Source organism: Molothrus ater, chromosome Z (assembly GCF_012460135.2).
Source record: "Molothrus ater isolate BHLD 08-10-18 breed brown headed cowbird chromosome Z, BPBGC_Mater_1.1, whole genome shotgun sequence".
NCBI classification, from domain to species: Eukaryota; Metazoa; Chordata; class Aves; order Passeriformes; family Icteridae; genus Molothrus; species Molothrus ater.
The window spans coordinates 53343518-53415606 of NC_050511.2; the positions used below are offsets into that span (position 1 = coordinate 53343518).

A 72089-nucleotide genomic window follows, 5' to 3' on the forward strand; every position below is an offset into this window, starting at 1 on the left:
TCCAAGCCGAGAGGTAGAAGGTGACAAGCCTTTCTTACGCTGTAGCTATCAGGTATCCCATGGAGCACATCACCCCTGTGTGGTGAAAACACACCAAAGAGTATTTTATAACAGTATAATGTATCCCCTCAGAGGCTGCATTTCCTAAGATATTGATATAGTAGTAATGTTATCTCAAATTCTCTCTACAGGTTACTCACTGAAATAGTATATCCTTCCTTTCTCAGGAAACGGGACTCATGAATAGCTCGAGACTTTTCTGTTACTAGATATTGCACAATTATGTCTATCAAATTACTCATTATTCAAATAGCTCATTATTATGATATAGACAGGCTTTCAGTGCACTTCTTGCTTTTGTGCAAACAGCCCAGGAATAAACAATAGGCAGTGGCACTGGGGACAGTCAGATATCATTGCCTACACAGCTGAGCAGTCCTCCATATATAATTGAATTCAGTGCGAGATATTTTGCTTCCTAGTTTGATTTCAACTCACCGAATGGCAGTCATGTAGGAAGTTTTCACTACTCTAATTTCTTTGTCTCAGTGTGGGCTGCTGGTAGAGGGCAGGGCTGGCTGAGGCTGGGACAAGGGACTGCCTGAAGGAATACCTTGCTTCTCCCAAGCTGCTCCAGTCCAGCAGCCATCTGCAGCAAACCATGCTAGCCTCAGCAGCACTCCTGCCTCAAGGAAGGCTGTACCACAATATCAGTGTGAATCTCCAAACCATAACCAGCACCAAGAGCAAACATACCTTTGACCCTAGAGCTCCTTAATGACAGGCTGTGTGAAAAGCCAGGGAATTTACAACCCTTTGTGCTCCACAGCACAAGCTGTTTACTCCCTGGAATGCTTTCTGTGGGAGGCCTACCTGCACCTGAACCTCACTGCAGCTTTGTCATGTCTCGGTCAAGCAACCCCCAACAGCCACCAGCCAAAGTATGCGAGACAAGAGCCTCCTCCTGTGCATGCACCATGGATCTGCTCCAAATCAGAGCTCTGTCTTGTGTTCTTCAGCCACCAACCATACCAGTACTGTGAACTACGTGCTCTGAATTTCTGGCTGCTGTCTCATGACTTTTTTTCTTCGACAGTTGGATTTGGGTTGTGTGGTTTTTTCTCTATTTTTGCCAAATCTTGTAGTTTATGGCCAGCCTGGGTTGCAATTCAAGGACTTAGGACAAAAAAAAGGACAATTCCTTGTTTCCCTTCCTTCACCTGCTCATGTCCCACTTCCATAAATTGATAAATGTAAATGTAAATGTAAAGAGATGTAAATGTAGCTCAAGTCATGAAATCAGCCAGGGTAAAAAGGATACAAGAGAAGATGGAAGAAGCTGATGGTTCTTTCATGATCTCTTCCTGGAGTGGTTTTGTTTCAGGATTAGCTCTGTTAGCACTCCAGGTTCAGATGGCTGCCAGTGATAGTTAAGCATGAGGAAGCCACAAACCACTTTTGCATTGATTTCACAGCTTCGGCAATGGCATCCTCCCAAGCAGCTCTGGCCAGGATGATCCTGGCCCCTGCATCACAGGGCACTCTGCCATCAGGCCTGCAGAAAAGTGTTTTTTCTGCAAATCCAGCAAGCCTGAGCAGAGCCCTGTGGACAGTTCAGCGTCATTTACACAACCTCTCTCCATATATCAAGACTAGCTAGGAATTTGGGACTATCTTCTGCAGAAGATAACGATTCCTGTAGCCATTCTGAGGGCTCCTGTTTACTTCTCCTTGGATAGCAGACAGTTTGTTCCAGCCTTTGCCTTGAGTGTCAGAAGGCTGACAGGGGAATGCACACTTGGAAGGCTGTAGACAGATGGGGAAGCTTCAAATTGCAGCTGGTGGCCCAGGGGCTTTCACCCCTCTTGGAAGCTGATGGCTGTGTTTTACACAACCTTTACTGAGGTGGGCTGTATATTGAAAATAGCTGGGAGTTCCTCACCTGTTCCACATAAATACAAGATATGAAATTGCTTTTCATGCTTTTCCTTCTTTTGTTTTGTGTTCTACATCAGTTCCTTTCTAAGGAACCAGGATCAAATCAAACCTTCTGCTGTCATGAAATTATTTAAGAGTATGTCATATTATGTTAAAGTGAAACATACAGGATCATATTTGTTTTCTGTTACTTAAACTTGAAGCAGGTCTCCAAAAAGTATTAAGGATACCAGTCAGATTACCAAATTATATAAACTATTTGGTATAATTTTATATCAGTGGAAAAACTGGTCCTGAATTTTAATCCTGAAATGCCATGCAGCACAAGGTTCTGTTGTGGCATATTGGTACACAAATTAAAACACAAAGGAAATTTGTGTTTCCTGACCTGTGAATTATGTTGATTCTCCCAGGACGATGATGACAGCTCTAGATTTTCTCTTTGATCTCCTTCTCTGTCTTAGTTGACTACTAAACTAAATCTGAATGGTAAAGCTTACTCAGATGTTTTTGTCTTTCTGTTCCCCTAGGACTGTGAGGTGTTTTCCCATTTCCATGGCACAGGGAATCCAGTCAAGCACATACCCTCAGTAGCTGTCTAGCACCATGGTGAGGTTGGTCTTCTCCCACTGTGCTCCTGTAAATACACTTGAATTTGTTGGCCATCATCACCTGAGGAAATCCGCTTAAAGGGTGTTTGAAACTAGTTGCAGGTGGTATTGTTAAGGGCTAGCTAAATAATTCAGTATTAAGGAGAGAAAGAGCAGTTCCATTTTATAGGATGCAGGGATCTGTGTAGATGTACTTTAATCTAAGACAACTCCTATGTCACTGAACAATGGAGATGCAAGAAAGGTGATATTAAAGAGAGTGGAAAACTGTGCTAGTGTCTGGCATGAAATGCTTCACTGTTGAATTGTACATGCGAGCAAACATTTGTAATCATGGAAGAAACACCTCTGAAATGAGAGTGTGCATGTCTCTGGTAAAGACTGTGACCTGCTTTTATTCTCCAAGGCCTGCATCCTGCTTGAGTAATATGAAAGAGAATCCATGTGAATAGTTTATGAATTTTATATAAACTCCTTCCTTCTGTGGGGAGTGATGTAGATGTGAACTGTCACTGACAGAAGAAAATTGCCATGAACAGATGAGACCTTATGATGGCTGGAAAGGTGTTGTGAGCAGGACAAATGAGGCCAAACTATTTCAAAGAGCAGAGTACTTGCATGCAGACCTAAACCTCTCCCTGCAATAAACCCCATCTCTATTTTTCTAGGCACCACAGGGGAATTTTTTTCTGCCATTTTTTTCCCGCCTGTGCTGCTCTCAGGTAAACAGAGAAGCAAAGTTTCCAAAGTCTCTTGACAAGCAGTCAGAAAACTGTCCGTTTCTGCATCTCTTCCACATTTTAACTGATGTTGTTTTCAAGGTGGCCAACTCCTGCACCTTCACCCTAACAACCATGTTAATGAACTCTACTCAGGATCCAGATTTAGCCTGGGATCCCCAGATCTCTTGCATGATGCAGCTGCCAAAACACATCTTCACTTTCTGCTGGAGAGTTTGATTTTTACCCTTTCAATGTCTCTAAACTTCCTTAGTAATCTCATTTTTATCCCTGATCATCACAGACCGAAACAGGGTTTTATTTATTTTCATGTACTTTAATAGAAAACAGCAAAAACATGAAGGTCACTAAACACATAGGACTTAATATGGCAAATAAACAACATGAGATACTGAAGCAGTGGCTAACACAACATACTTGTTTGCTAATGGCCAGAAGAAAGATTCTCACCCTTTGCCTGTACCTCTCATTTCTCTTCCTTCTGGCTGTAAGTCCTTGGCAAATGTAATAAAATTAAAAAGTGAATTCCAAATCCATGATCTATTGGAGCCAAATAATTTGTTCTACTATGCTCAAACCTTTTTGACACTGGAGATACCTATCCCTAGGCTTTTTTTCTTGCTCCCTTTAAAGACCTCTGTTCAAGTTCCATTAATATATTCATTCAGTATTTTTGAGACACAAGCACACAAAATAAAGTACAGAGAGAAAACTGCATCTGCACTGTTTGAAAAATTATCTTTATGTATGATTTCCTCCTAGCCTGTCCCATGGGACACTAGAAGAGTATTACATGCCCCTGGGAACAAGCTCATTTAAAAAATATGGGTTAAGTATGTAGACCACTATTAATATTTAATGCATTGAGTATGTTATTAGATATTTATGAGGAATAAAGTACATAATTATGCATACCATGAATATATCATATAATTGCCATTTTTTGTTGCAACTACTGTTAATCAAATTTGACAATACAAAGAGAATTTGGGCTATCTAGAGTTTTAACAAATATTAATTGAGCAAAACACAGCAAGCTTGAGTCTATTAATTTACTGACTCTATTCAGTTACTTAAAACAATGTGTCTAATGAAGAAATCAGAGACATGCAAATCAGAGAAAGATAAGGGAAAGATGATCACTGCTGAGATCTGCATGCAAATGTTGTCATGTATGTTTTAGTAATTTTATGTGTTTTGCAAAAGGGGCAGGTCTGTAATTGTGAAGGCTCGGAAGAATGAAGCATAGACATGAAAGCTTTTTAGACTCAAGCTGGCCTTCAGAGACTATTACACTCTTCTACAAGGCCTGTCCAATTCATGCCTTCAAGGTTTAAGTGTGTCAGCTGGGCTCCTATACTTTTCTTTCAGCTTAACTATACCAGGATTAGGTTTGAATTAACTTTCCTTTTTCAAAGTGGCATGCTGTGCTCCTACAATGAAATTCATCGCCTGCATTTACCCATGGGTTAATAAAGTCTTTAATCCCCTCTAAAGGTGGCTTAAGCTCCCTGCAGACTGGCTGTGCACAGAGCAAGGCGGGTGCAGACCCTGCTGTGCCCAAGGGCTGACCCTCCTGTGTCACACAGCACCAGAGTGAGCCTGCCCCTTTACCTATGTGCCCGCTGGGCATCTGAGGCTCTCCAGAACCCCCACTACTCCACTACACCCCCAATGACTCCATTTAACACCAGTATCCAGCTGGGATCAGCATTTAGGCACGCTGCTGGAGTAGCTGCCTGCAGGAGCAGTGACTCTGCTGCCTTTGGGCAGGCAGCACTGCACTGCTGAGAGCTCCTGAGCCTCCTTCCCCCGCCAAGGCTGACAAAGGCACTGGTGACCTGTCAAAGAACAAGTGGCTCAGACAAAGTTGGCTTATGTATATAAAGGGATGTGCATTGCAGAGCAAAAGGTCAGAAATGTCACCTGGGGTCTGAAGTCACTGCAAAGAGAATTGCTCCTTTTAGTGCTAATAAAAAGCCAAGAGTGGAGTACAGTGACACTCCTACTCCCTGGTCCCGTTGTGTGGAGTGTGGGGCATAGCTTTGTTCCTGGCCAGCAGTATTTGGGGTCCAAACCCCCAAATCATGGCTCTGCTGGGTTCCCCATGTGAGCTGCTCTGCAGGGCAAGCAAAGCATCCCGAGGTGCAGAGCCAGGCAGAGGGTGCAGAAGCAGAGAGCCATGGCTCCAGGTACTGTCCCACAGATACCACTGAGCAAAGTGAGCTGTTGTCAACCCTGCTGTGTGGCTTTGGTCGCCTTCATCTCATGGGTCACAGGCAGCAGCATAGACTCCCATGATGAGTCCCTGCCATGGGCCCACAAACAACTTACACACTCTTCTGGTGTTGCTAGGAAATGAAATCTCCCCGGATTCCCATGAAAATTTCTTTTCCTTCCTTTGACTTCTACAGACTGCTTGACAAGTACAGCAGTCCTCATCAGGCCTCCCTGATGCAGCAGCCTAACTGGGCAGAACAGACTTCCCTCCAGTTCAGTTATAGCACACTAAATCCACAGAGGCACACTCACTTTGCCCTGCTGTGGAGAGGAAAGTCAAATGCACGTTAGTGTGCCAAGGGTGACCCCTCTCACTCCCCTCCCCAAATAACTTGTCGGGCAAGGATTTCAAAGATGTTAAAGATAGACAAACTCATACTAGTTTGGAATGTTATATTATTTATTACAATTTTACTGCATTTATGTTGAACTGCATTTATGTTACACACTGAGGTGTGTAAAATGTTGGCAAAATTGAACATTTTAGCCTGGTTTAATTTTTTTTTACCATTAGTTTAAAGCAAACAAGAAAAATCTGTTCCTGAGTGACAGCAGTAGACGAACAGAAGTGTTTACGCTAGAGCTGTCTCAAGACAAGGCACACCTAAAGTGCCTGAATCTTCATTTTCCAGTGTTTCCAGAGCACAAACCTTTACTGAAGTGACTGAGATCGGGGCATTAACATGTTTAAAAAAAAAAAGTCTTTCTTTATGTCTCTGTTGACCCCAAATCCAGCTAGCATCAAAAAGCACCAGAAAGTTCAATTTGTTCAGACAGGACAAGCAGCCTGTGGGTAGCTGGAGAAGGCTGGGCAGCTAGTAAGGGGATGGGAGGGGGGTCCAGTCCAGACTGGCTATCATATCAACAGCTGCTGTAGAATTTAATTTCCTTTTATAGAAGGGAAACTGTGGGAACTGTTGCTCTCCAAAGTCAGTGGAGCCTTTGGTTTAAGAAACTGCCCTCCCTGGGGAACAGATGCTGCGTAACATCTCAGATGCCTGTGTGTTTGCTCAGGTTTCTGCTGCAGCCAAAACCAGCGTGCTTGTGTTTTTGCTTTATGCAGGGACCTGTGATGCCTGCCTTCTCTGTGGCTTCTGGACCATGACTTGGAGTCACAGGACCTGAGAAAGCCTTCAACAGTCCTGAGAGGTTAGAGGTAGAGGCCAAGGGAAATGCAGTGTTAGGACCATCCAGGGGCATAAGGAGAAACATGCCAGGAGCATTCCTGCTGCTCTGTACAGGGCCCATGGGGCACAGCCCAGGCTGTGATGCCTGGCCAGGTCTGTGCTGGTGGCCACTGAGCTCAGAAGTTGTCACAAGACTGGGGAACAGCTTTCCCGCTGATAGCTGCCATTCCCAGCTCATGCTCAGAGCTGGCAACGCCCCTCAGCAGGAAGAAGTGTGCATCCTGGGAAGAGTAAATATGTGCTTCTGCTGTTCCCTCATTCCTGTGTTTAATAAAAACTAGGATAAACCAGGGCTGGCAGAAGAGAAGGGGACAGGACTTGTCTTAAGGCCAGGGAAGCTCACCTTGTTAGAGCAGTTAACACCTTTTCTTCAGATGCCCACCATCGCAGTCCTCACTTGTACCAGCAGCTCCTCACTCTGTAGAATTAAGTTGTTGGAGGCTGGAGTTTCTTTACACTGAAAACAGATGTCAAGGCATGGAGCCATCAGAAAAAAAATTGGTGGTAGTAGCAGGTTGCATGGTGTGCACAGGAAGCTATCTATAGCAACTGGGAAGTCACAGAGGGCATGTTATCACTGCCCTGCAGGACTCATTCTGGCCACATACAGGGAGTTATATATAGAGCTGTATACAAAAATATAGAAGAGCCCCATGCCTGTGTTGGAAAGCCTCATCAGGACTTCTCTTGAGCAGACTCCTGTCCTTGACATCACCAGAGAACTGCATATTTCAGAGGATATTTTGGAAAGATGCTGGACAGCAAGTACCTCCTGAGGACAGCTAATCTGTAAAACACAAGTGTACAGACCAGAGTGCATGTATGCCCAGTCTAACTAAGATTTCTGATTTCCTTCTGAAGTATTTTTGTGCTCTTTGTAGAAACCTTCCCCCTGTCCCGCCTTCCCATCTATGTACCTCACAGATTGGCTCCACAATAAACTGTCCCACCAGAGCAAAGATGTCTTTGGTTTAAGAATCCACAGGTTTGGGGTTCAGGGGTGGTAAAAAAAAAATTAAAGTGGAATCTAAATAACTGTAAGAAATAGTCCACCAAAGTGCCCCAAGGCAGGATAAACTGTTCCTATACCAGGCCCAACAGTTCTTAGTCTAACCTGCTGTGAAAGAGCACCCCTGACAAATGCTCCCTGGGCAACAGGTTTACACAGATGATCCCTTTCCCCATTGTATTCAAAGGAGGTTTTAATGATAAAATAAGCAGAATGGATGTTGAGACAAAGATGAAAATTCAGTTTGGTCAAGTGAGCTTATTCTAGTAAGGCTTGGCTGTAATTTAAAGAAGGTTGTTACACAAAGATTTCTGGACAGCAAAACAGCAAATAAATATAGCTCTGTGCTTAGGGAAACCTTTAAATTAAACAAAAACAGCATGCAATTTCAACAGCACTCTTGCATATTTAGCTTTCCAGGCAGCATAAGCACCTGTCCCACAAGCACTCACGAAGAGCAATAAACTACAGAAAATCTTGACTCATTTTCACTTCAAATTTTTCTTCTGCAGATTTCATGTAAAAGGATAAGGTGGGATTCTCCCTCCCAGGGTGAGGCAGAGCCTTTGTCTCATGTCTGGAGCAAAGGGAACACAGGGAGAGTTCTGGATGAAGCCCAGGCTGGATCTTGCAGAAACATGAAAGCCTCCATGCTCTCCCAGATTGAGCATCCAAAGCGGTTGCTTTGGTGGTGCACAGGTGTGGTGGGCTGACCTGGGCTGGGCACCAGATGCCTTCCAAACCACTCTATCACCCTCCTTCCCAGCTGGACAGGAGAGAGAAAGTAAGATTGAAAAGGACTCACAGGTTCAGACATGGCAGTTTACTAAAGCAAAAGTGAAAGTTTGCGCATGCAAAAGCAAAGAGAAAAAAATAGGTTTATTCTCTACTTCCCATTGTTGGCGAGCAACGTTCAGCCACTTCCCAGGAACAAGGCTTCAGCACCTGGAGTGGTTGCTCCAGAAGACAAACATTGTAAATAAAATCGTCCCACTTCCTCCTCCTTTCCTTAGCTTTTATATCTGAGTTAATGTCATTTGCAACGAAATATTCCTTGGGTCAGTTTGGATCAGCTGGCCCGGTTGTGTCTTCTCCCAGAACCATGCCCAGCCCCAGCCTACTGATGGGGTAGGCAAGAATGCTGGGGAGACAGTACTGACACTGTGCCAGCACTGCCCAGCTGCAACCAGAGCACCACTGTGTTATCAGCACCTTTCCAGCTGCCAGTGTAAAGCACAGGACTGTGAGGGCTGCTAAGGGAAAATGAACTCAGCCAGACTCAACAAAACAGATTAGCTCCTGGTCCTCATACTAGGGCTTGGTTATCATCACTGTTGGGTGTTAACATGGAAGTTGCTTTCACAAACAGAATAAAATTATCAAAACTCAGCTGTTACATTCATATCTCCCTCCTTGTATTTATGAATTTAATATAAACAACTTGTGTGGCAAGTTGAAACCTCTTTCCTGAACATTTTTAATTCTCAAGTGAGAGAGCATGCAGATTGTTGTCACAGAGACTTTTCTCTTCCTCAATGAACTTTCTCTTTTTACTGCAAGTCAGGATGATATTCTTCCTCAGAATCCTACTTGTTCTCCAGTGATAGCAGCCTGTCCAGTCCTATTCCCAAGTACCGAGTCTGTATCTGCAGATAAAACATTTTAAAGGATGCCAGTCTCACCTTAGTGGAAGGCAAGATCATGGAGTAAATCCTCCTAGAAATTATGGTAAGGCATGTGGAAAATAAGTAGGTGATTTGTGACAAGCCAGTATGGCTTCACTAAGGGCAAATAGTGCCTCACAATTTTGGTGGCCTTCTAAGATGGGCTTACACTGATGGATATGGAAAGGACAGCTGACATGATATATGTGGACCTGTGTAAAGCCTTTGACACTGAACTACATGACATCCTTGCTCCAAACTGGAGAGGGTGGACCACTCAAGGGATAAGGAATGGGCTGTACAGTCTTGCTGAAAAGAGTTGTGGTCAACACCAAAGGTCCAAGCAGAGACCAGTGATGAGTGGCCTTTTGGAGGGCCTGGTGTTGGGACTGGCACTACTCCACAACCCTGCGGGCAGCAGGGACAGGGGGACTGAGTGCACCCTCAGCAAGTGTGCCAGTGACTCTGAGCTGCTTGGTGCTATCCACACACCAGAAGGCAGGAATAGCATCCAGAGGGACCTGGACAGGCTTGAGAAGGGGGCTTGTGTGAACCTCATGGAGGAGTTTGGTACAGCCAAGAGCCAGGTCCTGCGGACAGAAGTACAGACTGGGCAGCAAATGGATTGAGACCAGCTGTTCTGAGAAGGGCTTGGGGGTGCTGCTGGGTGAGAGGCTGGACATGACCTGGCCCTGGCCACTCACAGCCCAGAAAGCCAAATGTGTCCTGGGCTGCAGCCAAAGCAGCGTGGGCAGCAGGGGAGGGAGGGGATTCTGCCCCTCTGCTCTGCTCTGCTCTGCTCTGGTGAGATCCTATTTGGACTGCTGCATCCATCTCTGGGATGCTCAACTTAAGAAGGACACAGACCTTCAGGAGTGCATCCAGGGGAGGCCACGAAGATGATCAGAGGGCTGGAACATCCCTCCTGTGAAGACAGACTGAGAGGGGCCCATTTGACCTGGGAAAGAGAAGGCTCTGGGGAGACCTACAGCACCTTCCAGTACATGAAGGGACCCTACAAAAAAGTTGGACCCTTTTTAGAAGGGCATGTACTGACAGGACAAGGGGGAATGGATTAAAATTGAGAAATTTTAGGTATTAGGAGAAAATTCTTCACTATTGAGGGTGGTGAGGCATTAGGAAAAGGTTTGCCCAGAGAAGCTGTGGTTGCCCCATCCCTGGAAGTGTTCAAATCCAGGCTGGATTGGGCTTTGAGCAACCTGATCTGGTGGGATGCCTCCCTGCCCTTGGCAGGGGAGTTGGATGAGATGATTTTTAAGGTCCCTTCCAACCCAAATCATTCTATGATTCTATGTTCTCACAATGTAGTTATCAAACAAGGCACTTCTCCAGTGCCTCAAAAATAAAGCAGTAGTGTCAGGGTTTGCTGCCTTTGATGGGTTCAGCTTGAAAACCTTTGGAGGCTGTCATGCTCTGTGCCCTTGGGAAGACAGGTCCTCACCCAGAACATGTAACTTGGGAAAAAACACACAACAAGAGCTACAGTTAAAAAGAAATTACAGTTTTCCCACATTTTCTCAACAGCTCATTGATTTTTATTAAACTCAGAAACTAACCAGGCAAATAGAGACCAGGAACACAAAAGCTTAAAAATGGTGAACAGAAAGTGTAAATCTACAACACATAGTAACCACTCAGTGGAGTAATTTAATAACCATTTAGTATAAAGATGTTGAGACTTTCCTCTTTTCCACCCAGTGTCATCTGAAGTGAGGAAAACTTGTTAAGTGGTCTTTTCTTGCAACAGCAAAAAAAGAGCTTTTCAGAACCACCACAGTATTTAACATCAACGTAAACAGACCAATAATCTCATTCAACTGATGCATTTTGGAGATGTCTCATATTTAGTCGCAACAATAGCATCTTCTTACTTAGGGTCTCTCTGCTTCTTATGCATATCCTGACATCTCTTTGACTTCCACAGGGACACTGATAGCAAGTTTCTCCAAAATGCCAGGAGATGGGCCCGTCCATAAAAGGCTTTGACTTTGGAAACCACTGTTTCTTCCCTTCTATATTAGGCAACCCCATACTGAATGGCTCACTTGGCACAAAGTTGAAATGTATTTTTTAGGGAACACAACAGTTTCTACAGAATATTTAATTTCTATACTGCCATCCATGGAGAAAGCAAATTTGATGCAGCTTCTTCAGCTCCTCTCAGGTTGTCTTTTACCTTGGGCAATAGAGCAGAGAGCACAGTACTCTTAATATGTGCTTCAGCATATGCATGTCAGATATTTCTGAAATAATTTACTTGCTAGTTTTTTTTCAGTGATCATGATTGTTCCATTTAGAAAAAATAGTTCTCAATATGAAAATTTATAAATACAAACATGCTTAGAAGCAGCCTTCCAAAATGGTGTTACTACATCTGTCAGCAGCTATGTACAAATCAAGTGGGCCTGAAAGCCCCAGTGACAATGTTTAAATCCCCAGTCCTCACATCCTATGGAAAAGATACATTTGACTTCCTTTGTTCAACAGACCATTTTAAAGCTGTTTTTCTGGAAGAGAAACTCGGGCCACACACAGAGTTTGGGAGTGTTTCAGATAGGATAGAGGCACTCACATTTGTCAGCCTGATAGCCAAGAGGTTTTACATCCTCAAGCACATGGTAAAGCCATTCAATGCATGAATTTCTTATGTAGGTTCAGTCTCAGCAATGTAAAGCTGTGGTTAACACAAAATTATTAGAGGTAGGTAATAATCACATGGTTTGCTTTTTCTAGCTACATTTAAACTTCACAGTTCATATTTAAGTTTTAGCTCTATTTTGACGTATCCCCTTTAAAAGTGATTTTAGGTTATGGACTTCTGTGAAACTCTCATCCACTGATTTCTCATTTAACATTTTTCTAGTCAAAAGACACAATAAACCACAAAAATCAGAGAGACAATTCAATACAGTCAGAATCCAGATGTCTGCTACACAGGAACATTTCATGTTCATCATTTGTTTGCCTGACATAAATTGGGACATTCAGAATGGCAAATCATATATGTAGAGTTGGTTATTAGCCAAAATCAATTAAGTTGATTTTTATCAACTTAAAAAAGATTAAAGATTTTAAAAGAATTAGAGTAATTAGATACTCAGTGTGAGATGAAAGCATGGGTATTTTGCTGCCTTCATCAAACTTTGGGTTAATGAGAAACAAATACGCCTTATGCAACCTTTAGGAAAGGCTACCTCTGCAGTCAACAGGCAGCCTGAAAAGATGTGTAGAATAACTGGGGGCCAAGGAGATAAGAAACGTAAAATCCATATGAAGAACCCAGGGTAGCTTACAGAAAACATAGCAAGAAACGTTACCTGTTTTTTGAGACAGAAAACTGTTAAATTACTTTCCGTGAGAATTTTTCTTATTCACATTGTATGATTTTTCACTGTTACCTCCATATTTTCTGCTGAGGGACCCCGATGTCCCTCACAGATGAGAATGTGGTCACACATAGGACAACTCAGGAACTATAGCTCAGGATTTTGCAAGTATGGATTTGCCTCACAATAATCAAATACATCATTTTTCACCAAGCTAAGTAAGAAAAAATATTTAGACTGTTTCCCAGCAGAGACTAAGAATACCTTATTCAACTCTTCTGAAACTCAAAGCTACTCCCTCTACCAGGGTATGTGGTAAAAGCTCAAAAACTCAAAGATAGCTCACCGGCAAGGCAAAGAATCAGTGGTGGGGATGGACAGCTACAATTACATCTCACCTTCATTGTAACTACACCGGAAACCCATCCTATCCTACCATGAAGTCAACTTGTCGTCACCATCTGATGTAAAGACAAGAAAATACCACGCTTTTTTGATCAATTTTTACTTCAAGATTTTAATTGTTTGGTTTTAAATGGGTTTTTTATCTAGGCAGACCCCTATGATCTTAGAAACTTCTGCTCAGGGAAGCTACTTCAGCCTTTGCTGACCAACATCCCATTAAGCCTATCCAGGAAAATGGGATTCCCACAGGAACTGCAGTAGTGAGCCCCCTGCCTGGGAGATACTCTCTTTCAGGTATCTTGCTAGTTCTTTTTACTTGTGGCTGGATTTTCGGTCATCTCAGCATGTGGTCAATAAAACCAATTCCAAAGCTCTATCTTTGCTCCTTAACTCCTTCATGTTCCTTGAGTCAGTACCTTTCTTTTGCTCCCTAATCTTACCCTACACAGTTCAAATCCTTTCCACCAGTTTGGTTCCATTACTACTCCACATTCTTCACTGGTGCCTCCAGCCTCAGTATCTCCCAATTTTCATTCCTCTCACTCTGCAACAGGCCTACTCAAGCACCTCATTCCCCCTCTCCAGTACTGGCCTCACAGTTCTCTTGGTTTCACACCCCTCCAGACTTCCCAGTTTTTACAACTATTGAGTCTCTCCTCCTCCAAAAGTAAAGTGTCTAGTGGGATGTGTCTAGATCACACACACCCTACCCCACTCCTCCTCTGCTTTTCCAAGCAGACAACTATCACTAGTTATGCTCCCAATGCTGCCATGAAAATTAATCTGCTATAGAAATAAAACCTATCTATTTAGGTAGGAAGGCTGCTACAGGTTTGGACAATGGGATTGTTCTGGTAGCCTAAAGATACCTATTGGACCTCTCTGACATGTGTGCTAGGGGTACAACTATACTACCCTTTTCACTTGCCCTGCATTGCAAAACAGGAATCATCTTTATCCCCAAAGCTCTTTTTGCTAGCCAAAAAGATCTACATCCTGTTTCTTTGGGCTCAGCAGTGGCAAATGGTGCACCTAACCTGTCTCAGGAAGTCTTCAGTTATCTTTGGAACCTTTAGGAAAAAAAAGTGCTGTTAATGACTGGCAAGTAGAAAGATGTGGTGTCTACTGAATGCACAAACTGACCTGCCACAAACACACCAGCTGCAAAGTTACTTCCTTCAACTCTGAACAGCACTTCAAGCATACAAAGTAAGGCACTAGTAAAGCACTAAAGAAGCTGAGAATGTTCATCATTACTCTAATTTGAACAACTTCAATGTATTGCAAAGGTTTGTCTTTGGAAGCAGGCTCTAATGCTACTCTTGCATACAGGTATGCTTCCAAAAGACTGGGCTGAATATCTCTTATTGATGCACATCAATATGCCACACTCTTAGTGAACTTCACATGAAGAAACTATTTTAGATGAAAACTCTGTCTGGCTAACAATCCACTGCATTTGTGTAAAACCTATTCAGAAGAATTATGAGATCCATTTAGTAAGGCCACACAACCTTAAAAGTCCAATATATTCAATAAAATAATTTTATTTGTATTTAATTAATTTGTTTGTGAAAAACAAAGTTTATGGAATCTGAAAATTGATGATAATAGGTAATTTTTAACTGAGACTTAATATGAGAGATTCTCTACCCAAAAATATGTCAAACAGTAAGATTATAAAGAACTTCAACATTCTGTGCTATACTGTATGATATGTAAACAATTTTGAAAATACTTCCCCATTATATATTTTGACACAGTATGCACAAATTTAAAAAAATAAAATTAAAATGAAGTTTAAATGCCTCAAGGGATTTCTTAGAAGTAAAGCCATCTGAAAAGCCATTTACAGTCTGCGGTGACAAACTTCTATATAATCAAAGTATTCCCCATTTCACAATGCAGAATAACCTGCTGAAGGCAACTCCCTATCAAAGTGATGCCAGCAACACAGATCTGATTGTATGACTCCAGCACTTAAAAGAGCACATTGGTTATACATGGCTTTTAACCCTGGGCTACAATTATGCTACCAGAACTAAATTCAAGTCTAAATCAGTCATGTAGAGAGGTGTGTGTCGTCTGAACGCTGTTTAAAGTCCGTGTTTTCCAGATCTGATGAAGGTGGTGAAGACGCTCTGATGCTCTTGTGCTTACATTTAGGGCAGGATGAACTTTGCAAATACCAGATTCTCCAATTAATGACAAACCACAGATTCCAAAGTAGGCATGTAAAGCATCTGAAAGAAAGACAGAAAAGGAAAAAAAACCATCTCAGGTTGTAACAGCCAATATTCAACCCATATTCAAACACTTCTGAGTAATTACAAGCAAGGAAAACAAATAATCAGGTGCCATATATTGGATCAGCAGGCAATCCCTCTCCTCAGGGAAGAATGATGCATCTGACTCCAAATTGATTACTTTATTATACTATACTATATTAAAGAGATATACACTATACCACATCATACTTACTTCTAATTTCTAATTTCTAAACTGAAAACTTGTGACTCTCAGCTGACAGTCCCAACACAAAGACGTGGATTCAATTGGCCAATGACTCAAAACACCATCACCAGAATCCAATCATCAAATTCCTGCAGATAAATAATCTCCCAACACATTCCACATGTTTGCAAAACAACAGAAGCAGAAAATGAGATAAGAATTGTTTTCCCTCTGTGCTTCTCCAGGAAAAAATCTGAGAGAATTATGTCTCCCCTTGTTCAGAGGGCATGTGAATACCACAGCCGTAATTTTAACTTGAGTTTTGATGTAAGGAAAACATTTCTGCCCAGAGTTACCAGCATGAACTAAAGTCCACATTTCTTTTATAACAACTTGTGCACTACATTTTTCTGAGTGCCACAGCCAAAAAGCAAAAGAATTTAAATATCCAAAAATAACCAGTCCAGAAAGAAAATTTTTTTTCTTGCAAGCATTTTTGGCTGGTTACTTTATGAGCAGCTAACTATTGAAACAACAAAGTTAGTGCAAATAGCTGCCAATAGCAAGACTTAGAGAAATTAAGAAGGCATTACTTTTCCTAGCTTTCTATTTTCCTGAGAGATTATGCTAAGGATAGGAATTCATGTAGCTTGATACAGAGATGGCTGCCACCAAAATGGGATACTCTTGCTCTCCTGTTCCATGCTGCTCCTGATGTCCACTTTATACCAGGGCTGCAGCTTGCTGAGTCTGCCTCCTCTGGGTTGCAGCAAGCTATCAGATTGGATTATCTGCCCATGAAATCACAGGTGAAAGATAGAAAGACGATGGGAATTTCATGTGCTCCTTGAAAAAGCTCAACATGTAGTACTCTGTGTAGGTGTCAATAATTTAGTATCTCACTAAAATGATCACAGAATCATTTAGGCTGGAAAAGACCTCTAAGATCAGATTCCAATACTTAACCTAACATTGCCAGGATCAGCAGGAAACCCTGCCCTTAAGTGTCATATTTTATCTCAAGGGATGGTGACTCAAACACCTCAAGTAGCCTGTTCCTATGTTTCACAACCCTTCTGGTGAAATAATGTTTCCTACAATTCAATCTACATCTCTTCCAGTGTAACCTGAGGCTGTTTCTTCTTGTCCCATCAGTTCTTTGTTAAATAATGCTAGTGGCCTCTACATCCAACAATATTTTGACATCTCTTAGCATGGGAACAACAAGACTACAAAATATTATTTTCCTGAATAATCAGCTGGAAAGAGTTACTTGCTAACACTGCAAGTCCATGTAACACATAGATTATCACCAGCAGTTGACTGTCTTCTGAAATTTCTTCTAGTCTTCTTAAAAACATTATTGCACAGCAAATACAGTTTGAGTCCCCAAATATAAACAGAACTTTTATAAAGTAGGAGCCCCAGAAATTAAAATCTAATTCTGATTAAGTCTTAGGAACCTTTATAGTGTCAACATGATCGAAAGACAACTTGCCTTTCAGATATGAGACTGAGCTTGCAGGAAGCTCAGTTGTGTATCTATAACAATGAAAACACAGAAGCAATCTTTGCAATGATGGATTTATAGTCTTTCTTTGTACCAGAACTGCTCTAACTTTGTGGGGAGGGTCCCCACAAACGCGATCAAAGTTTGACTCCTGGCTCTGTTTAGGACACCCCAAGAATTACACCATATGCCTGAGAGCATTGTCCAAAACTTTCTTGAACTCTCTCAGGTTGGTGCTATGAGCACTTTCCTGAAAAGCCTGTTCCAGTGCCCAACCACCCTCTGGGTGAAGAACCTTTTCCTAATATCCGAACTAAACCTCCCCTAATGCAACTTCAGGCCACTCCCTCGTGTCCTGTCACTGTCACAGAAGAGCAGAGATCAGTGCCTGTCCCTCCTCTTCCCCTCACAAGGAAGCTGTAACTGCAGTGAGGTCTCCCCTCAGTCTCCTCCAGGCTGAACAGACCAAGTCACCTCAGCCACGCCTCACACGGCTTCCCCTCAAGGACCTTCACCATCCTCATGGCCTCCTTTAGACACTAACAGCTCAATGCCTTTTTTGTGTTGTGGGACCCAAAACTGTCCCCGGCACTCAAGGTGCCATGTACTGGACAGTTTGTCCAGAATGATCTTGGAAGGGACACTACTGAAAGCCTTATATTACATCAAATGGCTTCCCTTGGTCAGCTGGGGGGACAATCTTGTCATAAAAGGCAATTAAGTTTAAGACAGGTTAACACATGATGAGTATTTGAACCAGACTTTCCAATCTCTAACTCACAAGGTAAATGTTTCCTTAAGACAAACCAAAATGCTCCCTCCAAATGATACTGTTAAATCTATATGATGAGGAGGAAATGCAAATCTATCACAAGCACTGTATTTTCAGTGTGGGTTCACCTTGAAAAATTCTGAACTGTTGTTCAAAATGAAATTATCAATAGATTTAATACTGGGGCACAGATTCTAAACATACTCTTCCTTTATTATGACTAAATTTTTATCTTATTTGGTCCATTTACAAAGACCGTTTATTCTTCCCTGTACAAAATGCCATGGGCACTGAAAACCTACTGGCACAAGCTTTGTTTTCAGAAACTTGCAATACCTTAATTGAATTCTAACAACTTTTAAAATTAAAAGATTTTAGCACCTTTTTGAGTTTTTTTCACTACTTCAAATGATCCACTTCTGAAAGCATAAGTGTCAGACATACTTGTATAAACACAATCTGTAAATCATAGTACATAACTGCGTAAACTTTGACTCTTTTTACTTAATGACTTCTGAATAAGCTTAAATTATTAATTTTCTAAAGAAACAAATATTTTGATACATTAAGAGCAATTTACAGAGATTCCTACAACACAGTATATCCTTTAAGCAGAACAGTTAAACATATACTAAATAGACAGTGATACTCTAACAGTAATCTAAACAACAAGATTCACTTCCTTTGTGGCTGAACAAGGACAAATTTCTCCCTCTTTCCACTTCAAGAATGAAAACCTTTTTATATTTTGAGGGTTTTTTGGGGTTTGGTTGGTTGGTTGGCTTTTTTTGTTTTTCTGGGGTTTTTTTGGAAGGGTACGGTTTCCCTTACACCTCTCAGATGTCTGACTGCTGGAATTAATTTCTTACTTAGAACACACTCATTGCAGTTTTGAGAAGTTATTTTACCTGGATGGCTGTCGGGCCACTTGGCGAATCCACCAACAAGGCGATCTTGAGTTGACAGGATGTAATTTCGGTTTTTCTCAAAATTTGTATATTGGAATATGTTCAAAAGCTGAAAAAAATTAGATTGTAACAGTAATATAAGTCTTAGTATACTTTTAACACTAAGTCTTAACTAAGAGTTAGTAAATTTTTAACACTAGAATATAGTGCCTATTTTTGAGATAAGCAGTAACAGCACAGATAGCACTAATCTGGTAAACCTCCATTTCCTGCATTTTTTGCGAGATGAAAGACATTTATAGTCATTGGTGCATATTGGTGCACTTGTGTCAAATATCTAATGCTTTCAAGCAAAGAAAATAGTGCTTAAAGAAATCAAAACAAGTCAATAGCTATCCCTACACTTGTTCTGTACACTACCTTCAATGTTGCTCCCACCCAAAAGGAATAGCAAGTGTCTACAGGTTTGTTGGGTCGTCCATGGTAGCCATTCTGTTGCCTCATTATACACCATCTTCTTATTCTGTTCAGTTCTTTTTCTGAAAAAACTTCCTCCAGTTTGCCCATCAAACACAGTGATGCAATACCACAAAATGTAGAGCCCCCTACAGAAGAGAAGAGAAGGGTTTGCTTCTGTGAAGAGAAAGCTGGGTTTGCTATGCTTTGATACACAGATTTTCTGAAGCCTGTATGATCTCAGTCAGAACTTTAACTAAGCTATTAGCAATGAAATCAATGGACTTTTAAAAGTATGAAAGAGTTAATTTTGAGTCTAAAATCCAAATAAATAAGAACACTCAAGTTCAGCGGGTATGTCAAAGGTGGGGTGGGGGGAATTCAGGAACTCCCTCAATCCAGCTCTTGTAGAAATAAACCAACCAGCTCATTTTCTTAAAGCTGTTTCTTTTCACAATGCCGTGCAATTTACATTACACAGCAGTCCAGAAACAAGTAAAAGGAATTGCAACAGAAATATTTCTTCACTTGTAACTTAAAAAAGAAAGTTATTGGAATGCCAGCAATCAGACTGAAGCAGAAATGCCAAAGCCAGCCTCAGCCACAATCCCCCAGAGGATATAAACAGACAGAAGTGTCTGGAGAGCAGAAGGAGAAAAAAAAATTCAAACTAAAATTATTAAAAAAACCCCAAACAACGTGTGCACTTAATATGGTGAAAATACTCCCAGACTCTCGTGGTTGTAATACCTACAAATTGTGCTTCTAAGGAATTTTTTGCTGTCAAGGAAACTGTATGGTAAAAAAGATAAACTTATGATCTTTGTGTAGTCCAGCCACCACTTTTTAAAGCCCATCCAAGTTTATTTTGAGTCTAACACCTGATATGATAAAATCAGAGTCTGGGAAAGACCATAAGCAAGCTGCTGACAGGAGACTTGGGCCCCAAAGTTCCTTACAATATCCTGGTGCTGGAAGACCCCAGGAGATGTAAGATTATTTTCACTCTGATGCTGAAATGCAGTGCTGAAGTACTGCTATTTGTTATCACTAACAGTTTACAGAAAGTTAATTAACCAATTGTTTTAATACTGAGGGGTATAATTTAAATTTTTCAGCTTCATTGATCCAGCAAGAAGGAAACAGACAAATCCTATCAAAGCTCAATACTAAGGGTAAACATCTGATAGGATCATAGAATCATTTAGGTTGGAAAAGACCTCCAAGATCATCAAGTCTAACCTTGGACCAATCAGTCCAACGGACTACAGCACTAGATTTAGTATCAGTCACCTAAAAGCAAAAAACTCCTCTGTCACAAGCAGACTGCTACTTCATGGCACAGCAACATTTTGCTTAAAACTAGCAGTCTCTTGGGGATTCCTATCTTCAGATCTAGTAACTCTTTACAAAAATTAACTGTTGCTTCAAGACTTGAACATACAACAGATGCTGTATCTATCAGAGGAAATGCTTCCATGTTTTACCAAAGCTGTTGATATTGCAAGCGATCAGTTACATGGCACAAAATCTCTTGCACATAAAATCCTCAGAGTAACAATGACACCTGTGGAAAAAGTTTGCTCTGTCAGCAACAACTGAGAACTAAAAGCAACACCTTTCAACAAAACACGAGATAAGATTTCAACAAAAACATTCATGAGATAAGATTAATGGGAGTGATTTAAAAAAGCCTGTCTGTTCAGATATTAAGCTAGATCTAAAGGAAGAAGTGACATTTGGAGGCATGTTTTGGATTCGCTCCTCCTCACACAACTTCCTTAGAAAAAAAGGAAAGGTATGGCATACCCTGCATCTGCTACAGCACTTTCAATACCACTCTGAAAGGTGTAGAGCACTTGGACATTCTTACCATGAGATTCCAGTCCAGCTCCCTGTGCCAGGCCGTTATCATAAGACTGAAGAAAAAAAAAATCCCAAAAAGCAGTTAATTTAGAACCATAGCACTTTGACAGACATTGCAATTTCTTAGTTTACCAGCAAAATTATCATCAGATCATTGCCATGATTTAACCTCATTAAATTCTGAACCTCCAAAAATTCTTGCCACAACACAGTTAACAAATCAGCTCTTTTTCAATGCAGGATGCTTTTATGACTTTCATGGAATTAATTTTAGTTGTGACACATGTTAGAAACCTGAAAAAGGGTAAGCAACAAAGAAAAAGATCATGTAATGCAGGTATTAAAAGAAAAAAAAAGGCTATGTAAACAAAACAAAACAATTAAATAGATAACTTAATCTGTCTCTAATCCAAGAGCAGTTTAACATCAAAAAAGAGGCAAAATGCAAAGTACGCCTGTGTGTAGAATACTCAAATCCAAGCAATTCTTTAGTAAGAATCAAGTACATCAGGCTTTAAAAACCAATGAGAAGGGAACCAGAAGCAAGAAGAAAATTATAACATGCATTGGAATAAACTAAAATTGGCCTATAAAATATTACTGTTAAAAAATACCATTACAGTGCTGAAAAATCACTCTGTTAAGCGCAACAAAAGGGGAAACTCAAGTCTGACAAAGCACCAAGAATATCATAGTTCATGTCTGTCATGAGCAATCTATGGACATGTGTAAGAATATGTAAGAATAATAATCTTTCTTCCCTAAAAATCCATTAAATCATTTTACTTGAAAAGAAACAAAAGACCGTGTAAGAAATTATTCATAAAATAGCAAATATTTATTTTACAAGAGTTCATAGAATACTTATTGAACTATCTCTGAACAAATACCAAATTGCTTAGTAGGAAAAACGAGGTGTAACTCTTGAAGTTAAATTACATTGGCCCTACGTATTCTACATCAACTGTTCAATTAATGATTGGATCAGTATCTGATCAGACACAAAGCACTAAAAATCCTCTCCCCACATCCTCCAGGTGCTGACTGTGAATTTCTCACATTTTCTCTGAAACAGTGGCTAGTAGATACAGGACACCTTGACAAACCAATAATGACTCCCATAGTCCTAACCAAAGAATGGTTACAGGACTATTGTATCTCTAGAAACTACCTAAGGATCGTTTTGTGCATCTGCTTTTAAAGCTGACATTGAGAAGAAAAAAGTAAACAGAAGAAAATACAGAAGCTACACTAAAACTGTATTTCTAGTTTTGAATTGTTGCTGAAAGCTGAAGCAACTAAAAATACTAATACCTGATAAATACACTTCAAGCTGCAGCTTGATTTCTCAGGTTTGAACCAGTAAATTTTAGTAATCTCTATGAACTTCTGAATGTTAAAGCACACAGTGTGAACTCTTCCTTTTTCACTGCTTTTTGAGAATGCAATACAAATGTGCTACACACTCCATAGATGCATTAATTGCTAAGAAAAGGCAAGCTGATTAGCAAAGCTATGCTGGCAGAGCTAATTAACTCTACAAACAGCAATTTTAAGAGGAGGTGGCTTGCTTTATGTATGATGAAGTAATTAGCTCTGGAGAAAAGCTGTTAAGTGTGCATCCCAGACACTACTATGTTGGGCTGTACAATTAGCTTTAAACTCTTAACAGACTAAGCTAGCCAGGAAAAGACACAATCTTTGTGATAAGCCACAGTGTCTTCTGAACTTTGACGATGGCAAGACTTAGTTCTCTACTAGTGAACTGAAGTATTAGTAGGAGGCCTTCCAAGATGTCTTGCCATGGTAAGGCCTCAATTATTAGAGGTTTTTTAAATTATTAAAGGTATCTCTTTTTCCAATAGGAACATAATGACTGGAATTTGCAGGTCCAACAATTAATGCTAAGCTCTAGAAGCAAAGTTTAAATTTGGTTCAAGATCACACTACACAATAAATCTCCAGTACCACTTCAAAGCTCTAAACTTTCAAAAAATCTCCACTTGTCTGCTCTATTAATGGCCTCATCTGATGCTGTCTGTCTGTTTTGTCTTAGAAAAGAACAGTTGCTTCTCCCTCTCTTTATTTTTTCAGTGCTGCCTGTTACACTATGTATCTCTGTCACACTCCAGTTAACAATCTCATTTCCAGAATAAAGACTCCTAGTATATGAAATACTCCTTTTACACAAGCTGATTCATACCTTCCACAGTTCAACTCAACTTTCTTTGTCCCCTTCCTAGTTCCACCATTTCCTTTGGGATCAAAACTGCACTCAAATGTTCACAACTAACAGACAATGTGATGTACAGAACTACAATGAGGATTTTGCTCTTGGGTTTTGTTTTCTATTCTTTTTAACACTTGATTCTCCTATCGTAACTCTGCTAAGCTATTTTACTAAAGACTGATCTCAGTAAACATTAAGGTCCAGAAATGATCAGAGGAGGAAGAATGTTCGCAGCCTAATCAGTAAGAGCAAGCACTCTGCCTAAGCTCCTCTCTCAGACTGAAAGGAGAATGGATAAATCATCGTCCTTGGGTGAAACCCACTGAAAGGATTCAGCAGGGATATTCTCATGCTGAGAACCCATGCTAACTAAGGGGAGCTACCAGCTATGGGAGAAGGGCTCTTATGGGAAGCAGGGGAGGAGGATTCTAGGATTGTACAGAAACCCCCTTATCATGGACTGTTTTCTGGGGAATGCAGGGGTAAACATAACTTACTATGGGATGGCTAGGGAAAGGGCCGATGGTAAGAAACAGAAATATCAAAGCAGACTGGAGAAGAACAAGGGGAAACAGAGGGGAAAACGGGATAAAAGGTGCTACTAGGATGTGAACAGACTGCAGGTCCATATCCTTGTATGACTGAGCCCTGGCCTTGATTATCTCTGTCTGTCCGGGACTATGGCAGTGTGCCAGAAAGCTTCTTGAGGTGTACAGTAAGAAATACTAAGACATCCAAATACCTCCTTTAAAAATAAACAACAAATAAAAAACAACTTAGTCTGAAGCAAGAGATTTTGAAGTCTTTTTTTAAACTTGTTTCTCACATAAATTGTACAATCTTGCTGCTTACAGCAACTACTGAAAATAGTCATTTACAACAGAAGCTGTGACTCATCCTAAATTTTGGTCTTCTTTGTGGACCACAAGAATTTAACCTGTATTTACTCACACTAAGGGAACTGCAATTTCCAAGCTTGCTCAGCTTCCTTAAAAAATTGTGTTTCAATCTTTGAAAATGTAACTCAATTAAACTAGTGAAACAACATGAAAAAAAATGGAAATCTCCTTTACTCCAATCAAATATGAAGACAATTTGCACAGACACAGAAAAAATGTGTACGTACTCATATGTTTTTTCATTCCAAATATCTAATAAAGAAATTATGAAGTGCATGACTGGAAACATTTAAGGATGAACTGATGTCAATAATTAGTATATTTGAATCTGTGTATCTTTTAAAAAGCAATACTACAGCTCAATGAAATATGAGGATTTTATTGGTACACTTTTCTAAAGTGCTTTCTGCACTTTTTCTAAACGCAAACATCACACCTTAGTTTTCAAAAACTTGCTTTCAATTGCTTAATTATTTTAAATAAAGAGGCTTTTTCATACAATTTGCGGCAAACAAACACACCAAATAAAATTATCTTGCTAGCACACACATTTTAATGAAAATACAAATGCAAAAAGCCAATGTACTTTGTAATTCTCAACTCGCTAGAGCAAGAAGAAAAAATAAAGAAAATATTGTAATACAGTTTGGACAGACATGTTTTTAAGCCACAGTTAAGAAAAAAAGCTTAAAGCCTGAAAGCATAGGAAGAAGTAACATTTTGTGAACACTCACCATACTTCTTCTAATGTAGTCTATTGCTTTCTTCATATCCATGCCTGACCAGTTATCGAGCATGTAGCAGATGCAGGAAGCACAGTACACAAACCTCATATCATTTTCACTTCCTTCCAGCACTGCACAGAAACTGAAAGAAACATTTCTGTCTTTAAACACTGTTTTGCCTGTTACACCAGAAAATATGAAATGCGGTTCAAAGAATCGCAGTGTTTTCTCTAAAGATTAGTTTACAGTAGTCTCATAAATATAACCCAAAGCTAGACTAGATTTTCTTTTTAGAAGATGTGATTCTAAGCCAAGGAAAATGCACAGAACTCTAAACATTTAGGAGCCTGAGTAACTATTTCCAGCAACATAATGATACTGGTGCTTACTTATTCCAAAATGTTTATACTTACAGTCTTTCACCTATTACAGTATATACAGATACATGACTTACCATTTTACCTCTTTTGAGCAGAATTTTTTGACTTCCTAGGAATCCTAATAGCTCACAAGGCTTTCTTTCCTTACTGCAACTTGAGGACCAGTTTCCCACGTATGTATAAAGGCAATTGCTAATACGACCATTTCTAATACAAATGGTGAATCAGTTTTTAATTAGTTACTGTTACAATTGCACCAAACTCTATGAATATTTTAAAATTTTTGTATCTGGGTTATTTTGGCACTACGTCAGAGACTCTTAAGATGATGATGGATGCCCTGATTTGGGTTTTGTATCAGAAAATTGCCAACAGAACCAGGGCAGTAACCCCCCCTGTACTAGGCACTGGTGAGGCCACACCTCAAGATTTGAGTTCTGTTTTGGCCCCTCAAGATAAGGAAGTCCATTGAGGTGCTAGAGTGTGTCCAGGGAAGGGCAGTGGAGCTGGGAAGGGTTTGGAGCACAAATCTGATGAGGAGCAGCTGAAGGAGCCATACAGAAATAAACACTGAGAGGACAACTTATCACTCAACTACCTGAAAGGTGGCAAGTTGGGGGTTGGTCTCCTCTCCCATGTGTGACAGAGGAAATGGCTTCAAGTTGTACCAGACGAGGTTTAGATTAGGTATTAGAAAAAATTTCCTCATCAGAAGGGTTGTCTAACACTGGAACAGGCTGCCCAGGGAAATCGTGGAGTCACCATCCCTGAAGGTATTTCAAAGACATGTAGATGTGGCACTTAAGGACATGGTTTAGTGCTGGACTTGGCAGTGCTGGGTTAAGAGTTGGACTTCATGATCTCAAAGGTCTTTTACAACCTAAAGGCTTCTATGATATACAAAACTAGGTAAATGGTTGAATTACCTGTGACAATAAATAAACCTTTAATTGTTTCTTCTAGGACTTGCTGCTTGGCAAGCCTCCATTTGGTTCAAAGAGCCAGTTAGTACCCTCTGATGACTTAATTACTTCCAAGAAGCCAGCACATGCTCTATGACTTATGTGACTACCAATCAAACTATTTTTCTAATAGAACAAAAAGATTATAGCTACTTCTATAAAGAACATGTCTCTTACGTTTCATTCCACATGTGGGTAGTGGGAATTGCAGCATATAAAGTATCTATTACCTTCCATCCTCCAGCTGGAGAGCTCTCAGTCCTGCCAGTATGGCATCTTTATTTACTCGACTTAAATCATCTCCAAGAATAACCAGACATGATAGTCCTGTGTAAGTCATTGCTATGTGCCCACTATCATAGGGATGACATATACCTGGACCCTAAAAAAGGAGAAAAAAAATAGAAATTTTGAAACATTGCAAGAGCTTACACTACAGCAAATATTTTTTTTTTTAAGGTAAGAGGTAAACAAATTACTTTACCCTTTACTCATTATGGTTAAACTGAAGATATCCTGCTCAGCTTTCCTCACCAAACTCTGCTCAGCTTTCCTTATCAAACTAAGTTACTGCATAACTCTGCTGGTCTTGTAAACACTTGGTCAGTAGGAAGCCTTGGAAAAAAGCTTTGCCAAGAACTCCATTTGTGGAACAACTAAGGAAAAAAGGGCATGTCTTCACCTGTACCTAAGTTTGTCCTGACACACCACTGGGCATTAGCTTCCTGGCAGCTGGGTAAGCACTCTTAAACAGCCAATCTCTGGAGGTCCCTCAGCAGAGATTTTACAACATAATGATCTACAAGGAGAAAGCAGTGTGAGAGATTATTAGTAATCTCTCTGTCAACTGAAGCAATACCAAATTAGCCACTTACCTACTTTGAGCTCTATTTTAAAATAATAATTAGAGTTCAAATGAAGTATTTATATAACAAATAATCACAGAAACATAGAATCCTGAGTTGGAAAGGACTCACAAGGATCACTGAATGTCAACTGAGAAGCAAAAATTATAGTTAAAGGCTGACTAGTCCCATAATACAACTCATAGAAATGGGAAAGGGATTGATACAGCTATGCTAAAACTTCTATTTTTCTTTATGGTATTTTTGGGGCCCATCCTGGACTGTACTACTTCATGAAAACAGAAGCCACATGTAACAAGATGACTGTGGATACCTGAGATGGTTCAGTTTGAAGCAACTGGAAGATAACTATTTTAAACACAACAAAATTATTTCAATACTGAGTATTAGAGATAGATTTTTAAATTATATTTTACTAGTATTATTGCCTAATCAATTGCAATTCTTATTTTGCAATTAATCCTAAAAACACAAGGAAAAAGCAGTATAAAACCAAATTTAATGTTATGTTACGTGTAATTGGTATTTTTCAGGCAAGTCATGCTTATTTCCAAAGCCAAAAGGCTTTTCTTCTAGTAAGAAACTGGGAGAAAAATTGTTATCATCCACTAGCCAGCAAGAGACTGCTTTCACACAAGGGAACCACAGACAATTGGGAAAGGGAGGCAGAAAACAGGGTGAAATGGGTTCAGCAGCACTGGAAAAGCTATGCAACAGAGGAGAACAAGAGTGTATGTGCTGAGAGCTGCACCTCCTCTCCCTTTCTTCCAGTCCTGGACCCTCTCTTGAGGTGGCATCACAAATTTCAACAGCTCCCACTCCCATCCCTGTACTGCCAGTGCCCCCATCACTGTCTCCTACCCTACACATTAAATAGACATATAGGGCACATTAAATTGCTTTTGTTAAGTGGTCTCTATTGACCTGAGCTAATGCATTGGTGCAGAGTATGCTCCGAGAAGACAACAAAGAGGGTATGGCCAGGGTCTGTTCTCCATGCACTTTACCTTTTGTAAGAATTAGTCTGTAGGTCCCACAGGAAATAGATTTACTTGGATCTTAGAGATGGAGTAAACACTTCTGTTCTGTTGGAATTACCATCATGTTCCTCACAACCTCAGCCTTTTTTAAAAGAATTAACACTTAAAAGATTTAAGTTGGGGGAAGCTTTCAAACATTTAAACTTAGCTCAGTGATGTGACAGTGTTCCCTACTATATTAATTAAAACAGCTATTAAAACATAACTCGTGGCCACCAAGAATTCCCAGTGACCACTGCAGAGCCAAGAAACTCTCTGCTGCAGAAGCATGGGCAAGATCCCTTCAAACACTAATAAAGAATGCTACTAAACCTGCACTAGCACTGGCACAGTCCCACTTTCAAGACAGGGTTCCTTCACCCAGGTGCCAATCCACACACGGTGCTAAGCGGTTTTGACACATTTGCACAGAGGTGTGTGCTGAGTGCTAAGTCCACCAAGACAACACACCTGGTTGCAGCCAAGAAGCATAATTATACTTTCAAAATATGCAAGTATGTAGTTCTTGTATTTATGAAGATCCCCCAATGCAGGGAAGAATGATGCGCGGAACTCCACGATATCAGAAGGCTAATTAATTACTTTATTATACTATAGTATACTATAACTATTTTACACTGTATTACACTAACAAGAACTATACTAAACTGAAGAAACTCGTGACTATCTGCTGACCAGATAGTCAACACAGCTTGACTGATTGGCTAATTAACACAAACAGTGTCCACCAAAATCCAATCAAGCAATCCCTTTAGGTAAATAATCTTCCAACACATTTCACCAGTCCAAAAACATAGGAGCAGCTAATGAGATAAGAATTGTTTTGATAATTCTTTTCTCTGCTTTTCTCCGTTCAGAGGGCATGTGAATACCACATGTAATTACCTAATTTCTAAATAAATGCCTACTCAACAGCTATTTGACAATCTATCTTTTGCATGCTTTGATGTATTTCACAACACATTTTGCATGTTCAATTCATAGGGGGTCTTTACTTGGACATGGGTACCCTCAGCTTTAGAGGCATCTTTTTCATGTTCTTACGTTCACTTAAAGTATAAGATTTTAGCTGTTGCCAAATAATTAGTGGCTAGTATCTAGCCACTAATTCAAGGTGTCTCTGCTTCTGTAATCTCTTTAATAGTTTCAAAACTATTCTGCAAGACCTTTTGTTAAGTTTCTCACTTAGTGGAACCACAAAATGGCCTGGGCTTGAAGGGACCTTAAGGTCATCTAGCTGCAACTCCCCTGCCATGGACAGAGACCCTTTTCAGTAGACCATGTTTCACAGGACCCCTTAAAATATACAGAGATGCCTGCTTAAAATAAAATAATATTAGTACAGAGATATTTTGGCCCAGGCTTCCTGGGTCTTTATAGTATTTTTTTTAATCTTACATTTACTTTTATATTCTATTTATTGTTATCTTTTCTGTGATTCACTGCGCGAAATATTTATAACTATTCATCTTTCACCAGTATCAGTGTTGCAGCCTTGAGAAAATACAATGTTGTGTCAGGAACACAAAAGATATCTTTTTTCCCCCCAAGTGAAAAGACATGTTAATTACCACAATGTTACATAAAAGCTTCAGCTATTGAAAACAAAATTCTGATTCACAATGCTTTCAAGATACTAAAATTTAATCACAACACTTTCAACATACTGAAAAGACCTAGGCCTACTTGAAACTGTGAGGAGGCTGTTTAGCCCTAAATTAAAAAGCTAGTTTAAACTGCAGTAACAGCAAATCTGAGACACTTCAAAATCTGGAGCCATTTCAGTATAAAATAATTTTCTAATTCTAAAAGCAATCATGTTTTGAATGTGAAGCTAGAGGAGTCACTCTTAGCATTCATTCACAGTTAAGACTGCTACATCTTGTGAGGCCTGTGTTGTGAGTTGGTGAAGTGGATATGGTTTTGTTTCACTTTTGCTTTTGTCCCAAAAAGCTGCAAAGACACTGCTGTCAAACACCTCAAAGGCAACAGCTAAAACACCACAACTCCCAAATCAAACCCAAATAACCTGCTGTTGAGAGATTTAGTAAAGCTGGATATTCTAACATAACCTTCACATTTTTCTAGTAGTTTGAAGGGCCCCTACTGACTGAATAGATTTGGCTATCACTTTCTTAAGAGCTCAAAAATGAAATCACTGTAGTGTCATGTAATAGATAGCAATTGTCCATGCAAATCCAAAATGCTTACAGACTTTTTCAAAAAGTATTTTTTATGGCAGACGTAATAGAACACTTTTAAATAATGAAAAAAGAAAAATTACTTGACCGTAAACACATCCCATAGTCATGCCAGTGAATTTCTAATTCTTTTTTCTGAGTTATTTCAGGACATTTCAGGCAACAGTGCTGGAAATGCTTTAAACCTTTATTTGCCAATAAATCAAACAGATGCAATCTTTCAAATGCAGATACAATGAAGAAAGTACTGCAATGCTTGAATAAAAACCACATCCATGTGCAAACAATTTTCTAGAGAGAGTGATCTTGTAGCTAATTTCTACAAGTAACTTGATTCCATCCCTTTATCTCATATGTATAGTGGCCAACACATTCTAAGACACCAGTGGACAGAAACATAATTCCAGTAAAGATAATATTTCAGTATGAAGCATTTACTATTGGAAGGTGAGAATCAAATGAAAACACCAGAAAGTGCTGGGAGGAGAAAACAATGCTCTGCCAATCTTACAGAGTTTTTGTCTTCACAGCCCTTTACGAGATCTCAGAACTATATGCAGAATAAACTCTTCTAGCTTCATATACTGGGGAGGATTTGAAAAAGGTTTCCAAAAGTATGCACTACTACTACTATTTAAAATACTACACTGTAAAGCTGCTAAAGGTATGATACAACTGGAAAAGGAAAGTAGAGGCCAGTGTGCAGGAAGGACTGCAAAAGAAGTACAGTAGTTCTGTCCTGTGTTTCAGAGTTAATCAAATTGTACTGAAAAGTAGATGAAAAATCTGTGAAAGCACCAAACTAGCCTCTGCTAACCTCATTTCTGTCTTTTATTAAAAGCATTTTCTTTTCACATGGAAGAACTCTCTTGAACTGGGCTTCAAAGTATTTGCTCTCATTGTCATGACAAACAGGGATGAACAGACATGCCTAAGTCTGGGTGGGTATCAGGTGCAGTCAAATATGAATGATTCAACACAGGAAGAGAAATACCAGTTGCAAACACTGACACTTGCAGACACTCACTTTGGAAGAAACAGCCAGGCCTAGTCTATTAATACATGCCTCCCTGGTTGGTGTCACCGCCAAGATTTTAGGTGTTTTTTTGACAGTGGGATGGCCTACACGGCACCAGACACACTGGCAGCATCAGATGGGATTCACTTTTCTCAAAGGACCTGACCTGGACAAGCTCCAGAAGTGGGTCATGAGAACCTCATGAGATTTAACAAGACCAAGTGCAAGGTGCTACACCCAGGTCAGGACAACCCCAGACTGGGAGGGTACAGACTGGGAGAGGAAGAGAAGTCATGGAGAGCAAAGGGCTTGGGGGTTCTGCTGGGTGAGAGGCTGGACATGACCTGGCCCTGGGCACTCACAGCCCAGAAAGCCAAATGTGTCCTGGTATGCATCCAAAGCAGCGTGGGCAGCAGGGGAGGGAGGGGATTCTGCTCTCCTCTGGTGAGACCCCATGTGGAATGCTGTGTCCAGGCCTGGGGTCTTCAGCACAGGGAGCATAGGAACCTGTTGGAACACATTCAGAGGAGGCCACTAAGTTCATTAGAGGACTGGGGCACTTCTCCTATAAAAAAAGGCTATGAGAGTTGGGATTTGTCAGCCTGGAAAAGAGGAGGCTTTGAGGTGACTTAATTGTGGCCTTCCAGATCCTGAAAGGACCTACAAGAATGATGGAGAGAGACTCCTTGTCCTGTCAAGCATGCAGTGACAGGACAAGGACAATGGCTTCAAACTGAAAGAGAACACGTTTAGACTACATATTAGGAAGAAATTCTTAACTGTGAGGGTGGTGAGGCATTGGAACAGATTGTCCAGAGCTGTGGAATCCCCATCCCTGGAAGCATCCAAGGCCAGGCTGAATGAGATGCTGAACAATCTGTCTAGCGGAAGGTGTCCCTGCCTGCAGCAAGGGGACAGGAGCTAGATGATCTTAAGGGCCCTTTTCAGCCTGAACCTTTCTATGATACCAAAGAACAACATGTTCTGCATCACTTAATTAGGGCTGTTCTGCCCAGCTTCTCTAACTCATGATAAAAGAGAAGTTTTCCTTTGTTAGGACAAGACCAGAGAAGGAGGAGACCGCACTGAGATAAGCCACAATTTGTGCGTCAGTTTCTTCACTGCTGTGAGAATTTAAGTTCTAGGTATCATTTTAGTATGTTTCTTATGCACGTTTCTTAAAAGTTCTGCAAACATTTCAGTATTATTAACAGTACAAAATTCCCTGCTGTCCAGACATTCTGTAATTATGCAATTAATATTATAGAAAAGACACAAGATCATTTATTGCCTAATTGAAAACATTTCACATACACATTCTTAACTGACCTTGGAGGGATTGAATGGCATCCCTAAATATGAAGAACCTCTGAATCCACAGCGATTCATATTTGATCCTGTAAAAGATTAAAACAATACTCAACTAACTTTTGTTGAAACATTTATTATAAACTATAATTATCTAATGAGATCAAGACCCGTTAGTTTGACACTATTCACAGACATAATAAAGTGTGCATGTGTCTCTCATTTCCCAACCTTAGTTCAGTATCTCTCTCATTAACAAAAAAAAAAAAAAGAAAACCACAAGCAAACTTAACTTACTTATTGGTGTAGTGACAAAACACAAAGCATCAGATTTTTAATGTTTTTTTAATTTGGCGGAAATACAGTTTGTGTCACCACAGACTTGTCTTCCATGCCCACATGAAAAAAAGAGAAAAGGACTGCTCCCCTGGGAAAATGGCCAGAGTTAACATATTTTTTTTATTCCTCTCTGGATTCTTGCCTGGTAATACCATCTGTTCCCAAGCAGAACTGTTTCAAGATACTTCGCAACACGTTCAAGGATAAACAATTCGCAGTTTTAAGCACATTGTTATCATAAGCTATCAAACATTTCTGTCAGTGATACAGTGTAATTTGTTTCAAACGAATCACAATGCCTGAGCATGTGGCACAAAGAACCATGAACCAAATGCTGTCAAGAGTTTAAGTACAGCTTCGCAGGACTCAAACTTGCTTTTGCATGGCAAAACCTCAGTTTACTGCTCAATGTCTGAAACTAAAAACCTAATGAATGAATGCCACAGTCAAACAGCAGCTGGTTGTTCTTAAATACTATTGACCTCTTTAAAGTTATTCAGCCTTTAAGCTAAAAATCTTCATGGATATTAAAGAAAATTGCCCCAGAATAAATAAGAATGAATATTTATAAAGCTCTAAGCTCTAAGCCACATCACTATGCAATGTGGCCTACAAGCTCTGGTATAATTTAGCAGCATATTACCTTCTAATTCTAAACATACTCTGTATATATGCAAAATTTAAACTAGAAAGGTTTTATTAGCTTAAGAATTTCAACTTGGCCTGAAGTAGGCAAGTTTCTCGGCCAGACAAGTCTTTGGAGCTAACTGACATAGAGTGAAACACCTGCAATTCTCCACTTCCTCCACAGTTCAGTCAAAAGCACTTCTTAATGATTCTACACATGTAACAAAAGCAACTTCAGCCTGCTTAAAAGCTGGTGTGCCATAGTCTGATCCACACAGAGGAAACAAAAAGAAAACAATAATATCTGTTTTATTTTATTATAATATAAACATTCTTTCAGAGAACATTTGTCTATTCACTTGCAGAGTCAAAAACTTGCATTTCATGTCGCCTCCGCCTCTGGAAAGCATAAAAAATTAAATGAGTCTTAAAGACTAATCTAAAGTCCCAAAGGACACTGCCCAAAAAAGCATCACAATTTCAAAAATGACACAATGTGAACAAATCAGTAAGAGAAGACCTAGAACTCTTGCCCTGGGTAAGAAATCTAGGTAAGTCCCAGATTTCCTAGGTGACATCGTGGGAGGGGGGAAAAAAATCACATTCACATTCATTTTCAGTAAAAATTAACCTGTGTCTTAAGTGCTTAAGCAAACTAGAACCCTCACTTTGAAATGATACTGGTATGGAAACCCTTTACCTAGAAAAGAGATATTGTGCCACTAACTCAGCTATTCTGGCCTACTGCAAAGGACACGTGCTACAATTAAGACAGCTCTGCAGCTGAACAGAACTCGGCTGACAGTCGCTAGATGGAAGGATTCATCCCAGAAATACCAATTCTCATCACTGGCCTTTTGGACCATAACTTATAATTCATTATCAAGGTAGAAATGGCAGCATGAAATCCAAGTTTGTGTGCTGTTAGTGGGTCAGTCTGATCCCCTTCTGAGTTCACAGATGCTACACAAATAGATTAAAAATAAACTACATTAATGAAATCATGATGTATTACTCCCTTTAGATGTTTAACTTTCATGTAGTATTTCAAAACCATTCTTCACTACTTTTATCAACTTTTATCAACTAGAAAACAATTCACAATTTTAAAATTGGATTTAAAGTTGGATTTTTAACTGTATTGCTATGAATTTAAAAATCTATTTTGACACTTTTTGTCAGTACTTCTCATCTCCCACTCCAAACTTCATACACTGGCTCCTAGGAAAAAGAGAAGACCAGCATGCACTTCAAGAAAACTTTAGGGCAAACTTTGCAGGGAATTTGATCATCTCCCCTCTTAAATGCATTAATGTGCTTGCAATAGATGCTTCCTAGACCTTCCTAGACTGTTACAAGGGAGTTGCTAAATCTCTAGTCACAGTACATGAAGTAAAAAATAGAATTTTGAGTTGATAAAGGAAGCATTAAAACAGGAAGTGAAAACAGCTTGTTTTTAACCACATGACTCTGGAACACTGATGTAGCGTCTCAAAATGGTTTTTTAGCATCCTGTGAGCATACTAGTTGCAAATCAAATGAAAACCAAAGGCAAGTTACCGGAAATTACTCTCTTTCGGTTTATGAAAGAAACTTTACAAAGTGAAATTTCATCTTCTGTAAAGTTGGCTTTACTATTTTATTGCAATTTACTTGTGCTTCATGTTTTATGTAATAGCTTAGTATTGCTAATCAAACTCTTCACTTTCCTGAACCAAAAATGGGCTGTCAGAATCAGAAATAGAATTAAAAACGAAATAGAAACAAATTAAAAGGATGTGATCGCAGCCTATGTCCCTTGGGGCAAAACTGCTGGAGTGGCCAGTTCAGCTGTAGCAGAGTTTGCTGTGCCTCACCTCAACTGCAGCTGTGAAATGGTACCACCTGGTGTTCACTTCCACCACCAACCTTACTTAGCCACTTTCTACAGGAGCTTAAGACAGAGCAAAGAGTAACAAATACTTCATAAACTGCTGTGTAACTATTTGTGGTGGTTCGAAAGCTGAAAAAACACACCTGGAAAAACGTTTCACATTTGACAACTAAAGAAAACGGACCCTTTTCCAAAACCAAGAGACTTCATGCTTAAATCAAGAGCAGCTGAAACTTCCCTGTGAAGAAAAAGATGTTACTTATGCGTCCTTAAACCAGAAAGTCCTTAAGATATGTAAAAGAGTTTCAAGTGATGACCACAGACAACTTATCCTATGAGCTCTTTTTTTACAGACAGGGAATTTTTGTTATTTATATTTTATGATTTCTCTTGCATGGAAGGATTGATAAACTTTTACCACTAATTTTTCACATTCAGATTATCTATGCATTCCTCTGGCTGCAAGACTTGTCTCCTTTTGCTAACTACAGGAGTTTACACACATTACTAAAATCTTATAATGTATAAAAAAAAATCACAGCTTTAATTATAATTATATTATTTGATTCAGTCCATACATCCAGATAAAAGTAAGCATAAGCTTTTCTCACTGAACTAGAGCTTGTGATTGCTCCTGTACATCAAAGCACTAGAGGATGTCACTAAATGCAAAGTTGCATTCTCCAAAATGTCCATTATACATCTAGATAAACACTTCAAATGCAGCCATAAAAGAAAGTCAGGCTGGAAGAAAATTTGCATTTTCCCTCAAGAAACTCATGATCAGAAAGCTCACATGTATCAATGATTTCAAAAAGTCAATGTCATTTTATACATTTCTTTCAGTACTGCCACATAAGAAGAAAGAATCATTAATACAAATCTGAATTTAGACTTTGACAGAAGTAAGTTTTAGGTCTGTCATGTATCATACTGGTTTTCAGTCTAGTATACATGGGTCCTGGGGATTCAGACCAATAAATAACATATGTTTTGGTATTCCTTTTAGTTCCATTTTTTTAGTACAGCAAAGCTAGTGAAGCATCCAGCTGTCAAAAAACACAATTTTCTTCCTTCTCCCATAGTGGTCTGGCACTGGTGCTCCCAATCAACACAGTTCACCAATGCAACACAAAGCTAACCTTCTGTTAGATAAATAAATGCGTGTTTTTCTGCTGCTGCAGCAGGCTCTCAAGCAGGGTCAAACAAATGCCACTGTTCCTATGGGGGAGGATGGTAGATGAATATGGCCAAGCAGTGTGCTTCCACTGTGCAATTAGATTACTTGAGTACAAAGCTCTGGATTCACTCTCTTTTAAAAGTGCTGAACTGGCCCTGAATGTGACTTGCAAGAAACTGGGATACATCTTTCTTAAATTGTATGAGTTGCACTTAGGTTAGTTAAAATAAACTTGAAATAGCTCTGTCAAGGAGCTGCACTAAGAGAAGAAAAACAGTAAAACACTGACATCATCTTAAGAACAAGTAACTAGCTAAAAGAGGGTGTTTTGTCAACCCTTCCCCAATTTCACTAACACTTCAAAAAGTAGCGTTTTAATCTAAAAAGGTATCATTTCTGCGAGGCTTGTAAAAGAACATTACCCTCCACAAAATTAAAAAAGAAAAAAGCACTTTTTAAGATTTCAACTTCTTTCTAAGAGGAAACATAGTTAGGTCTTCTTGCAGCGACCACACAAAGAAAACAAAACCACACAGTAGCTATGCACCTAAGTAAAGCATTCACTAAAAGGGAAGGAAAGGTAACAATGGCCAAAATCAAAGATAAAGCCAAACTATTTAGCATGAGTTACAGAAGATGGGGATCCTTCAAACAAGCAGAAGGAAGCAGTAAGTGGAAGCATTCAGCTAAGAATGTGTTTCTGTGTGAGGCTCAGTTTGCACATGTGATGTGTTGCCATTCCTTCCTAATTAGAAGTGGTATTGAGCCAGCTTCTGGAAGACTTGAGCTAAACTTTTGGTACCAAAAAGACATATTTTGTTTGAATCACAGCTACAACAAACCCACAGAAGAATACAGTCTATCCTGACAGATTCTAATCTTCAGCTTCCTCAAGTGCATTTTGATTAGGCTGACAGAGCATATGTTTGCCTTCTTACTCAGTAGATCAAGATCTCAACATTAGTGTGCTTTAGTTTCAAAACTACAAACCTCTGAAGTGAAGCTGTCATTAGCCATTAGACATACTACATACCAATAAATACAAACATGTCACTTAAGACTATCATAGGGTATTGAGAGACTTTATCCAAGAGGCGCTCTAAATCACCAAATTCTGAATTTTCTAGCAGGTTCTGTAACACTCTGCTGTAGTGGGTTGACTCCAACCAGCAGCTGAGGCAAGAAAACAGAGAGAGGAAGAGAAGACTCAGAGAGTGAGACAGACAGTTTGATAGTGTGGGTGCACAGCAAAGCAAAGTAGGAATTCATTTACTACTTCCCATCAGCTGGGCAGGTATATAGTCACTTCCCAGAAAGCAGGGCCTCAGCAAGTGTATGGGTTACTCAGGAAGACAAATGCCAGAACCACGAATATTGCCCCCTTTCTCCTTCTCTTCCCAAGTTTTTTTTGGTTTTTTGGGGGTTTTTTTTGTTTTTTTGTTTTTTGTTTTTTTTTTTTTTGTTTGTTTGTTTGTTTTTGTTTTGTTTTGTTTTGTTTGTTTTTTGTTGTGGTTTTTTTTTTCTGAAAATGATGCTAGATGCTATGGAGCGTCCCTCTGGATAGTCCAGAGGTCAGCCTGGGTCAGCTGTCCTGGCTGTGTCCCCTGCGATATCTGCCATTGGAAAAGGAGTGCAGAGGAGGCAAAAAGAGCTAGCCTTGATTAGCACTGCTCAGCAACAGCTGAAAGACTAAAACACTCTTTTGGTACCAGGCTCAGAGCACAGCAGATTAGAGGCTACTGTAAAAAAAATTAATTCTAGCCCAGTCAGTGCACCCACTTTAACAGTTATTGATAAAAATAAACAGATACTAAGTTTGTGGAGCACCAACTATTCTGTCTCCCATCCACTGGAAAGAAGACTCTAAGGCAGCAGTAGTTCTCAAAATAATATGAATTTACCCTCTTAAAAAATGCTTTAAATAAAAATCAAGTTAAGTGCTGTGCATAAAGGAACCTTTGGATGGACAAACATGAAAAGCAAAGAAATTTATTTTCCAATAAGAATTACAGGAATTCTCTTTTTGACTGATACCAAATTTTAGAAATTCAACCACTGATGCAATCAATAACAAGGCCAAGATTCTGTAAAAACATACTACCATTTAAAATGTAGCTTTTAAATTGGTTTTCAGTCCCAGAGCCAAACTTTGTGAAGACTTTCCTTAAATACAATGCAGTTACTTTAGATTGGTGGAATTCATCATTATAAAAGAGTATTTTAATTTAATTTTTTATAAATCAATATTCCAGGGAAAGAGACATTTATCAGAATGCATGAAAAAAATTGAGCAATAGCACGTTTCTTTAAAAGTAAAACATTGTGCTTTCTTGGTTTTGGTTTTCTTTTTGTTTAAATCCGGACAGATTCCAATCCATCAAGCTAGGAATCTCCTCTTTAACTGGAGATGCACAAGCACTTTGAAACCAAAAACTTCAGTGCTGTAGCCTACCACAGTTTAGTCACTTCTCCAAAGAGGCCGAAAGAGGGAGTAGGAGCTCTGCTGCTGGGAGGCTGCCAATTAACAAGCACTGCACCCACTCAGGATTACAAACCAGAGAGCCAATACAATTTACTGGAAGTAGACATTACCAGAGTGTAGGTGTTTCCTTCTTCACATTTAGTCATTCAATACCTAGCCTGCTGCTATCAGCATCATTTACATTTTGCACTTTCTATTGCACATTTTGTCCAACAGAAAAAGCAAAAAGGAAAAACAAATGACGCTGAAGTTTTAGCAGTCAAGTGACCAGATAAGAGCAGTGCTATTACCAAAAGCATAGGAAGAACAAGAGTTATTACAGTATGATACAAAAACACAGAACTGAAGGGCAGCTTGTTCTTCTAGTGAAAAGCAGATTTATTACCTGGAAAGCACAGAGTGCACTGCCAAAAGTGCCCTCCCCAAACTCCTCTCAGTTTTGAGGGGATGATTGCTAGAAAAAGAAGGAGCACATCTCTGCCAAACTGTCAGCCTGTACATCTGCACACTGATATTTTTACTGCCCTCCCTAGGAGGCTCCAGACAATGGCAATAATCTAAACACTGACCAGGTAGAATCCCCAGAGAATTACTGCATACTATCAAAGACAAACAAACAAACAGAAATGCCTGTTCTAATCTCTCTTCTTGCAAACTTCCCTCTTCTTTTGGAATTAAATCCTGAAGACTGGTATAAAAGTCACAAAGTGAGCAACTTCTAGAAACAAAGCACGTACACTGTGGAAAGATTTCTTAACAGTAAGTCACAGGAACCTTCTAATCATTAAAAAACTTTGTAGGATTATTTATGTAATCCAAACTCCTATTTTTCAAGAATCAATCCTGGAAGGCAATATGAGAAAAAACAAATCCATCAAAACTAGTTCCTGTGGTGGATCTGATGGTTTCTAAATCTCCAGAGTAAGAAAAAGGATTTTTTTATTACTGTAAAAATAAAGCACCAGCAGTCCTGACTTCCATATGCTTATTTCATAAAACTAATTTTAGAGACCTAATTTGTTGTATTTAGAGACAAATATTATTTGTTGTATATAATTAGAATAAATAATAGAAGGAAACACTGAATTTTCTGCCTATATCCATCCAAAGTACATGGATGGATGTATTAATGATTTTACAGACAGGCAATTGTAGAGACCACCAGCCTGGAGCTATGCCCACAGCAGCACTTAACATGCCAGCACCTTCTGTCATAGAGCAGCAGTGCCTCACCTACGTCTCCCTCCCTCCTTCCCGCTCCTTGTAGTGCTAACAGCCATTCCCCTGGGCTGCCACACAAAAAACTGCCAACACCAACTAGCCCACAGGAACAGCACCTCCCTAACTTCTGTCAAACCAGCCAGGAAAGGGACATTTCCTGCGAGTTCCCTTGCCAGTTTTTCTGCTATGCACCTTCCATTCTGAGGACAGCTGGGATTCAGCAGCAGCATTATTCCTTCTCAAAACCTAGGGTAAATTCAACCATCACAGATCTAAGGAACATCAGGCAGGGACTGCATTTATCCTTTTTGCTTCTTACTCTTACACCTCCAAATCTCCAAAAGCTGTTGTAAAAAACCACACCTGTGATCACAGATCCTGGCATTGAAGTGGAAGTCAATATAATCACTATTACACTTGTAATACTTTTAAAACAAATGCATTTCTTTTAGAAGCAGGTGAAACATTCCTCTGAAATACCTAAAGGCGCATATATATGTATACATATATATAAATAAATAACTTTATTATACTATTTTATACTGGCTGATGTTCAAATTAATTTTGGCTTTTTCTAGCTTTATTACTTGTGAGGGATCTATATCCAAGATCTGCTAAACATCACTACCTGAAATTATCAGGACTGTACTTCAGGAAGGTCAACCTTGTATTTTATAAAAACAAGAGTCATCCACTATTCCCCAAGTAAAAAGCAAAAGTAAAAATGTTAATATCAATTAAAAAAAACTAAAAACTCACTCACTGTCTTCTGTGGGAAGGACCTGCAGGGAATAAATCCATTCTATTATATCATCTTTGTTCACCACATCTAAGGAATCCAACATATCCAGACCAGAGAGTGCGAAAAATGCAATTGTCAACCTAAAAGAAAAAGATAAGACTTACACTTCCCACCATAAATATCATGGGGAAATTAACAAACGGTTGCAGCAACAGACACATCTATGAATTCTCAGCCTTTGACAGTGGTGCAACACAGAGCCTAGCTTAGAATACATGAAAGCCATCTACTGGACAAAATAATGTTCTTTGTACTGAAAACATTTCTCTGCCTCAGCAAGATTTTTCATATAAGCTGTTCCTCCTTTTATATAATAATGATATGTCAATTAAAAATTTATGTAAGGGCCTGTTTACCCAAAAGAAAACCCCAACAAAACAACCCACTAAGAAGTAAACTAGGTTATGATATCAACATATGGAGAACTAGTTCTCTGTGAAGAATTCTTACATGAACAATCCCCTAAACATGCATTAGGCAGATATGCAAGGTAACCCTTAACTATAGTAAGCTGCCTCTTATTATGTCTCAAATCCAATTTCAGATGTCAAGGTCAAACAGCAAAACCTACTTTGTAAGCAAACAATGCATAAATAGGCATATAGAATGAATTAACATCTAGAGGTATTTATTTCTGGTCCCTGGGTGCAAAGCAGCCTAGATGACTACCTTACTTAAACATCCAAAATTAAGCACGTCACATTCAAGTATCCCACAGAGCAGTGGAGTAGCTAGCATGCTCAATGTCCTTCTTTCCTACAACTTGTTTCCTTCCATGAATGTGTGCTATCATACCTGCTAATTAGCACCTTCTTTACTGGGTTTGTTTTAACTCAAACCATTGCAGCCACCCCTGGCATGGCCCTCTAGCAGTGCATTACTCACTCTGACAGAGCACCAAAGCAACAGCACTGGGTTAGGAACTTGGGAGCACTTACTATGAGAGAAAACACTCTTGTAATGGTACCTTGGATGTTCTGACTCACTGAAATTAGCTGGATGTTTATTTTGCCACCCACACTTGTCTGACCCTTCTAGAAATTCTTGCTCTCCATACACCAGATAAGATGATGGATTGTGAAACAACTGCTACACATGCAGAAACTAAAATACAGTACACAAAGGAAAGCCAACACTTAATACCAACTTTCCTTACAAGATTAAGTTGTAATTCGTATTTACCTCACAAACTGGTGAGCCACCTTGGCCAGAGGTTGGTACCTCTGAGGAGACAGATGTGGACAGGAGCCATCACAGCCACTTAATGTCTGCATGAGGTTCTGCATCAGAACCACAAACAGTAAGACCACGTGAGTCAGCCCAAAGCACACATCCAAAAGAATTATTCTAATTAAAACACAGCAGCCAAATGGCAACGCAGCAGATGTTAATCTCAATACAGTGGCACAACCTCCTAAGGTGACATTCCTACCAGCTAGCTAGTAAAATATGTATATTTACTGTCATTATTTCAAATAAATATTGAGAAAGCCAGAAAAAGTATGTTGCACACAAAAGTATTCTATGTAGAACAAGAGTCTATTTTAACCCTTCTGATGACTAAGAAATTGTTTTTCAAAGTGTAAAATAAACACTTCAAGGCTTATATCAACTTTTTGATCAGATCTCTGTTTAACCCAGAATTTGACTCTGGATAATAAATAACTAACAAAAAAAAAATCACTAATTTTATTTTAAAAAAACAAGGAATTTACTGTTCAGCTACAATAAACTATTTCTTTGAAACACTGCCTGTATGTTCTGATCTTCATGAACACTGACAATCTTTTACTAGAGCTATTAAAAAGACGTTTTCACTCCATCTTACCCAGCTAAGTTACTTCCAATGAGGCACAAACATGCCAACATCCACACTAGAAACTGCTGCAAAGTCCAAAACCACAAAAACCACAAGGCTATACATACAACATAGACAGCAAATCTCATTTACAGTTGAAAATGCATGTGTCAGATATATACACTTAAAAAGTAGTTTTCAGTATAGTTATGGTTGAGTTCATTTATTCAGAGTTGACTGTCTCCAGCATTACTAAAGAACAGCCTGTAGTGTGATGGAATTTTTTTATGGTAGGCAAGAGTGTCTGGCAGCACTGGTCATACACGAGTTGCAATACAGCTGTTTAGGTACTGCATCTTTTCTCCATATGCTATCCTCCCTCACCGAAAATTAATAGACATATGTCCTAGCAAAAGCAACTCTTAGCAGCACCTCAGGTGACAGACACATGCCAAGAAGTGTAAAACTTTATTTACAACCATTTCCACAGAGGATGGCCACCAGGACACTTTGGATGGCAGATTCAGACCCCTTTGTTTCTTTGTCTTCAAATGAGGACAAAGACTACAGTTTTACAGAAGAATTCAAAAAGCACTGGAAGTGACAAATTTGAGAAACGGATTAAGTGTGCTACAAAGAGCACTGGAATCTCAAAAAAAGAGTACCAGAATCTTAAAAGACTTCAGAGACCAGAAAGTTGCATTTTCCTGCAAAACCTCACAGTGCTGACAATCAATGTGTATGAAACACCATCAATCAGAATGTTAAAAAACTACTCTTGCAGCAGCTACTGTTGCATGTGAATAGCTACAGATAAAAATAATTACAAAGGGTTTTGAGGCAAGAAGTTGAGCAGAGAACATGAAATGAATTTTCTTTATTCTCCGTTATTGTTTGACAATTGACAGCTTAAGCTGGAATGCACCATCACAGTGAGGAAAATTCCTCTACCATCCTTGTCTGGTGACAACAAATACAGTTTTCTACTGCAGTGCAGTGAAAAAAAGATCTGACAAATGACTTTATTTATTTATTTAACACATCTCTCTTTAATTTAGTTGAGTTTCCCCATCTAACTCAAAATAGAACCACTCCAATTCAGGAACAGGGGAAATATGAATAAAAGGGTAACAGCATTTCTTTCTGCAGCTGAATCAGCTCCAGAGGTTTGCTGAAGGTTTGCTGGACTCAGTGACCTTGAACTTGGCAAGAAGGGAAACTTAATACCCTTGAAATGAAGCTGGAATTTATGCATTTATGGCTCAATCTCCCACTCAGAATCTGTCAACAGACAGGTGTGCAGCCCTGCAGAACATGTCTACATTGTCAAGGGCCTATGGAGATCACTGGTCCCACCTTTTCAAGAACACAGGGCCTCAGGGGAGATGACCCAGGATCCTGAGAAGCCACATCCTCAAAGGTGACTCCATCACTTCAATGGGCAAGCTTTTTACGGTTAACTCTTCTAACAGTGAAGAACATTTTTTCTACAGCCACACAATTCTCCCCCAAGTACCTCATTCCCACAGCCTCCTGCCCCGTCACCATGATCCCTTGCAAACAGCACACCTCCATCTTTCTTTGGAAGTAGTTTCCCACCCATGGAAGACTGTGATTAGATCCCTCCTCTAGGCTGAAAACATCCCATTTCTTTAACTCTTTTCAAATGTCAGTGGGGCTAAGGTTAGCTATTTGTGTTATTGCTCTAGTACATCTGCATGCTGTGGTAATTTTAAGGCCTATACACAGGCATAGAATGCCTAGACTTCCCCTTGCTGTCACCTAAAATAAATGAGAAAGCAGACTGAAACACCAACTAATTTTAACGAATAAACGATCTACAGCTGTGCAACCAAAATGTCACAAAATTACAGAATAGCTGGGGTTGGAAAGGACCTCTGGAGATCATCTCATACAACCCACTTCTCCTAATGCAGGTTTACCCAGAGCAGTTTTTACAGGATTGTGTCCAGGCAGGTTTTGATTATCTCCAGGGAAGAAAACTCCACAACCTCCCTGGGCAGTCTGTTTCAGTGATCAGCCCAGTATGAGGAAGTTTTTCTTCACTGAGATGGACCTTCCTGTGTTTCTGTCTGCTGCTTTTTGCCCTGTCACAGGGACCACTTAAAGAGTCTGGCCCCATCCTCTCAGCATCCACCCTTTAACATACTTGAATGCATTGGTAAGACCCTCTCTCAGTCATCCCTTTTTGAGGCTGAACAGGCCCAGCTCACCCAACCTTTCCTCACAGGAGAGATGCTCCAGTCCCTTAACCATCTTCTAAGCCCTCTGCTGGCCCCTCTCCAGTAGCTCTATTTCTAACTTTTCAATATAAAGTTGTGTTATTTCATACCCAGCTCAGCATTACCTGTTCTAGTCCTTACATGTTTATGCCAGGTGTTAGTTCTCTCAACCAAAATAAAGCAGGATGATCTGATCAAAGCCATGGAGCTTGCTACATAGACATTATAAAGTGGAAAGAATTTTACTATTTTATTGGCTGAATAAGATTATCAAACCATCTACTTGTCTCCAATATTTTACCAAGTGCAGCTTGCTAATCACATTACTGGTATTTTTATGCTTCCGATGTAAGAATATAAAGACATTTTGAAAACATTAGAGGAACAAATGCCGCTCCAATTCAAAGTGAGGAACATATTTCACTAGTATTTTCTCTTTTATACTAGGTAATGAAGACTTAAAAATATTTGTTACATGAAGAGGAGTCTCCTGCGTGCCGAAGCTTAGGTGATTTATTCTAAAATGGCTTCCAGGGCAGATTAAGAGAGTGAAGCACTGGATTTAAAACAGATTAGAAAGATCAACAAGTCTTCCCTCGTGGATGTCAAGCAGTTTACGCGAGCGGTGACTACACCCCTACACTAACACGTATTTTTTGGGAGCCGTCTGCTGGTGGGCAGATTTATAGGGATGTTTTTCCTTCAGGCCGCGGGGCGCTGCTCCCGGCCGCGGGAGACGGCAGCGCTCCGGGAGAGGCTTCCCGGCACCGCGACCGCCCGGCGGGAGGGGAGCGCGGCCGGGCCGGGACGGGCGGGGGGCGCCGGGCGGACACGGCGGCGCCCGTCCCGCTGCTACCTGCTGGTCTCCAGGGACGAGTAGCGCTCGGGCAGGATCTGCAGGCACCGCTGGAAGAAGCGCACGTGCCGCTCCCGCAGGAAGTCCAGCCGCTCCGGCTCCCCCGCGCACGGCGCCGCCGCCGCCGCCATCTCCATCTCGCCGCTGCTGCCCGCGCCCGGCGCGTCCGGATCGCGTCACCCGCGGCGCCCGCCCCGGGGCGGGGAAACGGAAGGGGGAACCAGCGGGAAAGGGAAGGGAAAGGAAGGATAGGGGGGAAAGGGAACGGGGGAACGGGAAGGGGAAAGGGAAAGGGCGCCTCAGTGCACTGTGGCGGGGGCCGGCGTGGCCGCCCCACGCTTAAGGGGCCGCCACAACCAGCTGCGGGGAAAACGCGCTTTTAATGCCAAAGGACATCACAGCCGGCCGGTCTGGCAGCCGGCGTGTCAAACCCGATACTCGCAAAAGACAGAGGTAATACACGCTATGGGTCAGGCCGGCTCTGTGCCGGGAAGTGCTGGCTGCTGCTCCGTACTGCGGCTGGGACATGCTGGTGCGCAGCTAGGACCCTCCTCTCCAGGCTGGGACAGCTCTGACAAGAAAACAAAAAGGCTTAAAATATAAAAGTGCACTTGTGTCATGCTGCACATCCATCGGTCCCCTCCTCACCTCTGAGAAACACGCAACAGCGGTTCCGCAGCTGCTGGTGCCATCTCTTGACTGCGTTCCTCCCAGCCCTTGGAAGGTCTGTTCAACCTGGATCGGTCTCTGGTCACCCGAACCTCGACCTCAGAGTGAAACAAACAACCAAAAATAATTAGCCTCTTTCGTTCTTCACAAAAGGAGTTCCATGACGCTCATTGGGTCTTCACTGCAGAAGACAGTGACACCGCTTGCTCACATTAAATTTTAATAATTTAAAAGGTTAAACTCTTTTTAAACCCAGTATATGCAAAATGCTTCTGGGAGACAGCCTACTTATTTAAAAAAACTATATGAAAACTATATGAAAAATGAAAGCCACCACCCATATTGGAGCTAACTTTTATAGGCCTTACCCAGTGAAATACTACTATGAGAGACATAAATTCTAGGAATTTTTCCCCATTTTTTTTAAACAGGAACAACTATGCCTGCTGCAATTCTGTCTACTGATAACAAGGCATGACTTTTTGTTTTCCTTATCAACTAGTTAGATAATTTAAAACAATTGCCTTTTAAGATCAATGAAAAGAAAGTCTGCTTAAACCACCAAGCTGCACACATCTCTGGTTAAAACAAACAAAAAGTTACCTTCTCTCTTAACTTTGCCAATCTTTTGTCTTTTTCCTGTTTCTCTATTTCTTTCGTGTGTTTCTGTAGAACCCTTAGCTCCAGTTTATGTAGATCCTGAAACATGAGTGGAAAAGCAAACTTTTCTTCCTAAGTAAGACAAATGATGTAAAAATATAGATGCAGCCTTTTCACAGCTTTTTTTTTTTTTGTTTGTTTGTTTTATTTTTGGTTGGTTGTTTTTTGGTTTTGTTTTGAAATTATTGTAATAGCAAAGAATAAGGTTTCACTAGGTAGCTACATGCTATAGCTTGTCCTGCACAAACAAATTATAGTTACATGGCTTGGAAATAAAAAAGTAGTAGTTCATACTGTGTTTATAAAACTTCAGTATGAATGCTGACAATAATACCAGCTTTCCAGTAATTGCATTTACATTGATACGGGATCTGACTTTGCCTAACAGATACTGAAACCTGCAGGATATTCCAAAACTTTTTCTACCTCCCATCTGAATACAGCACTCAGGTCCTCTGAAGTCTTCTTAGGCAGCATAGCCCAAGTAGTTTTTCTCAAAAAAATTATTTAGTGAAGAAATAAACGCACTTCTGTACGGATAAAGAAATTTGATCTTGAGTAATCTTGTAGAATTCAATATGTATTGAAGAAAAGGAGCATCTTTGTCTAAAATCAAGTTTCATACTCTTTATCTGCAATAGATGCTGTTATTTGTAATGAATCAATCATGGATTTAGATGAATAGTACTTGGACTTTAAAACCTGTTTAACTGATTATATTGTAGTAGGACATATCAAATTTAAAACAACGACATGCAAAAATGGAGGTGAAATTACGCACGTGCTCCTGAAACTTAGAAATTTCTTCTGCAGCAATTTTCTTCCTTCCCTCCTTTTCAGCTTCCTCTTTCTTCTCATTTTCAAGCTTTTCAAGTTCCTCCTTCACTTTTTTTTGCAAGGTGTTCCTTTCCAACAGTAACTTCACGTGGCTTCGGCACTCCTTTTGTTGCTTTTTCTCCTTCTCTTCTAGTTTTAGTTGGGATGCTTGATCTATTGCAAATGCTACTACTTTCTGTTTCTTCCAGACTTCAACTGCAGCATGTTTTCTTTTTCTTTCTTCTTCTGCCTTTTGCTTCTGAGCTTCTTCACGCTGCACCCATCTTTCCTTCAGCATTTTTTCTAATTTCTCTTTATCCTTCAAGTTTCTTTCTTTTTCTTGCTGCTGCTTTTCTTTCCACTTTTTAATTGACTGCAAGAGACCATAAGAAAAAAATCCAAAGTTTCATGAAAATTTTACATATTCACATGGATTCAATCTGATGAAGACAGTTGTTCCAAGAACACAAAATATACACATAGGAATTAAAAGTCTACTGAAGGCAAAACCTAAAACCAAGAAGCACCTATATGTGTTTCCTCTCTTTTTTTTTCCCTATTTTGTGGATCACACAAGCAGGTTCAACATATGTCTGCTAAAACAGTTACAGCAATCATAATAACTTTGGGTAGTTATGAATGTTGATGCAATATACTTTTTTAATGCAAATGTATCTCAGTTCTTGCTTTCTTTCCAATTAACCCACTGTTTTAGAGTAGTTCTTATGTCAGTATGCCTTTTATTACTTAGACAGTTCTTGAGGGAATCATAATTCCGCATGTCAGTCTGTCTTAGGTGTATTGCTTATACAGTGGGACACACATTCTTAGAGACAAATATAAGAGGAAGACAGGATCAGTAACTGCTCTGGGCTTGGCACCGAGCTTGCAAGATCACTGACTTCAAAAGTGTTTGTAATATCCTTTGGCAATACACAGGCCACTTCTCTGTGTTGTTAGGTCTTTGCCTATTTGTAATTATTTATTAAAGACAAATACTTTGGCAGGTTGGGGATGCTAAAGACCTCAGTTATATACCATCAACTGTAAGAGAAATCTGCCTAGCACTACAACCAGAGAGGCAGATACAAAAACAAGAGATTATGCCTTTCAAAAATGAGTACATTTTCTGAAATCTTCAAAAGCCTTAGAGGGCTGATTTTACCTCTTTCTTTCTTTCATGTAAAATTACATATTCTTGATACCATTTGTCATGCTGTTCTATATCTTCTTTTGTTCTTCCGCTGAGATACTCAAGGGCTTCATCCATGTAAGACAGCCTTCCTCTGTATTTTGTCCGTATTTTCAGAAAATTTTGATGATCATAATCATCCCAGCCTCCTTGCCGCCCCCCTGTTCGCTGAAGAAATTTTTCAAACTCTATTACTTCTTCGGGTAGATGATTTTCCAGTGTTTTATCAACTGTGACCTTGGCTGATGGTAATTTCCAAACTTTTTCTGCTGTTGAGCTCCCTAATGCCCACAGTTCCACTTTTCTCTCAAAGAGACTGAGCTCATTAATGACAGCTTTTTCCTCTTTCAAAAGCTGTTGATATCTGAAAAGAGACAAACACTGAAATGTAAGGAAAAAAAATCCAGTATTTATTGTCCATTCACCAAAAATGAATTTTGGAATTGTTCAATGCCACACAAGAGCTATTCTTCAAAGATTAAGAACTGAAGTGGTAACAGCACAGTTATAATGATCCGGTAATAAAGCCCTACACAATAAGAATTAAGTTACCCTTTTACTGAAAGAACACATTTATGGCATGCATACAATTAACTCAGTCCCCTCCTGATACCAGTAGAAAGAAAAAGAAACCCCCAAAACCCGATTAGAAAACAGAACAGCAACAAAAAAAACCCCCACAATCTAATCTCTTCTACAGTCTCTCTAAAAAGCCTATTCATAGGCAAATCGTTGTTAAGCTGGAATGCTGCAATAGCTGTATAAACACCCTCTCTGAAAGTCAGTTTATCAAGATGCTAACTCTGACAGCTTGTACTTTGATTTACATACCTCAGGAATCACTACCAAAAGAGTAAATCATAAGAACAGTTTGCTAGATTAATGCAAAGTTTTCGTTGTGTCTTACAACAGCCCTTTTTCTAGTAGCTGAAGTACATATAAACATACATACATATGTATGTTTATATGTACTGAAGTACATAAACTTACATTTGCCTCTGTTCCTCTTTAAAATCATTGATTGCATTTTCTATTTCTTCCATCATTTCCTTGATCTTGTCAACAACTAAAAAAGGAAAAGAAGAAAAAAAGCATATAACTTAAGCACTATCCAGAAATGCAGGACTTGTGGAGACTTTCAGGATACGTATCTCATTGTACAAAAAACCATGCATTTCCATCTCAAACAGCCTTAAAAGACAAATTCTTATTTATCCAAAAGGTGTGTTTATGAAAGGACTTAGCTGGATGCAAATGCCAATATAAATGTTTATTTCCCTTAAAGAAGTCTCACCTTGACTAACCTTCAACTGATGCCCAAACTAAGACAGACTTCTAGAGTTCCACTTGTGTTTCTTAGAGCAATGCAGTTAATGACTTAAGGACACTCAACTCTGGTTTATACCACATTACAGCAATCCTATTTGACCTGCAGGTAACTACTTTTATGAAGCTCATAAAGAAACATCAGAGTAAGACTTTGTCCTGTACTGTCAGCATGCTGTAGTCCTGACTTAAGATGGTAATACAGCTGTCCAGAGAAGATATATTTTGCAGTGGAAGAAAATCCACCCATTAGATTAGATTATATTATTAGACTAAAATCTCTTTTAAATCAGCCAACATCTCTATGGACATGCTGAATGCAGTTCAACTAACCTGTATTTTGGTAAAGTCAGATAAACGAAATCTAATTTTTCGTCTTTCATGCCTCAGTATCTTAACTGACAGTTTAAGTAGATAATGATTTTTTTTAATAGATAAAGCACTGAATAAATGAAAGGGGATGCATTTTATCTAGCATCAGAAAGCCCTCAGCTAGTAGGAGGCCCTCAACCTGAGTTCCACAAAAGGTAGTAGGTATCATATGAGGATGGTTCTTTCAGAACCTGTTTCCCAGAAGCTTTAAAACATCCAAACTGAACAAACTGCTGCAGCATTTCATGTGGAATATTCCAGTCTACATTTCAAACTGGTGGCTAGAAATGAATTCCCTGTAGAACCTACTCTGTGACCTCTTACCAGATCAAAGGGAATTACATGGTAGTAGAATACCAGGTTTATTTTGCATAAGGCAAATGTTACAGATAGGAAATCGGGCTTTCAACAACCTAAAGGAACAAACACACACCACTTGTAAGACAAGTAAGTTTCTGTTTCCACACAGAACTGCACAGTCTTTTATGATTTCTAGGTTTAGTCTTCCCTTTCCAGATTCCTGCAACATCTTAAAGACTGGAGGAGTATCCCAAGTCTGCAGGAGAAAGACAACTATGCAAGAAACCTGTCTGTAGAGGAAAATGTTTTTAAACCTGTCATCTTGACTTACACTCTGGTGTAGGCTTCACATCTTTCAATTGCTGCTGAAGTCTCTTCACATTGTTTTGTATTTTTGATAGCTGCTGCAGGATTTTAGCTTCTGTTAAATAAAATAAGGTGCTGATAGTTCTGACACTTTCTTTGTGCATTATATTCAGTAAAAGAACAAGAGCAATGAAGTGTCCAAAATAAACCAGGGGTTTCATCTAAGCAGGGACACAAATTCTATTTGATGATAAGAAACTGCCATAGTACTAAGCATTTTAACTGGTAATTGCGTGTAGCTGACCATGTGATCCACGTTAGCTTCCTATACAGCATCAGCAGATTTTAAAATTAGTAGCTCCCGTTTCTAAAGGGGAACTTGGAGAATACTGCCTATGCAGGTGATAGCTTCTAGAGTTCTGAGGCAGACTTTGACCTAGGCTTCAAAACACCCATTTATGAAGAGAAAACAAACTTTGAAAGTGTATATGAATGTACTGCTTCAACAAGATTCATTTATTTGTTGGGTTAAATAGCAAAGAATCAATGTTTCCATGTGCTCCAAGCATGTGTGCACTTCTTTGTATTGTTACCACTTGGCTCCTCGTGAGGCCATACATACACTGCTGAAGAGGATGAAATTCTGGCTACATCTTAGATACTAAGGACCTTTATCTTCTATCCTAAAAGATTTGCATTAAGGAAGTACAAGTTCCTGCTGAGACCACAGAAAATCTTACAGTATACAGATCATGCTGAAAGACCTCAACATGGTAAAATGGGAATTTGGTGGGCAGAGGGGGTTGTACACTCTTTTATCTTGCAGGATATACTCCTTCATATCTGACATGTAGTGCTCTCATCATGCTCTCATCACTGTCCTCTTTATTATCTCATAGCATCATTTCCATCCATATTCCATGCTCCCTTCTTACTCATGGAAAAAATATCTGAACTTATTAGCTTAGTCATTCCTGAAAAATGTACATTTCTTAAGGACCGCAAGATGCAAAGGACATTCTAAGATTCCTTAAATAAAAGGCGCACATCAGAACACATGCAAATTTGTAAGAAAGTATACTTTTAATTGTTTTTACATTCCTTTACTTTCTTCAACTTATTTTGATCTGTATCAGATAGCATAGCATGATTTATGCGATTATTGTTGAAAGAATTCAAGTACTGTGAGTAAAGGGAGTAACTTTTTTTTCTGGAACTATACTATAGTGTCTAAGTGGAACAGATACTGTAGGACAGACTGCCTACCATCTCATAGTACTGAAGTAGGAATATTCATTGCCAAAAAACTCAAAAAATGCAAACACAGAACAGTTTAAAGGGGTATTTAAAGGCAACAATCAGTTGTGTGAATGTTGAAGTAAGAATATTTTTACTGTACCTTAGCTGGACACACAAATATACACACAATATACACACAAAATTGATTCCAAGTTTCTTGAACAGTACCTTTACACCACAGTGGTTTTACACTGAAGATTAAAAGATAACAGTTAGTAACATATGAGGCCCAAAACGTTTATGCTTCTGAATTTTGCAGTGAACTGTCTGTTTCTAAGCACATGGTGAAATACTACACTTACCAGTATCCATCTTCCATCTAAACTGATCTCTCTGTACTACTGATTTTTAAACCATTTACAAAAACAAAAGCATATTTTAAAAAAAGCAAATAAGCCCAAATAAAACCTCACTTACTTTCCATTTTCCTGCTGACAGTCATGCTGTGTTCCAGTTCCTCAAGTAATCTGTATTCTACCCTGGAATCACTCTTCCTGTTATAAAGGTGTCCAGTTTTGTCTTTTTCTATATTTGCAAGCCTAGGAAGAAAGGGTGCCTTTCTCAGTAACTCTCAGTAAAGCTCCAAGATTTTCCAAGGTGAGTGGGCAGGCTGTGTTAATAGGACTGTCTTAGATTTGGTACAAATCCCTGGTTTGTTCTACAACTGTTTTCAAGGAAAATATTTCTGCAGCTGTAAGACTACACACCACAGTAACTCAAGAACTTTAACAAGAAATTAACAAGGAAATCACCTCAGTGGCATGCATCGGTTTACACACTGAAATTTTATGTGCATGCATTCTCTCTGGGAGCCTTGCCAGAGTGTTCCCTGGGAAGTGCAGGCAGACAGGCTGTATTAATGCAGTGGCACACCTAGATGGAGCCCCAGCACAGACAACATTACAGAGGGACGCTGAGCCACAGTTAAATGGCATGCCTCGCTTCAAGCGGCTTGGGAACATCTACATTACCCAGCGGTCAAATTTTCAATCACAACCCGGGATCCAGGGTAATCAAGGTGAACTCGATTGAGACACGCAATGTAAAACACCGGTGTGAGAGTTAAGTGCCCTGTTAAATCAGGATTCACAACTGCAAAACTCTCCTTCAGTCAGATGGCTACATTAGCTATTCCCCATAAAGCTCATCTGTTCCAGAAGATGAGCTTCTCTGTTCTGATCTGTTCCAGAGGATGAGCTTCCCTGTTCTTTCAGCTGCCAGTGCAGTTGTCATCAGCACTTGATCAAGATGTGGGGAAGCAGGTTTAAATCATTTCTGTGCCTGGGCTGTCTTGAACCCTTGTTTTTCAAAACAGTGGCCTAGATATTCTAGATGAAGTCTTTCAATCTTCTGCAGTTGCTGCAGTTCCTCTTTTGTCGGCATGTCTTAAGGGCTTTAGGTCCTTACAGGGTAAGCACAGCTAAGCAGGAAGACTGAGAACTCAATTGTGCCTCACACATTTCCTTTTCTGGTGCATCTAAGAGCAGCAATTCGAACTAAAGTCTTACTGCACCACTGGCCTAAGTCCAAACAGTAATTCAAACAACAGGGCATTTTGGAGCTCATAAGCCTATCCTGAGCTACTGTAATAACCACAATAATTTGAGCCCCTGAAAAGATACCTTTAGCCTAAAGATTTCATTATCATACATTCTTACTTTGAACCTCGAGTTAATAATGTTACCTCCAGAACAGAATGAAAACATACTTATGATAAACTGTTTAACTTACTGAGCTTTTAGCTTTTCTGCAGTTCTTATGAATTCAACTTTCTTAGCTCGTTCAGCTTTGATCTTCCAGCTCTGAACCTGTCGGCCAGCACCTGCAGTACTGGAACAGCTCTCATTCTGTAGATAACAAAATCAATTGTTATTAACAACCTTTTTTTGTTTGTTTGTTGTTTTGTTTTTTAAATGCTCGGTACTTTCAAGCAGACAACACCACAGTGCAGAGCTCGATTTCTATTGGCGCGATTCAGGTAAGTTTAAGCGGCAGGGGCACGCAGGTGGAGTGAGGGGTGTGACACGCCCGCACACACCAATGCACTGTTCAACAGAGAAACGCCGAGTCCGCCACACCGAAGGGCTGTCTCAGGCCAGCCCGACACACCCGCGCAGCCCGGGGCTCCTCCGGAGGCGCGGCCTCACCAGGCCGGGGTGCCGACGGCCTTTACCTGCAGCCGCCCGGCCGCCGCCGCCAGCGCCGGGGCCAGCGCGGCCATGTTACCGCCGGCCCGCCCAGCGGAGGGGCGGCCGCGCCTCTCGCAGCCACCATTAACTCCTTCCTTCCCTTCCCTTCCCTTCCCTTCCCTTCCCTTCCCTTCCCTTCCCTTCCCTTCCCTTCCCGGGGTGCCCTTGCTGGGCCTGGTCTGATTTATGTTGCAGGGCTTGTATGGATTGCTTACTTCAGGAACACCGGGATGGACCCTCATTAGCCTGTCAGAATGTGGAGAGTTCCCCATGATTCAATGAATTCTTGGGGGCGGGCTCTGAAGACCTTGTTTCTCGCTCATGTATGCAAGTCAAACTTTCAAATGAATGGTCATTTAGCATTTCTGTGGAACAGAAATAATTATTTATCCAGTGGCTTTCCTGCCACAGAGGCTTTAGGAACCGGTGTTTCCCCGGCTGCAGGACACAAACGCCCTCACAGATGCTGCCCGAAGGACTATGCTGAAGACATTGTATTATCTAATTGATGTTCTTAAGAGCACTTTCCAGATACATTTTCCTCTGTATTTTATGACTATACTTGTTCTCTTGGTATTTGCTGAATAGGAATTAAAAAGTAAAGGTGAACATTTCAAAGCCTGGAAGTACTTTTCAGCATAAAATAAAGAGTGCCATTCTCACAGATTGCTACCTGAAAAGCTTGTAAAAGTATTCTCTTCTCAGCAGTGTTTCAAAGTCCTCTTTGCCTTGGCCTTCACTATTGGGTGTAAGAGAAAAAAGTAAGTTATGTTAGCATTTGCTTTCTTTCGGTGATTGTCAGCCCTTCCAAGTTTCCTATTGCTGTGAGCAGCAAATTGGTCACTTGTTGGGGACTGCTCTGCAGAAAGCACCTTTTTTCAGAAAGTGCTTTAATAAGGTGTTTCCACTCATGGTGTAACTCAGGTACTGCTCAGTAGTTCACCAGTTTCTGGGTGGTCAATCATTATGACTATTTTACTTTACTTGTGAGTTACTCAGAATCCTGAGGACTTTACAGAGTTGTTCTTGAAACCATATGAAGGGATATTTCAGGTGTCGGAACATAGTTAGATTTGGTTACTTCTGGCTTTGGGTAGCAGGGACTTGGACATCAAGTTGCAATGCTGGTATAAAGATGAACCCTGGCTTTCAGCTGTGCCAGGATATTCCTTCATTCTTTCTGTGGAGAAAACATTTCATCCAGGATATGCCTGCAGTGGGTTCACCTTGACTGGGCACCAGGACTCCGCAAAGATGCTCCACCACTTGCTCTGCTCAGCAGGACAGGGGAAGAAAATGAGATGAAAAACTCAATTGGTTGAGATCAAGGCAAAGACCACATTGGGAAGCAAGGAGATCCGTTCTCTAATTGCTCTTAGCAGGTGATGTCCAGCTACTTCCTGGGACTGTGGCCCCAGTACATGTAGCAGTTGCTTTAGAAGACAAACACCTTAATAACAAAAATTCACCACCCCTTAGCTTCTGTTTTCACACATTATATTGTATGGAATGTCCCTCTGGTCAGTTTGGGCCAGCTGTCCAAGCTGTGTCTCCCATCCCAGCCTCTTGCACACTCTAGGCCTGCAGGCCTTTGTGGGAGGTGTTGGAGAGACAGCCCTGATGTCACCTGAGCATGGCTCACTAGGAGCCCAGCATTGGAGTAGTCTCAGCCATTGTGGCTACGAACACAAAGCACAGCTGTTTGGATGTTAACTCCACCTCAGCCAGACCAAATACAATGCCACAACTCTTGGATGGCCTGTTTGCCAAACAGGTAAACAGATAATCTGAATCCAGAAGAAGCAATCCAGATAATTATGTAATAATTTCCTTCTGACCTCTACCACATTATTTTTCGGCTTAGCTAGGTGTTTGTAGTCAATGAGTCCCTGACTTCTCTGTGTGTTTTGCTTCATAAAATCTTCCAAGATTTGGCAGGAAAAAAGGCATGGAAATACACCAAGGAAAAGAAGTTGTTAACATTTAAAGGAATAGAGTACACATAGAACTGGGAAAAAAGCAAATAACAGAAAAAAAAATCCTAGAAGATGCAATGCCAGCAGTCAAACAATTTATGGCAGTCACCTTATTTATGGCAGAGGCCTCATATGTCACAGCATTGATTCAGCAGTACCTGACATTTTCTGAAATCCTTTGAGCCAAATAGAGACAGGACTGCACCAGAACTTAATATTCCTATCCATGAGATCCTTGAGGAAACCACCTGTTTCACCTCAAGGTATAAGCATACCCATAAGAAACACTTTTCTATGTTTCTCTTCAGATACCTTCCCCCCCCAGCTTTATATTGCTAATTTTTTTTCTGAGACCTCAACTGGGATGCATTAGGGCAATTGCAGAAAAGACAGACACTGTAACAGAAGCAAACTGGAATTAGTTTAAAACAGTAAATTAATAATCAGAAGACACTAAAGCCTTTGACCCTCTGAGTGTGACTATCCACTTATGAAGGCACTCATAAAATTGTCTAGTTATCCTACACCATAAAAGCACCTGCTGCTACCAGGGGCTTTCCTTGTATTTTTATTTGTGGAAATAGTGTGTCCACTGTAGCCTAGCCTCAGACTTGCAAGTCAGAACTAAACAAACTCAGGACATGAGTCAGTATAATAATTAAAGAATAAAGAAAATGGATATGAGTGCTGAAAAAAATGTTGTTGAAGATACATGGGTGATAAGTGCTAATTCTGGGAAACTAATAATGGACTAGGGGCGTGGGGTGGATTAGCAGAATATGGAGGACAGCTGCACCTGCAGTAAGTGCAGTAGTGCAGTTGTAAGGATCAAGGTTCTGCACTATGAAAGCAGAATGCTTTCATCTCTTTAGCTTCTGTCCACCAGGTGTCATCTGAGAAGCACATGATAGCTACTAAAGGCTCAGCTTTTGGGTTGTTGGGTTTTTGTTGGTTTTTTTTTTTTTTTTGTTGGGGTTTTTGTTGTTGTTGTTGTTGTTGTTGTAGTTTTTGGTTTTGTTTTGTTTTTTTTTTTAAGAAACCAACAGCAAGCTTTTAGTGTCTGTAGATAGCAGAGCCTGCATTCAGCACTTTGGCTGTCTCTATCCCTCTTTATGGGATGATATGGCCCCATATAGATTCCATCAGCTTCCTGTTATTTGATGAGGACTGAGTGCTAATCACTTTTTCCTGAGTCCTGACTTGGAGTGCTGGCAGACCTGACAGCCTGGACACAGATGAGGTTGTGGCTCTGCAGCTGCAGACCAGTGTCTGTGTCCCCCAGTATCTTCTCCTGCTAGTGCCTAACTTGCCCCAGAAGTCAAGGAGCTGCAACAATGGCATTATAGAAATTACTTTCTGTTCCCTAAATGAGTACCTATTCCACTCACCCCAGCTCATTTTAGCGTAAACCTGTGCTTTAGGTAGAAGGGAATTTGGTTGGTGGCATGATGGCAAGGAAAGGTAGCTTGGCTTTCATCTTTAGTACCTTGTAGATGTTCCAAAGAAACTAAAAGCACTAGATATGGAAAGAGGCCTGGAGTCAGTAACTTAGTTTTAGTATGTGTTTGTAGGAGTGTTGGAATGCAAGCCTCTCTGAGTTCCTGAGAGAGGGAGATGAATGCAGGGGTTGAATTAAAGCCTTTAGAGAAACTAAGATATATTAAGCCACATAGATATAAATTAGAAGTGTAGGTTTAAGTTTTAAGTAAATAAAAGCGTGAGTTGTAGTTTTAAGTAAATTTAAGTTTTAGGTTTTAAGTAAGTAGAAATAAATTTTAAGTGCCTTAAGAAACTGTATGAACTAGCAAAGGCCCTTAGGCCTTGTTGAAAGTCCAGCAACTTAGTCCTAAGCATAACAAAAACATAGCAGAACCTTGCCACTAGAACAGATAGAATTATTTATGTAAAATAGATAAAACTTCATGCATAAATAGATAGAACTATTCACGTAAATGGATAAACTTATTCACATAAATTTGAAGTAAGAAAACAGACAGTACATTTTTGTAAATATTATATATATTGTTTTTCAGGTAAGAACTGACACTACTTTTATACGAGTTTCACACATTAGAATGAAGTTCAGATTGGTTTAGAAAGAATGTTTTAGAATTGTGTTTTTAGTTGATTGGATGTTTTATAAATGAAAAGACCGATAGTGGGGTACAATCATCATCATCATGGGCAACATAATCTTCATTATCAGCTTCACCATCATCATCAATCGTCACAGCATCAACACATCAGCAGCCATGAGAAGAAGAAGATGGCAGAAGAAGAAAGAAGAAAAGTTGTGGTCCCTGCTGCTGCTGCTCTCTAAAACATCAGACTCTACTACTGCAGCTGCTGCCTGGGACATTGGACTCTGTGCCTGAGAACAACTGTTGCTGCTGCTGCTGTTCCTGCACAGAACCTGGGACTGTATACCAGAAAGCAGCCTTGCAGCTGCTGCTCCAACTTGGGACTCTATACTAGAAAGTTTTTAAAACAGACTCTAACACCTTGAACTCTTTGCCATTGAGACTGATGTATTCGTGCAATAAACAACCTTATAACAGCCAACAACTGCTCGTGTCCCTTTGAAGACCCTAGACCCAGTAACAACCTCGACAGAGAAGAATATAGGTGGTAGGAATAATAAAAATAAAATAAAATAAAAAAGCTGTATTCTAAGTGTCCACTGAAATATCTGCTCTGCTCCCCTCCCCTCTCCTTCCCTCCCCTCCCTATTTGAACCTCATTGAAATCTAGATTTCACATTAAAATTGAAATGGAAACCAAACGGGAAAAGAAAAAACCCTGGAAAAGTCCAAGGGTCCCAAGTGAACGTAATTTTCGTTTTCTTCCCTTTCTTCTGATTTATAACTATATAAAAGACAACTGAATAATTATTAATCCTATTCATTCCTTTTCCCCATCCAATTCTTCCCTTCTTTTTTTTTTTTCTGTTTTCTAGAAGTTTTACTATATTTTCACATCATTTCTGACTCTCACCTCTTTTGTAATTATCTCCTTGCTTATATTCCTTTTCTATTATAAAAGGAGAAGGAAAATGGTTCCCACAACTGTACTTGAAAGAAACAAAAAGAGATAGCAAGCAGGCCAGTAAACAAACAATTCCTAATGTGTTTTAAGTCTCAAAGGTTTTCTTGAAAATCATTCTGGATGTGATGAAGGTGTTAGTTCTAAGTTCAAGTCTCTGTGTTCCAAAATACTGCTCTTCTTAGATCTTGGCAAGCAGAGGACAGAAAAGTGCTCTGGCAAAATTACAGAAGATTTTAGTCTTGGCCAAACCTCAACACAGCAAAAAGTTGGATACTGTCCCTGGTACACATTTGTACATTCAATCAACAACCTTAGCAGCTGCTTGTGTTGGGAACTGGCAGACTGTATAGGTCACACACTACATCAGTCATGCTGGGGCTTTAAGACCTTACTCAGCAGCTGTCTCTGCCACTTTTTCATGTTTTTAATTTATCAGCTCCCATACTGCTTTTCTGTAACTGGTTATTAATGCAATCAAGTGTGATTGACTTTCTTATGGCCTTTTGTTACCCTGTTCTGAAGCTTCTGCAAAAAGCTGGCTGCCTACTTTGGGCTGTTGGGAGCTTTTATTCCTCCTGTCACCTGAAGGCCAAGATTTGACTAACTGAAGTCACACTGAGCAGCACTCTGAAGACCTCAAATATGTCAGAGACAAATAAATGAGAATGCATTACCAAGGTAATGACAGATTCTCCAGGGAAGTGTGTGCTGCAGAAAAGAGAGTTTCTAATGGGTACATTAAACCCCTTAAGTTTTATGATTGCTTTTGTTTTTCTCAGTTCTGGTTCCTACCAGCTTGCTATAGTATCTATGAGAATTAAGTGATTAAATTAGTGATCAGAATTAGAAGGTGCAATTTAGAATACCGTACTTCTATATTTTTTTTCTTTGTAGTTACTCTAAGTCCTTATGCTTAAGCAGCTGAAAGAGCATGTGTGTGACTTGGGACTGTATCTGCACAACCAGCACGGCAACACACATATGTCCATCACAGTCACAATTTTCACAGTTTCCACCTCCATTATTCTGGATATATGGCTGAAAGGTGCAAGACACACTCACTGCTATTTAACATGTCTTTGTAGTTTAAAACAGGAACACATAAAGTCCATTTATAGCAAAACCCCCCTAATATTGTCCAAATTCAGATTAAAAAATAAGCTTGAAATAGGGATAGCGTTTACTGCTTTCATGGCCACCATAAGGCTACCTCAGTTTCACAGATTATTCCAGATTTCAGTAGCACAGAGTTAAACATTGTGGCTTTCACCGATTTACTCTCGCAATGAAAACCAGCAGTTTGCTAGAAGGTTTTATTCACATTCACTGAGTTTTCTTTGACCAACACCCATTTATCAAAGAGTGACCTTCCAGACCATATTAAATATTGCCTTTAATTTTTGCCTCAGAACAATTTGGAAAATCTGACAGTACATGTGCAAGAATATACCAGTCTGTGCCAATATTAAGTCAAGTAAGTGTTTGTGCACAAGACATGGTAAAGACATTTTGTGGGTGTTAGATAGGATCTTGGTACTATTTTACAGGAAGGGATTTAGTGAAGACCCTCAACATATCATCTGTCCTGTTGATCTTTCATGGTCTCTTGTGGAGAATACATTCTCAAAGTCGTGATTCTGGGGTAAGTACTCCTGATTTCTGTCCCGATAACCTCCCAGTGAAGTCATTAGGAATGTTGCTGTAGGAAAAATTGACATAAATGGTACTTGATGCTTTTGATAAGGTTTTGGATAGGTTTTTCCACCTCAAATACTACAGAAGCAGCATTGACAAGCAGTGAGATGGGAAACAGCTCAGGAGCCTTTAAAGGCCTTCATTTAAGCTCTTGTCCCAATTTGTAATTTTCCTTGATTTTAAAATAGTACTTAGAGCAAGAAAACATCCAGTAGAAAATTTAAAAGTGGAAACAGGTAGGCAACAGGGCAAGAAGAGATAGCACCAGTTACCAATGCAGGGACTGATCTGGTAGTCTGCTGCCATTCCCACAAAACTGTGCCTGTAGCAATACCTTTTGGCACCTCATGATGCCAGTTCTATGGCTCCCAGCATAGCCCCAGGAAGCTGACACTGTAATAAGAACCTGAAACATACTCTGTCAATGAATTTGCAGGTGTGCTTGAAGACAATGATCTCTCCTTCCATATTTAGCCAACAAGAAGCACAAAGTGACATAGACCCTTTTTTTTCTGTGTTGCTACTCCTGCATAGCTACCTTAGAAGGATCTGCATAGCCATTATTGATTCCTATCTGCAGTAGACAGAAATTAGAAAATAGTTGAAATTATCAAGAAAGTGAAAATAGATCAAAGGAACATTATTTTTAATCATCTGTTGGAAACCTTCAGTGTCAGGTAAGGATTGTGGTAACAGGGATTGAAAATGATTTAATTAGTAAGAAACTCACAGCCAAACAGAAGTCAGTAACTATGTTTTTGTTTTTCCTATTTGTGTTTTTTGCTTTTCTTGAGATACCAGATTTTATCTCTTTTAAAGCAGAAAATTAAAGCGGAGCTCTTTTGATTAGTTCCTGCCTGTTGGCAGAACTGCAAATTGTCAAGCTGTTTTCAATGAAAATGAATGGGCTATCAGAATATATAAAACACAGTCACTTGCATCTAAGTGAAGAAAACCTTTTCATGCATAATGAGATATCAACAATGCGAGGTGCTGGAGACGGCTGGAGTGCAATAGCTCACAGTAGAGGCACGGTGATGCAGTGAGTCTGGAATACATGATTTAGGAGAAAAAACCCATGCAATCATATGTAGAGTGTTTGTATAGTATGCTATTCTTGCTAACATGGATTGTCAGCCTGCACATCATGGTGGCCTTTAGTTAGATAATCCTGTCAAAATCAGAAATATATTTGGTTGGAAAAAAAACAGTGTTGTGGGGCACAGTAGAGAAAGTGAGGGACACATGCTTGATTTCTCCTCAAACAAGCTCTTGCACCAGGCTAAGCCACACTTCAGGCACTGATAAGGAAATGCTGTAAGTCATGCAATGAGATTTTTTTTCCCTTAATGAGGTCTTTAAGAAAGAGTAATTCTGATGATTAAATGTCTGAGAGAAAATAGCCTGCATGAGAAAGGTGAGAGGCTTGAATATATGTTATAGAACTTCCTGGCAGACAGGGACAAAAATATGTAGTGCAGTATGTTTCCTATTAACAGATTGCTAATAGGAGAATTTGCAAGGATAATTCATCAGCAGATCGTCTGGGATAATTAGATGATGTTAGCTGCGTATGGCCTAAAATCTAAAGATCAGGGTGATATTACAAGTGGTTTTAATGTTGGTAAGAGTAGTATGCTCACAAAGCTAGCTGCCAAACTGGTGTTTTTTGGTGTAGGCTGTTCTGCAGTATTTCTAAAAATTACATCCGCAGGTTTTCACTTCTTCCTGTGTTCAATGGGCAGTAATCAGAGGCCCAATCTACTTCCCACATAAATCTTCATAGGATACTTCTGAGCTAAAGCAGCACAAAAGATTGTTTTAAGCCGCTGTTGCCACTGCCACTGCCCTCCTTGCCTTCTGGCTGAGTCATCACTTCAGTACCCATGGGATGGGGAATCAAAAAGGAGCAGCTGAATGCCAGGATTTTTCTTTTGTCAGAAGGCACACTTCTGTAAATCGATAAATACACTGTCAGTGCCACATAAATTAAAAAAATAGCAGCTATTACTCAAGGCAAAAAAAAAAAAAAAATACAGATGTGTGCCCTTTACAGATATTTAGCTGAAGCTGTGTTGTGAGAGGTATTAAATTCCTGAGCATACAATAGTCCATCTGGAAGCATATTCTAGATTGGTACTTGATAATGCTGGAAAACATCCCTCAAGTTCAACATTCTGCTTAGAAACTATTTCACTGAGCAATTCCACCATTAAGCAAAATGTTATATGCTCTGACAGAACTTCTTAGGCAATTTTCTCCATTTCCAAGCAAAGTTCATTTTTCTTTCTTTCCCTGTGTCATTTTATTTATTGGAGAACTCCAGTAGGACTGATACACTGTCTCTCCCTCTGACATCTGTCAAGAGCTATTTCCAGTAAACTTTATTTTAGGGAGAGAAAATCTGGATCCTGACCATTCCTGCTAGTCAGATTACAAAATCAGAGCCTGCCACACTGCTGAGAACTTTTAGTATCCCAATTGTATCCTGCAGTGCTGAGGATAATAAAAGTTTATGACAAAATACTGTGAGTTATCTGACCCTAGTGTGCCTAAGAGTAATTGTCTTTTTTTTTTTTTCTACCTCGATTGATGTTTTCAGGTTTTTGTTTGCAAACTGGTGGGGATTTTGTCACAGCAATGCACAGAGCACTCAAATGAGTACCATTTGCTAGGACTCAGGGACATGAGCCAAGGCACACTCCTGCACTGACGATGCTGATGTCATGTAATTTGAAGAGTTCCCGCACTTGGAGAACTGTCCTGCAGTGAGATACATGGATTTAGCATGATCTTTGTGTCAGAGGCCTCTGTTAACACATCAGCCCATACACACTAGCATTTCACTACCTCTTCAAAAAAAAAGTAGTCCTTCTAACACTCAGCTTTTGTGCCCATGGCACTAGATGCTGCTTGCTGCTATGCATTAAAGGCCACTTTGTGTTGTTTCCCAAAGCCAGATGAATGGCCCAGAAGGATTTCCCTGTGCACCCATGTCCCAGGTGGCTATGAGCTGATGCCTATTCCATTCCCCATCTGAGGGAACCCCACAGCCAGGGGTCGAAGATTGTTCTAAAATAATGGGCCACATTCCTGGAAATGTCTGACTCTGATGGGGATCTGGTACAATGAGTTCCTACCATGGGGAACATGATTTACCTGCAGATCAGCATCTGTAGTTCTGCCTTCCATCTTGCCCTCAGTCTCCCTCTGGGTGCAATCAGTGTGGTGTGTGTGTGTCTGACTGCCAGATTATGCTTCACTTCACAACTGCTCTGACTGTGTTTGCACTTACACAGGTTCCTGTAGGGGCGAAGAGACAGGCACAATCCACAGCCATGAAGTCAAAAGGGAATGCTGGGCCTTTCAAATCTATTATGGGTCATATCTCAACTTACTCCCAGGAATATGCAAATGAGAAGTGACCAAAATGTATTGTAACCCTTTCATTTCATACAACTTTTACATAGCTTGGCTTTTATCTGATGAGATTACACTTGGATGGATGAAGAGGCAGATACTGACAGAGCCCTCTCTAGCACTGCTGCTGGACCATCTGCAGGAAATAAGAGTGGCTTGGCTGTGGAGACACCCATTCAGACTGAGCCCTTGCCTGCCAGCTCTGTCCTGTCACATGTGGTGTCTCTTGGTGTCAAATCCTAACCCAAGTGCCAAATCCTGTAACCAGGTACATGCATAGATAACTTGACATGGTTGAGTAGGTCTCCCATAAAACAAATGTTTGTGGTCTCAGATTCCAAGGTACTGAGGAATATGTAACCTGATCCCCATGCCAGTACTAATTGATAGCCTCAGCACACATTCTTGTGGGAACCTGCTGATAGGTATATGTAGTCTGGTTTTACGCACTTAAAAAATGACCTGAACTACCATTCCTTGTCTAATAGCTCTATCTTATCTCTCTTAAAAGTATGTCTTCAAAATGTTTTCTTATTTTGCTATGTCTGGTTTCCCAGACAGTTGAAGTGCTCTTTGTAAAAGTCACAGAAGAGCAAGGAAATTAAAAGAAAGATCACTGCTAGGACCACAATCAGCAATTAAAGGAAAAAAACAATGGCAAGGGAATTTACAGGTCCTTGTGCAACCACCTGTAACTCCTGAGACTTAATGCACAGGAATTAGTATTAACCCAAAACATAAGAATCAAATTTTTCCAGATGCTTTTCATTTATAATAGTAAAGCGTTGAACATTTCAATCATAGTGTGCTTTTCAGTGAGTCAGGACATGTCTCTCCATAGGCCCTTTTCCTCAGTTAGGCCCCATCTGACCAAAAAATGCAGCATTAAACACTGTATCTAGAAGAAAATTCAATACAAAATTGTACAGAGTGACTAAACCCCAGACCTGTGCCTGAGATGTCTAAGCATTTCTTCTGATGTATGGAAAGCTTTCTGTGGGGAGCACCTGAAATGGCAGCTGCTGTCAGAGTTCACCAAAGTGTAAACAAGTAAATGCCATTTTATTTCCAGTCCTGAGGACATTTCCATTCCATGTTTGCCATCTGCTGGGTGTTGACTGGGGGCATGAAAAGTGCCTGTGCAGCTCCCCCATGCTGTCCTGGCTTGGGGCAGTCCTGCACACAGCTGCACAGCTGCTGTGGTGACACGACTGCTGAGTGCCCAGAGATGGACACCCTGAATGTTCAGATATATTTTCTGTACTAGAGTGTAAAACAAACAAACAAACAAACAAACAAACAAACAAACAAAAACCCCACCAAAAATGAAAACAAACAAACAAAAACCCCAAACAAACAAAAGCCCCACCCAAAACAAAACCAACAAACAAACAAAACAAACAAAAAGCCACAAAAAAACCCCAAAGACAGAGTGTTGTACTGTCCTTTCTGTCTGGAGTATTTATCTGGAGTTTCAGAATGCACCTTTCCCCACAGTATCTGTGCATGTATCTAGATGGTGGCAGTAACCTCTGTCTCTACATTATACTAAACTACATTTACTCTGCATTATAGTCAACTGCATTATACTCAACTACAACTCAACCCCTCTCTGCATTATACTCAACTACATTTCAGTGTGTTACATTATTTTACAAAACTGGCCTACTACTTCAAGTAAGACATAATTAAATTGAAATACCTTTCATTACAGTGATTAAGGACTATTAGGAAGTAAAATCTTGTACTTTACTTGAAATAGAAGTGTTCACTAGTTCCTTGTGGAATAGAGACAATGACCACTGAGTCTCAGACATGCTGTACTATGCTTACAATGTATGAGGATCAAATTTATTTTTGTTAAACAATTAATACCTTATCCCTGCAGAAATACCATTTCTAAGTCAGTTTGGACACATGGTCATGCACAAGTCCATTCAAAATCTCTGCTAATCTAGGGTTAAATCATAGCTGTCTTTTCTACAGAAACCAGTACCGTGGGAGAGAGACTCACCTTAGGCTTTTTTGTTCCAAAGCCAAATAGACTAAATCAGATGTTCCCCTGATTATAAAAACTAGTAATAGTAAATTGATACATTTCATGCATTTGCATTAGTAATCCCAGTAGATATAATTAAAAATCTGGTTTAAAGCACTTATCATTTTCATTTGAAATTGCTGAGCAAAAGCCAGCTGTCTAAAAGCCAGAGATGGGTCAGTATTACAAATTTAATGCATTGCTTGCAGAACTTCTCCAGAAAGCTGTGTACTCTGAAAGTATTAATGACTGAGCCAGAAACCAGGCAGTAAACACTTTTGGTGCTTGTTGAATTAAGGCATTGAACTGCTGTTATCTTCATAATTTCCTATATTGTTAGCAGAGCAGTGGTTAGGGGTGTTTATATTTTGAATACAATGCAATACAAAAAAAAGATTAATATAAAAATTTTAACTGGAAAAAAGTCTTAACTGTCTTTTGGAAAACAAAAATAAGTTGATACTGGAAAATATATAATGGATACAGAAATTAATCAGATAATATATTGAATTGGTCCTACAAAATGAATGCTCACCTTTTGAAAGTTTTATGCACAATCCAGAAATGTACAGGCCTCTGACTCTTGATGACAATAGTAAAAGTTTTATTTCTAAATCGTTGTAAAATTCTGTGGACAAGTAAGAATGTAACACCTGGACTATTACAATGTGAATCCGAAAGAGAAACATTAAAACTGCTATCCAAGCTGTCTGTTTCTTTAGTCCTAGGGACATTTTCATTTTTCTGGCATTTCATCAGTATATTAAAGGTGTTCAAGAAATTTATCTTGCAGAAAAATGTTAGCAAGCTTTCACAATACCTAGATAAAATCAATATATTGCTATAATGTCTGCTCTAAAGTGCATCAGACACCACAATGCTTGAGCAGGAGCTCAAATGGTCCAAATAAATATTTAGACCTCTGCTTTCTAGCTTGTTTTTTACTCTTGCAGTTTGAAGGTACACTAACATAAATTTAAACATACACTAAAATGCTGGATTCATTGCATAAGTCAGCAGCAGAAGTTATTGTCCCAATGCACATTAGGGTCACAAGAGGCACTTCACAGGAGAAGACAAGACCTGCCTTCTGCTCTTGTGTGTGGCAAATCCCTCAGAGGTGGTGGATGAGCCTCTGAGGAGCAGCCTGGGAGGGAAACAAGAAACGCAAATGCTGCTGGTAAACCACAGCCACAGCTCACAGGGGAATAACGCCCTGCAGCAGGGTGCCCACCATCACCTGGAAGCTAACACTGGGACAAACCCAAACACTGCCTCCAGAGGCTGCTGAAGGGCTGAAGTGTTGCATTTCTGTTGGAAATCTGCTCTTGGGATGGTGACCACCTGGAGACACATGGCTGTCCCAAAATAGCTTCCAAAGCTGGGGTACAGACTGCACACCACCCAAGTGCACGTGTTTGCCAGGGGTCCCCTGTCAGGCATCTGACAGATATTTGCAGAAAAGGACTCCATTTTTGTTCTCTGCATCATGTAGCTCTTGCTATGAATGATATCTTCTAAATTTAGCTTTTTGATTTCTTTAACAGCAAAAGCTTTAGCTTTTCTCTTACCTGGTTTTTTGTATTTTGCTTTGCCAGCAGAGGCCAAGCCTATTAGATGTTAGAGGGAAGACCTAATGCTCCTAAGTAAAATATAAATTTCTTATAGCAAATAAAAAGGATCGCTTATTTAGCATGGATAACTTTTATTTCTTTTGATTGAGAGCAGTTCACAGCACACACAAAATAATTTAATTCAGGTCAATCTTTCTGCTGGCTTAGGAAGCTGCAGATGTGCCAAGTATCTTCCTCCAGCTTGACTGAGCAATATCAGGGTTTTAATTTTTGGGTATATATTCAACTTCCCTTGTCTACCATTATTTTCTGTGTGTAGCGGGCTAACTCTGATTTAATCAGGACCTTTTTTGGTCTGGTGTTCTCCTGTTGACTTTTAAACAGTTGATCTAGTAGATCCAGATAGAAACTGTGCAATAAAGGGCCGTTCAACCTACAGCACCACATCTGCAGCGGAATGTGCTACAGACAAGCACCGATCTGCCAGGAATTCTATTTGAAGACCCAGCTGCTGAAGCCTGAAGTGTTACATTGATTTTACTTTCTTTCTCGCTAGTTAGAGCTAGTTTAATGGTCTGGGGAATGAATAGACAGCAGCCACAAAGAGAATTGTTGATTATAAAGGCAGATGCCACGTCAATGAGACAAAACAAGCTATTTAAGTGGTGCTTCAAATATTGTGACATGGATGGATATACAGGAAGGCCTGATCCAACACCTTCTGGACTCAGGGATGGTTCCTTTACTGAAAGAGAGCCTTGGGCCAAGTAATAGCTAGGAAATGTTTGAAAACACTACTTTGACAAACAACGATAGTAACGTAATCCCTTCTTTCTCACAGAAGGCTTTCCTTTATATAATTGTGACTCCACTGCTCACCAAATATACCTGTGATTCTGCATATTCTGTGCAAATAAATTCATGAGGCCCTACTGCAAATATGTGTATGAGCTTTAGACCTGCCCACACAAACACTAAGCTTGAGCAAAAGCTAGGGTTTGTAAAGCCACTTGAAATGAATTAGTATTAGTATTATTATGGTAATTTCTTTCCTCCTCTTGCATGATACCTTTCATCTTAGAAAATTTCACTTCTTCATAAAAAGTGTGTACATATCCCATTTACTAGAATAGAAGAAGACAACATAAATATAAATTAAGTTTACCTTCAGATACCTGGACCTAAATGCAAAGTAGCATGTAGTTTTGTCCTGTTTTATTGGGAGGACACTTTAAAATGAACCTGAAACAAAAACACCTGCCAATAAATCTGCAATTTCTAGGAGTATAACCATATTAGAACTTTAGTCTTGCAACATTTCTGAATGTTGACACTTCTTTAGAAGGGCATTTTCATGACATAGCTTTGAAATGACACACAGGCAAGCCAAGAGTGCTACAGACACAACTTCACCTGTTGAAGCTGCCTATGAGGCTCCAGACTGTGCAGGAGTATCTCTTTGATGATAAAGGATCACTGTCTTACTACTTAAAATAGAATACATACATGTTGTGTTTCCAGTTATTTAATACCATACCATTTCCATACCTTTAATACCATGTAAGTACTGTGAAATTACTGCCTGCCACGGAAAAGGTCACAGAGGTAGAAAGAAGCCATCAGTTCTGAAATGTTCCTGAGTCATCCATTTCTAATGAGTCTTCAGTTTCTGATATTTCTGAAACGGTAGTGAGGCTGTAGGTGCAGGCTCTGCTGTGCCCAGAGGTTGAGACTGCATGGATGGCAGAGGGTTGGCAGTGCACACTTTGCCTCCTAGAGCCCATGGATCATGCCCATGGCAGGTACCGCCCTGAAATTTTTCCTATTCCTGTTCTGAACAGGCTTTCAGCACCCCTGAGAACATTTTGTAGGCCTACCCAGGGTGGCTATGTATTTACTCATTGCTAGATATATTTATTTTGCACATGAAGAAGGAAGAACTAAAAACTAATTTTCCAAGAAGAAAACCTGCTCGGCCAATGGGGAAACCACGGACATTTGCCACAAGAGAAAATCCAAAGCACACATTTAGTTTTTGTGTGTTTTCTTACATCTCCCTCCAGAAGAGGACTTTTACTAAAACAGTGTAGGAATTGCTGAGTGTCCTTGGGCCAGACTGAAAGGCTGGTGTTCTCATGTGGTAAAAGTATCAGTCTCACAGAAAGGGTCTTGCAGTAACTTGGGCACCACAGAGCTGTAGAATTTGACAATAAAATACACAATGGGGAAATGTTTGATTGCTGATGTGAATGTGTAGTCTAGTAGGCCTAGAAGGTTAATTATCAGTAGGAGTGTTATTAGTGATGTTAGGATTAAAAATCCTTTGTGTCGTCCCTTGTTTAGTGGGATCATTACTGTTTAGTAATTAAGAGGAAGAAATGTAGTTAGAGAGCGGAAGGGTGTTGGTCATGGGAGTTGTGGGAAGTGGTAGGGTGGGAAATAATACTGAAAGAAGGATTAGAGGGATTCCTAAGAGGGGCTTGTGAATTGTTCAAAGTTCATGGTCAGGTTCAAGGGGTTTTTTTGTGGTTGAGAGGGCTTTGTTACAGGGGGAAATATTAGGGGTGAATGATGCGAGTTTGGATTGAATGATTAATGAAAAGGTCAGTCATGGTGTTAACAGAATGAACAGAACAGTTAGGAAAGCCCACATGGAGTGAATATGTGTGTGCAAATATGTGTTAAGCATTCAGTCAATGTCAGTCCCCCTTTCATGGGGATCCAGTTTTGTATTGATTTTTTCCAGGATCTCTTAATTTTGTGGCATTACTACCAATATGTGGTATTATTGTTAATGCTACATGATAGCATTATTAGGACTACGGTATTATTATTACAGAGTAATATTCCAACACATGATATTTTCTAATCCATAGGTGCACTTATAGTCCAAGACAGGAATATACACAGCTAATCAATATGCTTCCTGCAGACCTGCTACTCTAAGCTTCCTCCTCTGAAGCCAAAATGGGGGGGGGGGGGGGGGGGGGGAACATATCTTCCAAATGACAATGC

At 39.9% G+C, this 72089-nt stretch overlaps 2 protein-coding genes across 4 annotated transcripts; both read right to left on the reverse strand.

Annotated features, from left to right (window-relative positions):
* Nucleotides 1–10962: 10962 nt before the first annotated feature.
* PGGT1B (protein geranylgeranyltransferase type I subunit beta) lies at nt 10963–46400 on the reverse strand. Its single transcript, XM_036403057.1, is given in 10 exon segments — nt 10963–15287; nt 15290–15424; nt 18826–18934; nt 19246–19430; nt 21155–21200; nt 25011–25143; nt 26574–26725; nt 32798–32865; nt 41262–41380; nt 46198–46400. Coding segments are annotated over 10 exon segments (1128 nt in total). The 5' UTR covers nt 46335–46400; the 3' UTR covers nt 10963–15243.
* A 107-nt stretch (nt 46401–46507) lies between these two features.
* Nucleotides 46508–55363, reverse strand: CCDC112 (coiled-coil domain containing 112). 3 transcript variants are annotated; one of them, XM_036403056.2, is made up of 10 exons: nt 55311–55363; nt 54869–54984; nt 53555–53676; nt 51864–51953; nt 50525–50600; nt 49508–49898; nt 48308–48715; nt 47470–47565; nt 46846–46964; nt 46508–46768 (listed from the first exon to the last, which is right to left on the reverse strand). In XM_036403056.2, the coding sequence occupies exons 1-10, from the start codon at nt 55356–55358 to the stop codon at nt 46738–46740; spliced, it is 1497 nt and encodes a 498-aa protein (XP_036258949.1). In that variant the 5' UTR covers nt 55359–55363; the 3' UTR covers nt 46508–46737. The 3 variants fall into 3 exon arrangements, with proteins under 3 accessions (XP_036258949.1, XP_036258948.1, XP_054373868.1); XM_036403055.2 differs by having other exon boundaries at nt 47470–47598; XM_054517893.1 differs by lacking the exon at nt 51864–51953 and having other exon boundaries at nt 47470–47598.
* Between the last annotated feature and the right edge of the window lie 16726 nt (nt 55364–72089).

Excerpts from the sequence above, each read along its gene's own strand:
- CCDC112 (XM_036403055.2), bottom strand. The coding sequence starts at position 55,358 with ATGGCCGCGCTGGCCCCGGCGCTGGCGGCGGCGGCCGGGCGGCTGCAG. Across the intron at positions 49,899-50,524 it reads AAAGAGGAACAGAGGCAAAT|ATATCAACAGCTTTTGAAAG; the intron begins GTAAGTTTATGT and ends GTCTCTTTTCAG. Across the intron at positions 47,599-48,307 it reads TTTCTAAGTTTCAGGAGCAC|GAAGAAAAGTTTGCTTTTCC; the intron begins GTGCGTAATTTC and ends TGTCTTACTTAG.